This window comes from Ostrinia furnacalis, unplaced genomic scaffold (assembly GCF_004193835.3).
Source record: "Ostrinia furnacalis isolate ACB-3 unplaced genomic scaffold, ASM419383v2 OfSCF5991, whole genome shotgun sequence".
NCBI classification, from domain to species: domain Eukaryota; kingdom Metazoa; phylum Arthropoda; class Insecta; order Lepidoptera; family Crambidae; genus Ostrinia; species Ostrinia furnacalis.
This window is the reverse complement of record NW_021136230.1, coordinates 131,436-203,524: the sequence shown is the minus strand read 5'-3', so window position 1 is coordinate 203,524 and position 72,089 is coordinate 131,436. Positions and strand designations below refer to the sequence as shown.

Genomic DNA, 72,089 nt, shown 5'->3' with positions numbered 1-72,089 from the left:
TAAATATTTGTAGGAATTATTTTGTATAAATTCGAAAATACTGACCTCCCAAGTTAGTTTCTGCGAAATCCCACCACAAATCACTGTAGTTCTACTTCTGCACAACAGACTGCATCTAGATGTACCCGGACAGAACCGGATGCAAGCAGTTAATGCTGGAACTTGCTCTGAAGTTCTGGAATCGATTCTGCTCCAAGTTCCATCGCAATTGAGCGAAGAACTTTACACAATTAAAACTTCGCCCGTATATGTATTTTCAAAGTTCTGTAATACTATAATACCTATTGAAAGAGTTATATATTTATAATTTGTTACGTTTTATAAGTACAAATTAGTAGCATACAGTTTAGTATGATTTTACCCACATGAGTTTTTACTCATTATACTTATTTATCATTTTGTAATCTACTATATAAAAAAAAATCGGGTTTTCCTTCCAGACGCTATAACTCCAGAACGCACGAATCGATTTCCACGGTTTTGCATTCGTTGGAAAGGTCTCGGGCTCCGTGAGGTTTATAGCAAAGAAAATTCAGGAAAATTTAGCAAACGAAAATCCACGCGGGCGAAGCCGCGGGCTGAAAGCTAGTTATGTATGTTTCTATTTCTAAAATTCAAATATTTATTGGCACAATTTTGGGTAAATAATGGTCTTAAAACTAGTATAAGTAGAGCGCCAAAATTTTCTGTATTAATTAGTCAGCGTACAAATATTTAAATTATTTCTACATGATTTATTACAATTGTAATGTCATTTATACATGACATTAATGACATAATATTTGTATTATATATTTTACTTATTTCTTGCTTTTTAGTTAACTAATTATTACCTTGATGTTACCACGGCAGTACATTGAGACCATATTCTTCATGTCTAGTGTAAAATAATATTCCCTACAAAATACAGGTTACCATATAGGAAACCTAAAAAGACCTTAAACCGTCAACCCACCTTAAAAACATGAAAGAATACAACTGTTGGTCTATTTGTACTTATAATATTTAAAGAATTATCCTACAACTCCTAAGCATTAAGGAGTTGTACCTACCATGACCAGTTTTTCTTCAAATTCGCACGAAACCACCCTTTTGATAATACCTATTCAACAAAAAAAAAACGTTCAAATTGGTTTATAATCGGCGGAGATATTGCGTATAAAAAAGTTCATCCCCAATTTTCCACCCTTGGGGGTTGTTTTTTTATTATTAAATTTAAATGGGACCACCCTTGAGATATTACCTATACGCCGAAAAAAGATTTGTTCAAATCGGTTCATAATTGGCGGAGTTATCGCGTAACAAACATAGAAAAAAAAACATACGGGTCGAATTGAGAACCTCCTCCTTTTTTTGAAGTCGGTTGAAAATTACCTGAATTGTGTCATATTGAGTAGGTAGTTTTTAACTGTGATTTTCATAAGCCTAAATGAAGCCTTTTGAAAAGCAGATACCAACATGCTCTTGCGTCTCTACCGCAGGACTGGAAACTGAACAATGACTGATTATAATGATTTGTGTTTCTATAAAACTCAATTTTATAGTTTTATTGAATCACAAATCGTCTCGTAATGTTCTTTAGAATAGAGATTGCTACAATTGAAGGTTATTAAGGACAGCGTTTTATTACTAATTTGTATGTTTCAGGTAAGCACCTCGAAATACCAAGATATTCACTGGAGTAAGTACTAACGCACGCACTAACTTTAACCAAACAGTTAATTTGTAACACAAACGGTGACGAAACATTCATCGCTGATACTTTCCTCGAAAATATAAGATTTTGAAGAAAACAAACTAATTTTGTTTTCACTTCTTGAAGATTAGTCGACTTAAAACGGACCATGCATTCCATTAAAATTAGAAAAAGTTGGTTGAACATGGTGGTAAACTTCGTTGGATTATCTGGATGAATCTTCATTTCTGATGGTTCCTTCAAACCACATGTCGGAACTGGCTATCTTATTTCCAACAGCCAAAACACAGCAACGATTTAGCTAGCCAGTTAGCCATAGAAGAATCAACTAAATCGCGCAAAAAATTTTGCCCGCTTTGGGAATCGAACCCGGAACCTCTGGGTCTGAGTCTGATGGACCACTAAGCCACAAAGATGGTCGTTTTAAATGAACCTATACGAGTGCTAAGTCCACTCACCTGATCTTCCAGCCACTTATCTCGTCCTGAGCCATCAGTCCGCCGCGCAGAGCCCCTCGTGATAACTCATTGACGAAGGCGTTATTTTTCGTACGTTATCTCAGGATCGCGAATTTTTAACATGTGTGATTAATTTGCGTGCGCTCTTTAGTCGGCCCATCTGCCTTCGGGCGTTCAAACCATTTAAGTTTACCGTTTTTTCGGTGTTTATTCGTGCCGTTTAAATATTGAGATTTTGTGTGCGATGCGCGAAACGCAATTTATTTGCCGTATCGTTACAAAGAAGTACTTAACTTGTATTATGTCTACCTGATGTCGGTTGGGGAACGGTTAATGGGAACTTCTTAAAGTTTTTAATGGCGAAAGCGTAATTTTTATGCGCTTCATAATAGCGGGCATAATAACACACCGATTTATGTTCACGCATGCGCTTTGGAGGAATGCGCTTTACCAATCTGCGCCTGCACTGATAACGAACGCTTAACAGTTTGTGGTATGAAATTAATCTCTATTCAAAGTCAGGCAAAGATTAAAATAAATGCAGGTTAAGATTAAAATATTGGTTGGAAAAATATGTTCCTTATGCTGCCTTATTTTTTACTGGCTCATATAGTAGGTATGTATTATATTCCATACTCTTAAAAGTGTATCACACGTTTCTCTGTATTTTAAAGCTGTATAATTATATCGAGTTCAACGTTCATACAATCCTTGTACGGTAGTCGCACGCCTCGCGCGTGTCACGCAACATGGCCGCCTGAAAAAGTTTAATTATCGGCCAAAAACCGCGCGGATCGCCCAAGGAATCCAACCGCGTAAGGCCACCATCAAGGTTTTCCGAATACGCATGAATATTGATGCTGGCCGAATAGTTTGCGTTCGGGGTTTTAGGCGCAGTTATTTGATCTGTGGGTGTCCGGATTTTTGAGGGTTCGTTCCAATTTCGAATTCTTTACGCGGGATTTTTGTTTCGAAATGAAAAAAGTTTTTTTTATTGCGTACCTACATTTGTATCTGGCCAGCATTTGAATTATCTAAAAGTCATAAGAATTAAAACTGTTACAATGATATTTTTTGCTCTCAAATACAACAGCCATTTAGAGTAATAAAAATTGAGAAACTTTGTGTTCGTCTAAATCTTCACCCATATTTAAGTATCCCATGTGTGGCAGCCGCCACATACAAACCTTGAGCATACGTGCGAGCATCACTGCGGCGCGCTCCTGACTGAGAAACTTGACCTAATTTCATATTATGTTTTATAACCGTAGATGCGGGTGAGTTTGAAACTTGTAAATATTTGTGTACCTTCTTTTATGTATAATTTCCGTGTCGTGTGAAACAGAAACATTGTAACTTCTTGCTGTCCTTGTCTAACTTTCTTAATATTAATATTTATTCTACCGCCTTTTTACATGTATTTCTATGTTGTGTGAAACAAGTATATTGTAATGTTAGGCTATCTTCTTCTAAATTATTTATTGTGTACCCTACTTTTTACTATTTTTTGTGTAACGTGAAACAAGTATAGTGATCGTCTTTCTATCTCGTTCTAACTGTTTATATTGTGTTTTGTAGGTAATTGTTTTATTGTCGCACCTTTAATTGATTGTACTTTTTTATGTGAAATAGATGTATCGTTTGTCCCTGTCATATTTTGTAAATTTTTGTGTATATAAGACCGCCGTTTCGGAAAATAAATATTCATTACGATTTTGGAGTCCGACTATTACTGTCCGTCTGTCCGTCTGTCCGTCTGTCACAGCCGATTTACTCGGAAACTATAAGTACTACAGTGATGAAATTTGATGGGAATATGTGTTGTATGAACCGCTACAAAATTATGACACTAAATAGTAAAAAAAAGAATTGGGGGTGGGGCCCCCCATACATGTAACTGAGGGATGAAAATTTTTTTTCGATGTACATACCCGTGTGGGGTATCAATGGAAAGGTCTTTTAAAATGATATAAAGTTTTCTAAAAAACATTTTTCTTAAAGTGAACGGTTTTTGAGATATCAGCTCTCAAAGTCGTAAAAAGTATGTCCCCCCCCCCCTATTTTTATAACAACGGGGTATAAAATTCTAAAAAAAATAAAGGTGATGCATGCTAATTAAATCTTTCAACGATTTTTGGTTTGATCAAAGTATCTCTTATAGTTTTTGAGATAGGTTGATTTAACTGTAATTTTGGTTATATTTGCTGCTACGGAACCCTTTGTGCGCGAGCCCGACTCGCACTTGGCCGGTTTTTTTTTCAACAAAATGTATAGTTTGAAGTGCATTTTTACATACGTTTGTATTCAATTGGGTAAAAACCAGCGCACGCGCCTCTTGACTGATATCTACGCACGCATCAGGCGCACCCTTATTCTGATCTGGTTTCTTAAAATAATCAACTTTATACATTATTTACTAGCTATTATATTTGCTTGCACGTTGAAGGACAGATAGGACTACAATGGGTTGGTGATAAGTGTATAATGGATAACTGATGAAACTTCAGATATCTAGTTATTATATTTCAATAAAATTGTTGTGTTGAAAAAAACGCCGTTGTAACTATATCCAACGTCCACAAACGAGACGCGAAAACATAAACCACACTTTGCTGCTAAACTCTTAACAAATTAGCAATAGTGTGAAATTATTAAAGCAAAGTTACAAAATTTTGGCGATCGTTTTTTGAAGTCAATTTCTTACTGGGAAAAGATGTGAAAAGTATTCGACATTTTTACAGTGCTTATTTACATTCTAAAGTCAACCAATAGTTAAATATTCAGCTACGCTACGGTTTATACAAATCTCACATTTGATTGCTAGATACACCACACTAAGTAGAGATGTAATTTTAAGCCTTCCTTGTTCTTTTGAAATTAGGAAATTACGTTACAATAGCTAATAAATTCTTTTTAACAGTCTATTTAAAACCCTTCAAAAGACTCCGTCTAAACATTGACTATTTAAATATTGTTCCAGCCACAAAGTTATTTGTGGAATAAACAAAGATTGCAAGCTCCTTCGGCGACAAAGCTCTCACGCTCATTTGAGCTGGAGCTTTTAATTAAACTTTAATCAAGCTCCGAAGCAAAGGGATATTTATGTAACGCTAAGAGATAAAAAAGGCAATAATTATCTTTAAACAGATTGCAAATTGGGTCTAGCGGTTAAGGGGGGAGGTGTAACTAAAATAAAAGTTAACTAAATAAATGTCATTACGAAGTTTCACTTGTGTGTAACATGAAAAATTCTTTTAACTTGATTGATTTGGTTAAATTGTAGCTAATTTTCAACAAGGATACCTTTGTGTTTGTACAACTGCCGACTAATGTTAATGTAGAGTGTGAAAAATGACAAATATGGGTAAAAAAAATTAATACTTAAAGATTTTTCATTTTCATTTTATCAAGAAGGTGGACATCATTTGGTTGAAACGAAAGAACGAATGAAGAAGTAGTCATGCCTTAAATTCTTTTCAAGTACCTACATACGGCCGCACAGTACTTAAGGTACACAAAACATGAACCTTACTATGACGCACACCACCCACTTTAAGTTGGTCGATAGTTAGGCTGTTAATCAGTATAGAGATGTATGAAAGTGCGCACATTAGGTACTTACACCGATTTGGTATCGGTTGATTCTTCATACAAATTAAAATAGGGCCCAACTATCGGCCAACTAAAAGTCGGTGGTCTGCACCTAGGCTTATAGTAGTGGTGATTTTGCTTTTTAACTGACTGGTGACTGAGTTTGTTGCGGCGCTTCTTCTCAGCACTTGCCAAATGTTGGTCTCGAAGCGCTGGTAGGGTAAAAAGATTATGAGACATGTAGAGGCTCCTTACGAGCAAAATGACGATTTGTAAGAACTATTTATTAGTCTAAACAAACAAAGAAATTTTGACTTTGACTTTGAAAATGCGTCTTATATTCTGCTGACTGTACAACACGTCCTTGGTACGTCCCTGTCANCCCCGCACACCATGCTTTACCTGAGACATGAAATATTATGTGTCTACTCTAATATCAACTTTTAAATTTTAGATTGACCATTGTAGTTTAGTTAGTTTCTGTTGTAGCTACATCCAACCGTAGCTACACCTGACCTATATCGTACTTTTCGTTATAAATAAAAAAACGCTTTCATTTTGACTTGACTCGGAAAAGAATAACTTGCAATAATTTTGGCGCTCTTTTGTTTTTTAATAAAAGAGACGATGATTTTTGAAAATTTAAATTCTGTACCTCTAGTAGGAAAAACTTTCGAGTTCGTTTCGTTGCGTATTCAAAGTGTCATCGAAAAATTTTGTATGAAAAATTAAACAGCGCCCCCTAGGGCGGCTATAATATAGGGGGCGCTGTTTAATTTTTCATACAAAATTTTTCGGTGACACTTTGAATACGCAACGAAACGAACTCGAAAGTTTTTCCTACTAGAGGTACTGTTCTATATTTAAAAAGTAAGCAGCGCCGCCTGTAAGTAATGTCGTTAGGTCAGAAATGGGAATGGGATGAAATCCTGGGAATGACTCTGATGCTTACGACTGAAAATAGATTTATGTGATCTGTGATAGCTGAAAATAGAAATACAGAGTCTATTTTAGTACGTACCTGTATAGTTCCAGCTTATAAAATACCGCAGTCTAAAAATAGTTCACTTAGGTATTAGAATTGAAGGCATACCTTCGATTTCTTGTCAGTGCTGATTTATTCGCCATTGCTACTTCAAAAAACACGCATAAATATTACGCGGGTTAGCCTTTGTACGAACGCCATATCAAGCTGTACATTGGGGTATCTTATGGTGATGTAATAGGTTCTATTTTTCAACAAAAATGTAATGTCCGAAGTGCATTTTTACATACGTTTGTATTCAATTGGGTAAAAACCAGCGCACGCGCCTCTTGACTGATATCTACGCACGCATCAGGCGCACCCTTATTCTGATCTGGTTTCTTAAAATAATCAACTTTATACATTATTTACTAGCTATTATATTTGCTTGCACGTTGAAGGACAGATAGGACTACAATGGGTTGGTGATAAGTGTATAATGGATAACTGATGAAACTTCAGATATCTAGTTATTATATTTCAGTAAAATTGTTGTGTTGAAAAAAACGCCGTTGTAACTATATCCAACGTCCACAAACGAGACGCGAAAACATAAACCACACTTTGCTGCTAAACTCTTAACAAATTAGCAATAGTGTGAAATTATTAAAGCAAAGTTACAAAATTTTGGCGATCGTTTTTTGAAGTCAATTTCTTACTGGGAAAAGATGTGAAAAGTATTCGACATTTTTACAGTGCTTATTTACATTCTAAAGTCAACCAAATGTTAAATATTCTGCTACGCTACGGTTTATACAAATCTCACATTTGATTGCTAGATACACCACACTAGCCAGTAGGGATGCGCAGTAACTGATAGGGCTTCCTGCTGAAAATCAGTGTCGGGATACCCTATTAAGGTGTCCCAACTAAAACTGAGCAGGCGCCCTATTAACATGCATTCGTCTCTTTCTTTTAAATGTGTTGTATTGTATTGTATAATGTGTGTTAATAAAAGTTATTTTATTATTATTATTATTAATATTATTATTATTATTACTAAGTAGAGATGTAATTTTAAGCCTTCCTTGTTCTTTTGAAATTAGGAAATTACGTTACAATAGCTAATAAATTCTTTTTAACAGTCTATTTAAAACACTTCAAAAGACTCCGTCTAAACATTGACTATTTAATTATCGTTCCAGCCACAAAGTTATTTGTGGAATAAAAGATTGCAAGCTCCTTCGGCGACAAAGCTCGCACGCTCATTTGAGCTGGAACTTTTAATTAAACTTTAATCAAGCTCCGGAGCAAAGGAATATTTATGTAACGCTAAGAGATAAAAAAGGCAATAATTATCTTTAACACTAGAAAGGCCGCCGTCCCATTTTTGTCCCACTCGCGAGTTTGATCAGCTCTAACTTTTTTATTTTTCAACGAAAGTCCATGAAACTTTTTGACTTTTTCTGATTTATTGAATTTTATCATTTTTTAATGTTTTTGATATTATAACATTAATAGATTTTTTTTTTAAATCGGTTTTACCTAGAAGCGCCACTGGGTCAATTTTGTCCCACCCTGGTATTTGCCACAATAATTCGATGAAGAGTCCTTTTTTCGAGGAGATACGAAAGTGGAGAGGTGAGGAGAGTTTAGGTGACTCGTAACAATGCAGAAATGTAAATATATTGTACTAGTTTTTGCCTGTGACTTCACCCTTGAGAAATTAAGTTTATCATAGAAAGATCTAATTTCTTGACACTTATCGTTGCTTTTTGACCAAATAACTGAATATTATTCTAAATAATAGCCTAAATTATGTTATTCTGAAGTATTAACAATAAAATTGCAATGTTTTATTAAGATCCGCTTAGTATTTTTTGCGTAAAAGAGTGAAAAAACATCCATCGATCTAACCATGAATCCATACTCACTTAGTTCAAGTTCCAGGCATATATCCACCTATTCATCCATCCTATCCATTCATCAGTCCATCCATCCTTCAATTCATCAATATTTATTAACTTTTACATTTATAATATTAGTAGGAAGATGGCCTCTAGACATAAGCCAGTTCATACATTGTATGATTTGATGCATTTTTAAAATGTGTGACTTATAAAATTTTGAAGATTAAACGTACATACTTCTCATTGTAATTGGTCAAAAACTTCATTGTTTGTGTACAGATAACAGAAAAATAACCATACCTATAGAAATTCCTAAACACATAGTACACCAGATAGACAAAAAACCACACAAAAAAACTTTGTGCAAAATGTGCACCATTATTTTTAAGATTTTTTTTCTTTAAAAATAATAATGACTAGTTAAAGTAGTAATTTCATAATTTTAATACAGTATACCACCACGTAATATGTGACTATTTTTAAATGAAACCAAAAATATCTAAATTTTAATAATTCCAAATTAAAACTGAATACATTTATATTTTTAAAGAAATAAGTAATATTGTTTTAACCACATAGATAAACCTTTTTTTGAGGATACTACAAATAGTTTTAACCATAAAATTCATGCCTGAAACTAAAAAATGTTACAAAATACATGCTGGGACAAAATTGACCCAGCGGCGCTTTTAGGGGGGTCGTAATCTTCGGCACTTCTAGTGTTAAACAGATTGCAAATTGGGTCTAGCGGTTACGGAGGAAGGTGATAATAAAATTAAAGTTAACTAAATAAATGTAATTACGAAGTTTCACTTGTGTGAAGCATGTGTAATTCTATTAAATTAGTTGATTCTATTAAACGTAGCTACTAAGTTAAGACTTTGCTCCCGGAAAATTCTTGGCTATCCCATGGGCTTTCAGTGTCTTAAAAAGAAAATTTAATATGTAAAAATTATCAGCATGAAATTATTGATTCGTGGCAAAAAGTAAGAGGTCCACAGGGCCTTTGTGTTCTTAAAGTGCCAAATATTGGTCAAATTTGAATACTTCAAGATTTTTCATTTTTATTTTGTACAGAAGTGGACGTTATCTGGTTGAAACGAAAGAACGAACGAAGAGGTAGTTATGCCTTAAATTCTTTTCAAGTACAAACGGCCGCACAGTAAGGTACCTAAACAAAACATGAACCTTACTATGACGCACACCACCGACTTTAAGTTGGTCGATAGTTAGGCTGTTAATCAGTATAGAGATGTATGAAAGTGCGCACATTAGGTACTTACACCAATTTGGTATTGGTTGATTCTTCATACAAATAAAATCGGGCCCAACTATCGGCCAAATAAAAGTCGGTGGTCTGTGCCTAGGCCTATATTAGTGGTGATTTTGCTACGAAAATGCGTCTATAATATAGATATAGACTCTATATCCTGCTGACTGTACCACACGTCCTTGCTACGTCCCTGTCGGTAATAAGGACGCGGCTCGCCCCGCAGCGAATATTGTCACGTGGGACGCAGCGATTTGTCCTTGTTTTTGGTGGTAATTGTTTCGGGAACCACTCGATGGCATCTGATGCTGCAGTTGATGTTAATTCGATGCGATTAGATTTGGCGATAGAGCTTAATATGATTAGATGCGATTGTTTGATACAAATTATGAACATTATGACCTTTCATGCACTTTGATTAAAGTCTCCCTCTAAATGTCCCCTCTTGTATTTTTTGTCTAAATAATATGACTTGTACTAGTTGTTGTGTCTCGCGTGGTATGACCATAGACATAGTTAAAGGTTTTGAATTTTGTATCAAGCGTCAATCCTACGAAATTGAGGCAGTTTCTTAGGCACATTTTATTGTTCTTTCACTCGAAATTATTAAAAAATCCATACAACTTCCTGGAAAATGCAAATGGAGCAACTAAGCATTAGTTCAACTATCATGTTTCTCGTAACGTATTTATGTTTATAAACAACCAAGTTTCTTAGCAGACTCCCACTTTTCCAGAGTAAGAAGTCGGATACGAAGCTTTGACTGTGTCCTCCGATTGTCTTGATTAATTTGGTACTCTAGGATTATAGTCTGGTCCGTGAGCACGTAGAATTTTGTCCAATGACCCCTAGCTACCCATCCTTATCGATCGCGCGTAATTATATTGCTGTCGCGACTGTGCGACGTGCTCATGGACCAGACTTTAGACATGAGCTACAGTTAACTTTGATGGCCTCAAAGGACTAATTGTTGAAAGAAGAAAGAAAGAAAGAAAAAATATTTTTTTGGTACTAAAGATAGAATGATACATTGCTGAATCTCAATGATCAAGATCGCTCTCTCTCTCAAGTTCTTATTCTTTACTAGCGGCCGCCCGCGACTTCGTACGCGTGGATCCCGTTTTACCCCCTTTATCTATCTTACGCGGTTTAGATTTTTTCATACAAATGTTTTTTCCCGCTAACTCCCGTTCCCGTGGGAATTTTGCAATATCCTGTTGTAACTAAGCTTTAAGTTTACTAAGGTACCTGCACGCCAAATTTCAAGCGTCTAACTTAAGCGGTTTAGATTTTTCATACAAAGGTTTTTTCCCGGTAACTCCCGTTCCCGTGGGAATTTTGTAATATCCTGTTGTAACTAAGCTTTAAGTTTACTAAGGTACCTGCATGCCAAATTTCAAGCGTCTAACTTAAGCGGTTTAGATTTTTCATACAAAAGGATTTTCCCGCTAATTCCCGTTCCCGTGGGAATTCCTAAGTATCTTATAACCTGCCCAGGAGTATGAAGAATAATTGTACCAAGTTTCGTTAAAATCCGTCGAGTAGTTTTTGTTTCTATAAGGAACATACAGACAGACAGACAGACAGACAGATAGACAGACAGACAGACAGACAAAAATTTTACTGATTTCATTTTTGGCATCAGTATCGATCACTAATCACCCCCTGATAGTTATTTTGAAAATATATTTCATGTACAGAATTGACCTCTCTACAGATTTATTATAAGTATAGATCAGTTTCTGGCTCTGTCCAGGCAGACGCCGCGGGTTTTTAATACCCAAGGCGTAGTGTTGGCATGCAAATATGGCCTCTGCTGACGGCAACGGGGTAGTAAGCACATTATGCAAACTTTGGGCCTCTTTTGTGCTTACTGTTCTAACTTGTCTACGGAAAATAGCATTCTAGAGCTAAATATTATTCGTAGGACTAGTCATTTATTTCCCACATTTGTAATTTTATTTTCACTAATAGATTTTTTATTATTCACCGTCTGAGTTTAGTTATTTTTAACATCAATTTTGGATCTCTTATCGCAATCACATGAGTGCACGCATGGGATTGTGCTAAAAGGCTGTGAGCCTGTGATCTTCCTAATATTTGTCNCTTTGGGCCTCTTTTGTGCTTACTGTTCTAACTTGTCTACGGAAAATAGCATTCTAGAGCTAAATATTATTCGTAGGACTAGTCATTTATTTCCCACATTTGTAATTTTATTTTCACTAATTGATTTTTTATTATTCACCGTCTGAGTTTAGTTATTTTTAACATCAATTTTGGATCTCTTATCGCAATCACATGAGTGCACGCATGGGATTGTGCTAAAAGGCTGTGATCTTCCTAATATTTGTGAATTTTAACTTCAAGAAACGACGGTTTCACTTCGGTTCCTTGTAACTGTCATACATTGAACATACACCACTGACATTCCAGATGATAACCATGGAACCGAACATGGGTGAACCAACCTGGTGAGGGTCAGCCTCAAGCTGCACCTCAGGACTCCGAGCATCAGCTTCCTGCGGACCAGGGCTGCGATGACCAGCCTTTGGCGGGTTCGAGCTGCGCAGACCAGTTTTCAAACGTCGGCGAGGTTATGCTGCGCGCTGAAGAAGCCGTGGCTGATGGGGAGCAGGCAGCGGTCGAGGACGCCGCACGATCAGGAACGGCCGTCTTAGAAATAACACCCGCTACGTCAGCGTGACGTCATATCGTTCGATCCTGTTGTCTCTGTCTTAGAGAGGGAAGGCACGAGAAACCGGCCGCCCCGCGCGCCGCCACACTTTGCTGGAGCGCTTGGCTGTGACGGACGTTCTCTCGGTTCAGGGACTGTGATATTTGTGACCTAGATCATTATTTCTGTCATAGGCATATTTCTTTATTACGTTAATTTGATTTGTGGAATTATTGGTTTCGGTTATGTAATAAATCGATATTTGCTGGTGCCGTACATTACTTTTAAAAGGCACTCTCACCTCTGATCCTTAAGACTTGATTAATTTGGTACTCTAGGATTACCAAATCTGGTTAACTTGATTGGTGGACAAACTTAGATCCTGCCTAGACATGACCTACAGTTAACTTTGATGGCCTCAAAGGACTAATAAAATTGTTGAAAGAAGAAAGAAAGAAAGAAAAAATATTTATTTGGTACTAAAATAGAATGATACATTGCTGAATCTCAATGATCAAGGTCGCTCTCTCTCTCAAGTTCTTATTCTTTATTAGTATAAGCCATTTTTAGGCAACTGATTATTAGATTATGATTTTTAGGCACACTTATACCTTAGCGCAGGATTTTCTTTTTTACTCTTTGTAATGTACTATATCTTTCCTGCTACTCTTGTGTTTATAAATCTTACTTTTTGCTTCCTGTGTGTCAATGTGTTTTGCAAATAAACCATATATCTAAATTCAAATTCAAATTATTTTATTGCATGTCACATGGGTAAGGGTTGACAGGAACATAATATTGAACATGTGACGCCCAGTGAAGGCGTTGCAAAAACTATCGTATAACTATCTATCGTCCCAAATATAGCATGCCCTACCATCACTACGGGACATCCCATCGGCTGTTCCTGGGTTGTTGTGGCGGAAGAAGCTCAGTCAAATTCAGCGCCTTATTTATTACAAAAACTATACAGGGTGGAATTTTGTAATGCCACCTGGAGGGAAAGTACTCTTAATACTGTAGATATAAAATTTTACTCAAACAAAACATTCCTTTATTTTTGAAAACAAAGAAAATTGCATTCAAAGATTTTTGAAAATTTTTCGAAAATTCACTACCATACCATACAATTTTCTGTAAATAATTAAAATAATTTAAGATTTCATGGTTTTCCTTTCATTTAATTTGTCAAGTTTGTTGGAGAGATTTCATCCTCAAACTTGACCCTAACGATCTATGCAATAAAAATACAGGGTGTAATTTTTAAAATTTTTAGTTGGTTCGATTAGTGTGGCATGCAAATTTTTGGAAATCTTTGAATGTAGTTCTATTTCTTTCCAAAAATAAAGGAATGTTTTCTTTGAGTAAAATTTTCTATCTACAGTATTAATAGTACTTTCCCTCCAGGTGGCATTACAAAATTCCACCCTGTAGATTTTTTCCAAAAATCATTTCCATCGAGCAAATACAGGGTGCTGTTTTGAACTCCATCTCCCAGTAGGTATTATGTCTGCACTCTCTCATCATAACAAAAGTGGAGTAGAAAGCGCAGTCGCAACTTGCCCTCGCTGTAATTCCATTAGCGCTGCTTTGACAATAACTCCGGGGAACTCCGCATAATTCAGTTATCTCAAGCCAAGTTCGTAAGTAGTGGTCCTCTTTGAACTTTATATTTTTTTTTACTAAATTAGGAGCTGGTGGAGATTGGAATTTGAATGTTAAATTTTTGGTTTTTGAAAGTATTTAGTCTGTAATTAAACGCGATCTCAACAAAAACTTGCTACCTTTTATGGTTCTAGAAACCCCATGTTTGATACTGAAAATTCAACAGAAGCAAACAAATTTGCATTTTCATTCGCATTATAGTGGAAAATTCCTAAGATCTTCAGAGTAAAAAAAATTTGGGGAGCCCTGTTAGCAACCCTGTAGTGCAAGTTACCCTTTTGACTCCCAATTTCATCTCAAGCATTGAGAGTGATTGGTTGATTCCAATATTTGGACGAATCTTAGTCTTGAATCTATGCTTGAGTTATAGAATCAGTCTCATAAAAAATGCGGACCTTTCAGATAGTCGGTTGCCTTTGAAACTCCTCAATTTTTATCAGCACTTTTTCCGGCACTAGCTATCACCAAGTATAAATCAAGTGTAAATAGCTCGCTCGTTATCGGCATCGTGGCGTACGATGCGTACGGCGTCGTAACGTAATTTTTTGCCAACCAGGAGCTTCCCCAGCCATATACGGGCGGGCTGGATGCCTGAGCCGGCGCGGGCGCAAATAAAAGATTTATATTTATTTGTCGCAAGAAGAGAGGCGATCGACCTCCGAGAAAGTGTTTACTTTAACCGGCTTCCTTGCCTCGTGCGTACAATGCGGTATTTTTGATGGCCGCCTTGAGGGTGTTGTGGTTACGTAATGTAGTGGGTGATATTGGACAGTTTTTCACTTGACTGCTAAATGAACAATAGCATGCGGTATTTTGACTGTACGGGTATTGTTTTAGTGCATGTTTTAGTTTGGCAATTTGTTAAGATTTAGAGTCAAAAATCACAAGATTATAACGAGGTTTAACTGAACTCACAAATGAGAGGCACCTCTCTATGTTCTGTGGAGACCCTATTTATTATATTCCAATTGAATATGAATTAGATATGACCGTTTTTTTCTGTAGTCTGCTAAAAATACTCGTATTTTAGCTTGGACATAAAAACTCACCGCTCATAAATAATACGACAGGTCGATGATTTTATAGACTCAAACCTAGGGACGTGGTGAAACAGCTCACGTTCGCCGTCACTTCATGAGACCCAAATCAGCAACGCACATTAGTGCAATATATCATCCAAGTATAAGGTAATAAACCGTAGCTCATAATAATTCCGGTGTCACGGAACGGCGTTACCATAAATATTATAAAAGAGGCTAATGCAGTAGTATCGGTATTCTTTGATAAAGCCTGGTCCGTGAGCACGTAGAATCCCGTCCAATGACCCCAAGCTGCCCATCCTTGTCACTCGCACGTAATTATGTTGCTGTCGCGCTCGCACACTCACTGCGGGCGCTCGTCGCACAGTCGCGACAGCAATATAATTACACGCGAGCGATAAGGATGGGTAGCTTGGGGTCATTGGACGGGATTCTACGTGCTCACGGACCAGGCTTTAGTATCTTTAGTGCCAGTCTGTGAAGAGACGAGTCTTTTAATCCGTAACATTCAATAGGATAGTGTAGAGTCGTTACAAGTTTGTCACTGTCGTAGAGCACCGCCGTCAGACGCAAATCACTGACGATCATACTACTACTCTGTGTGTACAGCATAGATAGCTTTAGATTTCTTAACTCATATACCTATCAATCTCACTCTTAGGCTGGGTTGCACCATCTTACTTTAACTTTGACAAACGTCAGAAATCTGTCAAAATCCATACAAATAACACCGGTTATCGTTAAAGTTACAGACAAATTTAGGTGGTGCAACTCAGCCTTAGAAATGTCTATAATGTATCAGCTGATAAATGTATCAGCATCTGCACTACCACATAACCTCTGAAAAATAATGATAAGAAAAGCGGGCCCGAATAAAATAGGACAAATCCTGTTGGTACTTAGAGATGAACAGGATTTGTGAACCTGTTCATATTTTTTCGTCAGTTATCATCACAACTTATTTAGGTTAGGTTAGGTTAGGTTATACCTATTGATCATGCGGATTTAGCCTTACGCTCACAGTGCGTGTGGACGCACAGGATGACACGAACGAATCACAGAGCTCTATTCAACGCTGTGCGTTCGATATGCTGCTTCACTTATGCAAGCATCGTTTGAATATGGGTGTTAATTTTAGAGAACTTACTGTATGAATTTCTTTTGTGTCGTTACTTCCGTAGGATTATACGACGTAATAAAAATTTCACATAAAGTATATGAGCTTTGGGAGAGCAAAAGAGATATGGATAAGGCTATTTAAATTTTAACTAGAGTTTTTCGCTGTTTTGCAAATGATTTGTAATGTTTGTGCAGTCGAGAAGAGCCGTTTATATTCTTAAGAGTAGGCGCACACCGTTGATTTTTTGTCGGCCGATAGTTTTGTCGGGCAGTTGATCAGTATGGGCATGTATGGGAGTGCGCACACTACGCCGATTCGATTTGGCCGATTCTTCATACAATTTAAAATCGGGCACAACTATCGGCCAACTAAAAATCAACTATGTGCGCCTACTCTAAATTGGACTTTTGACCTTGAACAAGCAGATTTGGAGTCTAAATCTTTTTGTTCTTCTTCTGACTTTTAGAAGAAGAAGTAACTTCAACCGAGGACAACTTACCATAATTTTATATTATTTCAGTCTATAATCAGTAGTTGTGTTAGTCCATTCCAGTAAAATAAAGTCGATTGATTGACTCTCCATCTTCCTTACTCATCCAAACCGATATTGAGTGAGAGAGACAAACCAATTCGAATTAGTTGAAATGGCTACAGAGTAGGGCCTCCGTTGAGGGTTAATTACAATATCGTTAACCGACTCTCGGTCCGTTTACACCATCAGATATGATTGCCATCCGTCCTACGTGGTTTTATGTGCCCCGCCCATTGGCAGGTTAGTTTGGCGATTTATAGAATTGATAAACAATTTTACTGATCATCATTTCAGCCTCATCATATCTCCCCCAACGATTTCCATATTACCCTATAATTTTACTGATACTTGTTTTTTACTTATTTAGACCAAAGGAAGGTAACTAACTCTGTCATCTGACCACTACACCGATTTTGGTGAAATTTGGTTGAGACCCATAGAAAAACATACNAAACACAACATAGTTTTTGAACGGAAACGCACGCGTCTCTGTCTCAACTCAAGTCTTTCTGTGACCCAGATAAATCGAAACTCACTCGAGCAAAGCCACGGCCATAAGCTAGTAAATTATAATCTTGATTCAATTGGAATGAAAAAGGTATTCTAATCAAGTTAATTGTGTTAAAGAAAACATTCGTCTGTAATGGCTGGTTTACACGTATTAAGTAGTTAAGTAGGTAACTAAATTTTAACTTAATTTTAAGTGATCAAATTGCATCGTAACTAAAATTTTAACTTAATTCCAAGCTCTTGTTTACTATGTCAAAAAGTGTCAAGTGACAAGCCCCGCCCACCAACTTAACAGAAAAATCAAATAAAAATTTAGTTACCTACTTTAACTTAACACGTGTAAATCAGCGTTAACGTAAGGTGTAAACCGGCCTTCCTTGGAGGGTATCCTATTAGTGTGCCGGTGAAAAGTAAGCCGATTATTTTCAGGTTCCTGGTTTTCAGGAGCTAATGAAGTAATTATTTTTGTACCTACAGTGTCTTGGGAGTCTTTTCAGAAGCAGTTTAATTACATTTTAAATAAGTTTTCTTGCTAATTCATTTCTGTGTATAGTAATTTTATTTGCATAAGCATATTAAGAAGATTCTTAGGATTTTGAGCGCATTAGGCCTGTGTTAGATTGTTTTTATTGTCGTTAATAATAATTTTAATGCACAAATTGTACATTAACAGACTAAAGGAGAATAATGATATCTTCAATAAGGTGTAACTTTGTGCACCCGTAAGAACTCTTCAAAATTAACTGCAGCATGCAGTTTTTANCAGTTAAAGGTTAAATTGAGACCTAATATCTAGCATCTAGATCTAGATAATGAACGGCCTAGGAATAAAAATAACTGTCTGAATTACTTAGACAAATATACTAGTCTAAAGTGCCCATGAGAGTCTTAAAAATATTGAACTGATTTTAAAGTAGATTTCCGTTACTTATAGGTGCCATGTCAGTTTCATATCGTTCCAATCACATGTACACACGTACTCATAATTATTTTTTCTAAACTGACTCGTACCAAACCATAAGTTTAATTGGTCAAGCTATTATCTTTGCAAAAAGATGGCCGTTTCGCGATCATTTCAAAGGGGAGGAAAAAATGTATAGTTTGATTTATAAGCGAGGTTTCCCACGTGCTACGGGGAATAAAACCCGGAACACGATCCTGGGAACGATGCGTTACGGGTACGAGTGTGAGGTTTTTCTCGGACTCGTAGTGATGGGGCTGGTATGTTTTGGTGATTTGTCGACTGTCGATGAAATGGTTATCTTGTAATGGTTATCAATACGCTGATCGCTACGAATAACATTGAGTCTCTTTTTAGTAGTTGCTTAGTATAACTTTACTCCTATTAAAACGTAGATTTAAGTGTTGTTTTAAAATGTTAAATTATTTGCAAATAATATTTCGACTAAATGACGGAAAAGCTAACATCCGTAATTAAGTGATAATTAAACAAAGAATAAATTTCATGTTAATTAAAGTTCAAAATAAGGTCTAAATCGTAATTTTATGAATATCAAAAAGTTAGGTATCTCATGAATAACTAATTACTTACCTAGAAATGGCATCGTTCATATCATCCTAAAAATGACAAATAGATATTTCATTTTTACTCCATCAATGCAAAATCAAAGAGTGGGTAAATATCGATAAGTCGATACGCTTGTTCGAAGTGCCACCGTGCGCATCCCTACAAACAGTACTACGGGCTTGTACTATAAAATAAATCGGTATGTCCCCAGCTATAGATCCTCGATCAATAGATAGAGGCTTCCGGCGACTGGGACCGCAATTAACTGGGACCGCGGTCCCAGTCACCGGATGCGTAAAAATTAAATAATTTTCTTCCGGCGACTGGGACCACTCATAGATAACTTTAAAGAAAATATTATTCAATCCAAAATCGGTACAGTACTAAAATCCATGAGTGGTCCCAGTCGCAAAAAAAAAACATACGGGTCGAATTGAGAACCTCCTCCTTTTTTTGAAGTCGGTTGAAAAGTTAGGTATCTCATGAATAACTAATTACTTACCTAGAAATGGCATCGTTCATATCATCCTAAAAATGACAAATAGATATTTCATTTTTACTCCATCAATGCAAAATCAAAGAGTGGGTAAATATCAATAAGTCGATACGCTTGTTCGAAGTGCCACCGTGCGCATCCCTACAAACAGTACTACGGGCTTGTACTATAAAATAAATCGGTATGTCCCCAGCTATAGACCCTCGATCAATAGATATACTTATTGGCGGTGATACGAAGGAGTTATAGCACTCGCCGATGGAGCAACGGTATCTGTTTTCAATTGCCTTTGAAGTGGGCTGACATCGGCGTTTTTGTAGTAAAGTTACTTTGCTAGTTTGTGTATCTAGGTATTAAGAATTCGCAGATATTTATTTATGCACATAACTTACCATGAACTCACTCTTAACACGAAATAAAACACAATAAGTATAGTTACCTTGCATGGAAGGGTTAATGGAGTATTAGTAACTTGTTGCTGGTAAACTAAAAAAACCTATACAGCTGTCACTTTAATAAGGAAGCCTAATCACAGTAATTTATATAAGTATTAAAATATAGTAAATTAATTTTCTTTATTGCATTGATATTAATACAAACGACTACCCTGAGAGGGAAGGTCATTTTACAGTCTAGCTCAGTGGTTCCCAAAGTTGTCTGGGTTACGACTCATCTAATACAAGTTCCTAAACTCGGGACCCACATTATAGGAAATTTAACCGTTACCAATATACCTAAATAAAGGACTCGTATTGGTAGGGTGCAGGTGGTGTGTCGTTCTACAGACAGGACCCACTCAATGTTCCCTCGCGACCCACCACTGGGTCGCGACCCATAGTTTGGGAAACCGTGGTCTAGCTATTATTTGATGTAGCTTTATGGATATCAATTTTATTTTTAAAACGAACATCGACGTCTCTTGACCACACGATAGCCTTCCTACTGGGAATCCCCATCCATCATAATTCACAGGACCCTACCAAGGGTCACGCTACACAATTTTAATTACGTTGACAGGTCGCGTATCAGAGTGACAGCGTCCCACGTGATTTATGGTCATCTGTGTCAACTGTCACCGTTACGTCACACGCAGTGGACATTGCGATCGGGTGATCTATATCGAAATTGACAATACTTCATTACTATATCCATACTCATAGATTGATTCCAAATGGGGAGCCTTTAATAGGTCTCTTGATGCTTGATGAATACTTTTGATGATGATTTACCATCGCATCATCCTCGTCAAGTAAAAGGACAAGTATGAATTTCAACTAAAATGTCACATCCTACCAACTCGGACTAACGTTTTCTGATTTTATTATAATGTCAAGATTCGAGTATATCACTTACCTAAAAGATGTAACAATAGAAGGACAAAAAATACCTTTAACTTTAGGGAAGAGGTTTTTGTGTAGGTAACTGATGGTTTACTTTTTGTAAGTATGTATTTCAAACTTGCGTGAATTTTACTAGATACTTTAATTAGAATTATTTTCTCTTAGCATAGCATTATGTTTTGTTATAAGGCTCTTTAAAGTGCGTTTACACTTTCACCCAGCAAAAGCTAGCTTGGTCTAACCATAGGCAATATCATAGAGTAATTAAATCGACTGGTAGCTGGTAGTTCGCTTAAAAAATAGTATCGCGTAATTTGGGTGTACAGCGCAATAAAGTGCGCCGATGGGCGTTGTCTCATGCCAGCACCTCGCATTGAATTTTTTAAATATAATCTTGGTTTGTTTAATAAACTTGTGCTCGTTTTCACCACCAACCCCTAATTGTTAAGTGATCCCTATGGTAACACCTAACAGGAATTTTGTTTTCATAGGGGTCACTTAAAAATTAGGGATTGATGGTGAAAACGGGCATTAAACTTCTAAATCTGGCCCTATAAGCGCCTTTACACCTACGCCCTGAAAAATTTAGGTTGGCTAAGCCGTAGTCAATATCATAGAGTCATTAAATCGACTGGTAGCTGGTAGTTCGCTTAAAAAATAGTATCGCGTAATTTGGGTGTACAGCGCTGCAATAAAGTGCACCGATGGGCGTTCTCTCATGCCGCGCATTTGCATATAGACGAGCGCTCGCGAGCGGTCAGCGCTCGACGGGACCTAGCGGTGGAAATTAAATATTGAAAATAACTGTGTATAAAAACAAGCGTTTATATCAAATATATTCCTTTTCAACTGAAAGATCCATCCTAGACTGCATCTCACTTAGGGGCCATCCATAAAGTACGTCACACGAATTTCATGATTTTTTGACCCCTCCCCCGTCCTTGTCACAGGTGGTCACATTTCTGAGACCCCCCCCTCCCTAGTGTGACGTCACATGTTTTGCAATTTCACATCGAAAAATTATTAAATTAACAAAAAAATAGCAACAAATAGAAACAATCACGCGCGAGGTACGGTGCGTTAGCGTTTGGCGGCATTATAGACCAGTAGAATTAGATTTTAAATCTGAAATAATTCCTCCAAAAGAGTTTATTGATTTAATGGCTTCATTGGTTGCCCATTACGACTCTCCTAGGTTTTCGACTTCGACGGAATTGTGCTTAAGTGGTGGGGGTATTTTTTAGTTTAATTTATATTTCAAATTACGCGATAAGTACCTCTAAAAATTAGATTTTGAATTGTGACGTCACGAAACTTAGGACCCCTCCCACCCCTTGTCACACCATGTCACACTTTGTCGACCCCCTCCCCCCCTCTTTACGTGTGACGTACTTTATGGATGACCCCTTAACACCAGGTGCGATTGCGGTCAAATTCCTGCCTTGTCTTACGGGACTATTTCCACCTCTCTTACCCACCACTGCAACTCCTGTGTAGCCAGGATCTACGGCTTGACCGCCAATAAAAACCCAACCAGTGAAGGTCAAGTTTGTCCCGGGGGAAAGTTAAACTGTCATTGGACCCGCAACGAAATTAATCAGAAGAACATAGGAGGAGTTCGAAGTTAAGGTTCTGCCTGGTCTTAAATCAAGTAAAAAAAAATAGCTTTTAGCTTTTAGCTTTGTCCACGGGCCAAGTCGTTTGATTGAATATTTCAATAAGTTTTTTTCCTGTAAATGGGCCCACCTTCCCGCATTCAGAACCTTCATAGCTATTACTAAAAATTTTTGTATCTAGACAAAAATTATTAAAATATTTTAACACACACTTACAGTTAGTAACACATCAAAATAAAAGATTTTATTCCTAAAAAACATGTTATTATGATGACTACATAATGTACAATTTTATTGCGATGTATAAATTATGTGAATAAAAGACAATTTTTGGTCTACAAGGCACGGCGGTGATGTGTAATGTCACTACTAGTCATAAATTTTTATAAAAAAAAAACCGACTCCAAAAAACATACACTAAAAAGTAGAAAAATAATTACTAATTACTTATTTATTAGGACGAATTAATATTTATGTATACCATGATTGATACTTTTGGAGTCGGTGCCAAGATTATGAAACGTGTGAAGTTTGCCTGCACCGACTCCAAAAGTATCAATCATGGTATACATAAATATTAATTCGTCCTAATAAATAAGTAATTAGTAATTATTTTTCTACTTACTTATTTATTAGGACGAATGTTTTTTGGAGTCGGTTTTTTTTTATAAAAATTAACTTATTTCTTGCTTTTTAGTTAACTAATTATTACCTTGGTGTTACCACTGAAGGTAGGCAGTATATTCTTCATGTCAAGTGTAAAATAATATTCCCTACAAAATACAGGTTACCATATCGGCAACCTAAAAACACCTTAAACCGTCAGCCTACCTTAAAAACATGAAAGAATACAACTGTTGGGCTATTTGTACCTATAATATTTAAAGAATTATCCTCCAACTCCTAAGCGTTAAGGAGTTGTATCTACCATGACCAGTTCATCGTGATGAGATGATGGCTATCTGATGCAAACACTTGAATAACTTTAGAAACTATACTTATCTATAAAATTAAAAGAATTATCCTCCAACTCCTAAGCATTAAGGAGTTTTACTTTCTAGCATCAGCTCATGAATTTGAGATGATGATTCCCAGGAGCAAATACTTGAATAACTTAAGAAAATGTTTGAAAAACGATATAAGTGCCTATAAAATTTGAGGGTTGCAGTCGATTTCCCTAGGATCCCATCATCAGATCCTGACTTGGTGACAATAGGACCACCTCAAAAGTGTACCCTATCGAACAAAAAAAGAATTTTGAAAATCGGTCCACAATTGACGGAGTAATCGGTGAACATACATAGAAAAAAAAAACATACATACAGTCGAACATACAAACCTCCTCCTTTTTTGAAGTCGGTTAAAAAGTAGGCCTCCCACTTATACCACAATAACCACCCGGTTGATAAAACCCAGCCAAATATTTTATAGCTCTCTTCCTACCGGCTTCGTGCAATCCCAGTCTCTGGGACACTTGAATCCAGCGGCTTCCCGCAGCTCTAAATAGGTCAGCGGTCAATCGGGTGGAAACGCTGCGTCTTCCAATACGTGGCTCCTACTCGAGAATATAAAAAAAAGATTGAGACACATTATAATACATTGTGATATTTCTTCACTAGTATTTTGTTTTAACTTTTTATAAGTAGTTTGAGTCTTTTATCTATTTTGTGCATATTATGTGTGATGCAGACCAAAAGCAAAGCTAAGTTAGTTTAGCTTAGCTCACATAGCTCTCGAAAGTAGTTTCTAATGCACAAACATTACTATGAGATCTCACAGTGCGCGTGGACGCACAGATTGACATACGAACCAGTCACAGAGCTCTATTTAACGCTGTGAATTCGATTTGCTGCTTCACTTAAGCAAGCATAGTTTGCACACAACTATGGAAACATAAAAGCAAGCTTGTTTAAAGATTAGCTACTTCTCATTTATTCTTCTTAAATTAATAGTACATTTTTATTGTATGAGTAATATTTGTCATGGTTCTCTTTCGAATAACGTTATCATGTAACAGAATGTAGCTTTAATACTTGATAGTTTGATACAGCATCTGTCGCTGTATCAAAATATAGTAATAATAAAGAAATACACCCATAGTAAAGTTTCGCTTGAGCTCATAACTTGATAGTAAAATGTAACATTGCAGATTTACGCTGTCTCTACATGGACGGCATTATGCATGCAAGAGACAATCTGGGTCGCATTATTATTTTAAACTTGCTGAATTTTTAGGGGCTGATGAAATTTTTCCCAGTAGTTTTTAGCGGTATGCAGAAAGTTGTCTGAGTCCGTATAATTTCGTTAGCCGTTTATACTTTTAGTATGGACGCCTTTCAAAATATAAAAGCTACAACTAAGCAAGCATTTATTAACCCACCCTATAATAGATAAATGAATGTGCTTTCGTGAAAAATGATTTTCAACAGTTTACATTATCCTAAATATTTAGTGTTCTATAATGTATGTATTTTTATAAAATACATACATTATAGATGCTTATATTGCATAAGGACGATTGTTCAGACAAGGAGCCACTCTACAAACTCTACATACTACCTATCTCTTAATCTTCAATTTTGTCCCAGCACTTAAATTCTTAGCATCATGTTGTATACCGCCATCCATTAACGCGCGACACTAGCGCCACGCCCGCGCGAAAATTAAATAATCAGAGCGGCGCGCGCGCCGATCAATTTACGGGATAATGCGATCCATTAAACAAACACGCGCGGGCTGGTTCCCTTTTGATTTAGATCCTCGCGGTTTGGGTGCTCTTGGCACCTCTATCAGATTGTGCACACTGAATACTAGAGCAAGCTTTTCAATAGAAATTGGCCATTTAAAAACTTGTAAATTGTTATTTTGTTTAAAGGAGCTTAATATTCTTGTCAAAAATTAATAATATCACCACTTGGCGATGATATACCTAACAACTGGTGTTAACAAGATTGGAAGTTAGAAACTCAGCAACTTTTTCAGCTTTTTATTTGTAACAGGAAATGTAGAGTTTCTTGGTAGGTATGTGCCTTATTCATACAAATTGTTATTAATCTAATAAATAAAAAAATATGCTGATAAAGTGTACATACCATTATCAAATTAATTTTACTTCTTCATCAGTACGTAGTTACAAAGAGGCCTTGATAGTAACTAAAGTAGCTTTATTAATGTTGTTGTTTTAACGTCAGTTAAAAGCCTCGTTTACCTTAAGGCAAAAATTGCAGAACTAAGCCAACGCATTTTACACTCAACGTCCCTTTATATCACGGAAATGGTCACTCATCTACGACCAAAGGGCTAACGCCAGGCAGTTAAAAGCTCCCTAACAGTAGTTTACAAAAATATTAATTGTGATATTCTAATATGGTTTTAAAAAAGTAATAAAACTAAAACCCAACTAGGTACGACAAAAAACGACGCTTTTCAGAACAAGATTTTCAGAATACTGAACTGTACAAAGTGCTAATGTAGATGCATAGTAATTTTCATGTTTGGAAAACCGCTGTCACGCGTTGTCAAAGTGTTGCGGTAGGTAGGTATATGTAACGTGTGACTACGCCTTTCCAAACATACATACATACATAGCCTGTCAAAATCATAACCCTCCTTTTGCTTTGCCGTAGTCGGGTAAAAATTCAATGATTTACATTCGCAGTAAATCAAAAGAAGAATAAGCTCTGAGCAATCTACTCTTACGGATGCTGTAAAGTGCTGAAGAATACATAATTAAGTTTTTATTGGTATTATAGGATATTGATTTCAATAAACCTGATTTATGGAAAAAAAAATAGGATACCAAGAATTTTGTACTTATGCAGTCTGTCCGATTAAGCAATATTTGATGCCCATGGTAGCTCATAAAAGGGTTGATGCCTTAAATTACTCTCCACAATAACTATAGTGAGTAAAGTTTACAATGCGTTTATATAATGAATATCCGATCGCAGATTCAAGTGTAGCCAGGCCTTTACACAGCTCAACACCGAACAATCTAGATTTTAGTGTTAATTGCGGCCACGTCAAGAAGTTATGACTCCATCCAGCGGGTTCCGTGTTAGCGCCGTAATAACTGCTCGGGGGTGTTTTATTATTAATTTCGTTTCCACTGCAGTCTTTGCCTCGTGCATTTCATTAAATAGTGCGAGCTATTAACTTTAATTGTTGATAACAATTGCAGGTTGTAAGCTCTATTTATACCCTTGTTCCAGTTAGAAACTTTCAGGGTGGGTTGCACCATCTTACTTTAACTTCGACAAACGTCAAAAATCTTTCAAACTCCATACAAAAAACACCGGTTATCGTTATATTTACGGTCAAAGTTAGGTGGTGCAACTAAGCCATAATGTCTCAATTTAAAATTACATCTTAACTAAGATCAGACCTAATTAACAAACTCAGGGAATACGTACCTATTTTAAACAACAGTGGATGAGAAATCAACCAACAAATCAATTTTAGCTAAAATACGTTTACAATACTTTGGTATTTCTTGGACAGTTTGGTATGGGGTAGTTATAATTACTGCATGTAATTTTTGAGCTTTTTAAGTCTTCGGGTATTTCTCATAAGCCCACTACTTACTTGTATTTTATTTCAAACATTCTTTTGTACTCTAAATAAGGAAAAGAGGAAGTAGCTAAAATCCCTGGGCGGTCCCATCAAACAAAAAGCGCCCTCTAATTGGCAAGTACGTAAAAACAAACGTACTTCTCGTGAATGATCAATTTACAATGAATTGTGCAGACAGCACTTCAACCATACCTAAAACATTGTAAAGTCGCACTTATCACAGCTGTATAAGATGCTACAGTGCTTAGCTTGAATTGCTAGCTTTCTGAGTACATTTTCAACGAGCTCTATTGAGCCTCGGGGGGCACTAATAAACAATCGCCGCACGTGGTGACCACCACTGAGAGATTGCGGGTCACACGTCCCTTTTTGGGGCTCCGTTGAAGATTTCTGGGATGAGAAACCTTTTTGTTAAAGGAGGACTGCGCGTACGCACAGCGTGGGATAATCACCTGTCCAAATACCTGATGAAGGGTAGCATGACTGTGAGTGACGGTCGCTTTGGTGGTTTGCGTACATGATCATGACAATTGTTATTATGATTCTTAGATAGGGTACATGCTAGTATGATAAGCAGGAGCTTTTGTCAATTACTCAGACTCATGTCATGGCTATTATGTAGGCAGATTATGTATGGTATAAAGATGATTCTATACTAGCGGCCGCCCGCGACTTCGTACCCATTTTACCCCTATAAGGATTGAATTTTGCAATATCCCGTCTTAGTGAGCACCTACGTTCTAAAAGGAACCCACATTTGAAAACTCCTAGCACTTGTAGTTTCTGCGATTTCGTGACGGGTGAGTCAGTCAGTGACCTTTCACTTTTATATTTGGAGATTCATGTATCATATGTTGGTTATCTAGTCGCCAAGTTACAAACTTGGCTAATTATAGAGAGGTCCTTGGTATACTTTTATAAAGAAAAAAATACATGTCATTTCTCTTTTTCTTTGCTTTTGCAGTATGGAGTTGTGAACCAAACACCACGTTCATAACTTTTATTAATATCGCAGTCAATTTATAATGACCAAGGTCGATTGCTGAATTAATAAAATTATTTATCATGTTGAAATGCGTGAGTCCCTATCTTCGAGATCGGTAAGCTGCAGCCACGTGAAAATTTAAACTTACATTATTAACGACGTAGAGCGATAAGTTACTTAAAAGATAAATTGTTACTCATAAAATATTAAAATCGTTGTAAATCTATTCTACATGATACTTGGGAAGGCTTTTGTCCAGTAGTGGACGTCATTTTACTGAAACGAACTTGGTACAATATAATGACAACTCTCGTTACAACTACTCTCACTCGTTATTCCTATAACTATTTATTTCTTCTAAATTTTAAGCAAATTAAACTTTTGCGACTCTAGCTTTTTCCCACGTAGGTACGTAATCATCATCATCATCATCATTTCAGCAACAGGACGTCCACTCCTGAATATATGTAGACCTCCTCCAATGATTTCTATATTGACCGGTTTGTAGCGGTCTGCATCCAGCGCCTTCCTGCTACCTCTATGAGATCGATGGCTCTACAAAATTTATGTAAGGTACTTGATACAAATAAGGCCTACCTAACTTTAAATGCTTATATTTTAATAAATATTAACGCCAATCAACAAAAACAAAGTTAATTAACTTCTTCCATCCTTTAATTTTAGCAATATTACAAAAAATAACACAATTTTTAACTAAATCTCTTCAAAATAAGCAAATTACGAAACCACTGATTTTGGCTTTAATAAATCACCTACACGGAATAAGGCCTATATGATTCAAATGCCTCTAGACCTTAAAATTGAGGTTGTATTAAACAAAATGTGGTCTTTTAACATTAAACACGTCGATTTGTTTGCGTTATTAAAATTTTANCAAGTACCTTAGGTACTTGTTTCTAGTTTCGTTTGCAGAATACAGGAATTGTCCCGTTACAATTTTTATAACATTTCTTTCTATCAATCAATTAACATTCCTCAGAACCCAAATCAAAAGTTATTTCTATCTTGTCCACCTACCCTGGACCCATGCTCTATGTTTTTGCCGCAGGAGTCGAACGTGTGGTTTTTGCGGGCTTCGAATCGCATCGTTTTTGCGTCGTGTGTGGCATTGTACCTGATGTACCTGCTTCGCGGTACAGATGCGTGATTAGCACTTCGCGCTTCCAGTTGACATTGTTTAATGCCAGTTGTTTGTGGGGTTCCGTAAAAATCTACCTTATAAAAGTCATGCTAAAAATCAGGTAGGTTGATTTAAAAGCCTTTTTAATCTCTCAACTTTAAAAACATTATTAACTTTACTTCCGCTCTGGGCGCATTGTGTCCAATCGTAAATAGACTTTAGAGTACCTACAGCATCATCAAAAATACTTACTTACACTTTTTGTTTTAATTACTGAAAATGTTGTTTGATAATTAATTCAACTTAATAGTACAGCTGAAAACCGAATAAAACTCATACCTACAGAAAACATACTAAATGTTACATGAATTTTTAGGTAGGTTTACAGACAAAACCTGTGGGGTTTATCTATATTTTATTTTTATTAAACAAATGGTTTTTACTTACCTAGCATTATATTATTTCACACACTATACACCTTAAGAACATTTTCCAGTTCCTTCCCAACAAAAACAAAAATATCAACTAAAACTGAGCTATAAAAAAAAATAACAAAAACCCACAAACTCCCTGCAGCATAAACTCGGTCGCACTTCGCGTATTTTATTAAGAAATCGTAAGTTTCTTTTGGACTCGCAGCTTTCGTTTTGGGGCTCTCTGAAGCGCTGAAAATTAAGACCTTTTAAAGCCCTGCTTTAAATTAAATGCATTTTGAATTCGAGGTAGATGACATTAACACGCTTGCTCACAGATAATTAATTTGATGAGAAAACGTGAAAATTGTTTGCTTTATTTTGACTAACTTAAAAAAATATAATGAAACAGAGGTAATAAATAGGGACGTAGTAGGAAGATGAATTTTTAATGCAAAAAATGTTAAGAAAGTCGGCACAAAGAAATATTAGAGCTTTGATTCATATTCATGTGGAGTAAGGCCTATTGAAATACATTTCACAACCACGCGAGGGTTTCAGTAGTAAGCGAATCTTTTCGGAGACAGTCCGAACCCACGTGGGCGAAGCTACGGGTAAAGCTTGTATAAAATAAACGTAAATCATACAAACATTCAAATATGCATTTACATGGTGTTTAAACAAAGTACGACTTAATAAAAAACACAAATATTATTCGTGCCTTACAACTCCTGACGAGTTCACCACCATTTGTAACCGACAGATCATCACAACCGCAATTTAAACCTTATTGCCTTGCAACAAAAGTTAGTTCCATTGCTTGTCATTCGCTGACCTTTATCTGGCGTCAGATCGCAGTTCCGGCGTGTCGATCGCAACTGAAACGGCAAATGTATGCGGTTCGCGCCGCCGCGGGCGCTGGCTTACTCTCCCACGTGCCGGGACGCTGCAAGACTTGTAGCTGGCTGGAGAGAAAAAATAATTCGTAATGCCAAAAAAATACAAAAAAAAGAATAATAATTTAAGCAGCAAATAGGCTTAGAGACGTGTAATGGCTGGAGAGAAAATAAAGAGAAAGATTATTTGTCTTTCTCTTTCTTCAACTTCAGTTATATCAAAAAAAGATAGTTACTGGCTGGAGAGAAAAAAAACACGTTAAAAAGAAATATCGGTATTGTAAAAAAAGAAATATAATAATATTAATATAAGCAGCAAATAGGCTTAGATACATGTAGCTGGCTGGAAATAATAAAATCTCGGTATGGTAAAAAAAAGTAATATAAGCAGCAAGTAGACTGAGAGACGTGTATTAGCTGGCTGGAAAAAAAAAAGAGAAAGACAATATTTTAGTTATTCAATAAAAGAACCACGAGCGAGCGTGTTGCTGGTTGGAAAAAAGCAAAAAATAAAGAAAAATAACAGTCCTGTCAACTATTATATTTCTTTTTTCACATAAACCCACATCAGACTTACGTCATATTTGTGTCGATCGCAACTGAAACGGCAAATGTATGCGGTTCGCGCCGCCGCGGGCGCTGGTGTACGTGCCGGGACGCTGCGAGACTTGTAGCTGGCTGGAGAGAAAAAAAAACGTTAAAAGAAAAATCGGTATTGTAAAAAAAGAAAAATAATAATATTAATATAAGCAGCAAGTAGGCTTAGAGGCGTGTAGCTGGCTAGAAAGAAAAAAATCTCGGTATGGTGAAAAAAGAAAAATAATAATAGTAATTTAAGCAGCAAGTAGGCTGAGAGACGTGTAGCTGGCTGGAGAAAATGTAAAAATATTTCAGTTATTAAAAAAAGAACCACCAGAGTGTTGCTGGTTGGAAAAAAGAAACAGCCTGGTCAACTGTTATTTTTCTTTTTTTTTCACACATCTCACTTTATGTCATTATTTGAGTCGATCGCAACTGAAACGGCAAATTCATGCGGTTTGCGCACGCTCCCAGCTGCGAGACTTGTAGCTGGCTAGAAAGAAAATAGAAAAAAACATATTTAAGGCGGTTATCACACGCGCGGGGCGACAGATTTAATCATTGTATGCAAGTACCTCAGTTTGTATAGAAAACACGCGCGGCACTTCACACTGACAACGCGTCCGCGCGCGTGATTTTTTATATGAAAACCACGCGCTCCGCAGCGGAGCGCGGCGCAGTGTGATAACCGCCTTAGTATATCAAAGAAAGTAAAAAATATCTATACAGTTATAAAATAGAAAATCTACCTGTTAGGTACTTATAGGTTTAAAAGTAGCTACGAAAATAATAAATGATTATTTCAGTAAAATGAAACAAAAATGACATGTAAATGTGACGTAGCCGTTCTCATAGAGATAACTAAAATTTTCATGAAAACTGCTACTATGATAATATTTGAATTGAAACGTGTTAGAACTAGCAGTTACATACCTCAGGTCCGGCAAGTGTGAACTATTTACCGGAGCGAGCGTGCCCGCCGTATCGTTTCATTTGTCAGGAACGCGCTCCTGCGCCGCTTGCAGGTCCATTGCTGCCTGTCTACTAAAAAATAAATAACAAAGAATTTAAAAAAAATCGTTCGTTCGTTTCAGCCAAATGACGTCCACTGCTGGACAAAGGCCTCCCCCAAGGTTTTCCATAATGAACGGTCCTGCGCTGCCCGCATCCAGGCTCTTCCCGCGACCTTTACCAGATCGTCGATCCACCTAGTAGGAGGGCTGCCAACGCTACGTCTTCCAGCCCGTGGTTAAAAAAATTGCTGTCTACTAAAAAAATTAATAACAATGAATTATTTTTTTGTTTATTTGTACTGAAAATCAATATTAATAAGATATTTAATGTTAATCGACATTTCATGATTATGTAATACCAATCGACATTTAATAGTACGTAACATCAATCGACATTTAATAATAATAATATACATGTAATACCAATCTACATTTACCTAATCTATAATTTGCATGCTAACTGACATTGGCTAAATAGGACTGCACTTTTATAAAATACCATCCACCACTTATGTATTTACCCTATTTATAAGCAAATAAAGAATTTGAATTTGAATTTGAATTTAAGAAGCCGGTACTCCATAGGACTATTTCTATCATAGTAGGCTACATAAAACTGGCCCACCTGTAGGCCTAAGATGCGCGCCGTGATAACTTTTATCGACGTCAAAATTTATGGGCAAAATCGATAAAATGGCGTGATAACCGCTTATCGCGGCGCGTATCTTAGGCCTACTGGACCTACCTACACGTCTCTAAACAAGCTATGGAAAGCAATACATAAGGAAAGAAATCGAAACGAAAATTCAACAATTGACCAAGTTAAGGTGACAAATTGACGAAAGTGGAGTAAAACGAATTTTCGAATGGCGACCACGTCTCAGCAAACGTAAAAAAAATTTAAGACCTAAAAGAAATCCCTTTAAGAATATGAATTTTTAAGCAGGAGACCGTATTTTTATGGAATTTCCATCCCCTTAGTAAAGCCTTATGTCCGGCAGTGCAATAGACTTACTTGGACAGTCATTGGCTGAAATGAATTAATGTATTATTATAACATCCTTGGGTCGAAACCCAGAGAATAGCAGTGATATCACTGCTTGTCATATGACAATGTGCATTATTTAGTATTGATTTAAGTAAACCTTATATTTTTTATTTCTATTCCAATCCTCAATGTACAGCATCCACATCCTAAAAATCGCGTTGCGGCGTGCCGCCCGCGGGCCGCGTCGCCGCCGCCTGTGATTTGCGCACGAGTAGATGTTGGCGCGGATCGATTTGAATTCGTCACGTTCGCGGATATCGATCGCAAATCTCCGAGGCGGGGCAGCCAACGAGTGTGAAGGGTCTGTTGTGAGGAAAAATGGGCGACTTTGCAAATAGTTGGATATAGTTTTTTGTAGACCACATAAGAGAAATGCCAAATCGAAACGGCACAATTTAGGCGGTTTTATCGCCAGCAAGCGTCCTAGAGATACAGCTTATTTTCCAACAACCCAAGACAAAGATGAAAATTTTACTCAGTCAGTTGAACAAAAACCTTAAATATCAAACCGACAAAATTGCCTACAAAAATATTGAATGTTGACATGTTTTTGTTGATTGTGTAGAGCAAAACAAGCGCTGTGGACCCGGCTTTAGATACTCGCTTTCTCGCTACGTAAACATTTTAAAAGCGACTAAGGCACAAATATACGAACATGAGGTCTTTTTAACCCATCTGGCCAGCAGCGTGGGAAGTGTAGACCAAATCCTCCATTTGCCTCTGCTAAACCAGAGGGTCCTATATCCTCTAAGCCTCTAAAAAAGACAACTGAGTAAGATAATTTATTGTCAATAACACTTATAACACTTTGTAGAACAGTAATAACCCTTTTTTCAGCAACAAAGCTAATAACTGCCGAAGTGATTTGAAATCTAGGCCATTTTACTATTTCTACTGAACGTTTCAGTTCTCATTTAGAGATCGCAAAGGGAACGGAAATTAGAGAGCCGCGACGGAGCCGATGAAAATGGGTCAAAAGAAAACCCTTTAAAACATCTGCCAAAAGAAAAGTGTGTTTCACACGAAAAGTTTTATTTACTTAGGATCCAAAGATGATGATGAATCCTACATTTTAAAAATAAAATCATTAAATATTCAGTTAATCAAAAGTAATTTTAATATAGTCCGCAACAAAAGACTTGAGCAATCTTGCAGGTAGATAGAAAAAAATATACATATTGAAATAAAAATATTGCTTTGTATTGCAATCGAAGATTTCATTGAAATATAGTATTTAGCTAAGGGTAAACTGAAAAATTTTGGTATAACTTATACTTCACCTAGTACCTATATTTCTTTGTAATTATCAATTTTTTTAGTGTATCATATTTGTTCCAGAAATAATTTGTTTCTTTTTGGCATAGACTTTACCAAATTGTTTTTAGTCTAAAAACTTCTCCAGTATCTTTGGAAAAAAGCTCAAGTTTCAAAGTCTAAAAGTTTTTAGACACCAAAAACTATACATAATGTGTGTTAAAGTGTTTGTAAATAAATCTATCGAAAACGGCTACTTAGAATCACAGAAAACCCAGAAAGAAAAACTCAACAGAAAATCTTTCTATTTGTGCAAAAAAGGGCTTTGGGCATTATGTGGATATTTATTTATTTACTGAGGAGTTCAACGAACCCAGTAAAACCTTTACCTAAAGGCCCTCAAAGCCTCCAACGATTGCTCTCCACTGTTATATTGCTAAGAGCTTTTAAATTACTATACGGTTTGGGGTTCCGTAATTTGATGAAAAACCACATTGTTTGAAACAAGTTTAATATGTAGGTAATTGTTTCTGTTTCCTGAAAGGGTTCAAAAAGCTGTTTTATGGCTTTTACAATAGTTACTTACCTTCAGACTTAGTTAAAACGAGAGGAGTATATGTGAATTTATCTCAGCACTGGCCCATTTATTGTCCCGAAGCAGTGGTAGGGTTAATACTGGAACGTGAAAAAGTGCTTTATGGTTTTATGGTTTTAGATATTTATTTTTCTAAAAGAATACAATTATATTCACAAAGAAAAATACAGAATACACTTTATAATAAATAAGCAGCAAGTGCACGCAACAGACAAGCTCGTTTCATTTATGTATTAAATGAAACTAGGTACAGAAAAAGTGCTTTTTAAACCTATTTTCAAAAATAAATGAGTTGTATGAGTTTTATCTCGATTTCTTTGGAAGGATATGCCTAAAAGGTGATTTGTTTCATTATAAATCATCAAAATCATTGGTGCCAGGCGTGTCAAAGATTAAACATTATTACGTATGTACGGAACTCAGAACTACAGTTTGTGTCTCTCTTGACGTGCAAAGTGACACAAAGCTCTATTAGGTTTTACGCAGACGCTTTATTTTTGTTCGTTTTTCGATCAAGCTCGAAGTTTATTAAGTAATACGACGCCATTTTTATTTAATGTGGATAGATATTTTTTATGTGGATAGATATTTTATTTAAATACACTTCTTTGTTATGGACAATATTAAAAAGTAAACAGAAATAAATGATTAATTTAATTATTAATGATTTTAATTAGTAAATCTCGTGTTGGTCAATAACACATCAATATAAATAAAGTATACATGTAGAAATTAAGTTAAGTTATTTCGTTCGTTCTTTTCAGCCAAATGACGTCCACTGCTGGACAAAGGCCTCCTCCAAAGTTTTCCACAATACACGGTCCTGCGCTGCCCGCATCCAGGCTCTTCCCGCGACCTTTACCAGTTAGGAGTTAGTCAGTTTAAGTTATTTACAAACATTATTTAACGTGACTATAACCACGATGGTTGCGATTACGATTCGTTTTGGAGTAAAGAAATGGCGCTGTAACGCGTTTAAATGTTTTTCAAATTTTCCCCTAGTTTGAAACTCAGTAGGTTAATTTTTAAAATTTTTAAACTGCTGAACCTATTCTAACTGTGGCTGAGTTTTGTTATGTAAATAAAAGGCGGGAGAGTAATGTTTTATGTATCCGAACACCCTGTCCGACGGTGATTGGATTGCGTTCAGATAGTTTGCGTTTTCCTCTCTCGATGGTGACAGTTGATATTGCTCGTGTATTTTTTGGATGGAGACCAGAGGACCTTCTGTAAATGTTAGGCTGTGGCTGGTGTGGCTGCACGGTATTTGTTAATAGGATTGGGATATATCTAATTAAAAATAATATTTCTGGTCTGGTGAGGTAATTTGATCCGAAGATTTACGCCCGTATTCACAAACATTACTAGGAGATCTCGCAGTGCGCGTGGGCGCACGGGTGACCCACGAACCAATCACATAGCTCTATTCAACGCTGTGCGTTCGATTTTCTGCTTCACTTAAGCAAGCATCGTTAATACGGGTGTTGATATCGCTACTTATTCTTAGAGTCAAAATCATAAAAGTCTTTGTTCTACGCTAACTCACACGTAAGTGTACTAATTTAAGGTAGACCCGTAGATACCTACAATGTTAAGCCTTCTTACTCTTACTACTGAGTGGATAATACTGTGGATTAGTATGCTGAAAAGAAGCAGCGTCTAAAACTTTTGTTTTCAGGAAATCAAGTATTTTTTTAGATGTTGTTTCTTGGGATTGCTAGTAAATGGTGTCAAATGCTATTGTGATGACTCTACAATTCCATAACCTAAACATTTTTCAAATGAGCAATTTTTAAAATGAATAAATGCTGAAACGCATATTTCGCCAGCAAAGCCTATCAACTTTCTAATCAGCACGGCCCAACCAAACCCCCGAAGAATCAGTTCGTGCCTGCAAAAACTTACTAAGCCAAACAAAGTTACCAACAAGAACTTCAAAGTTTATCCGTATTCGTTTCGGCAAAATGATTGATATAATTATTGTTTCTCAATGCGCTAATCAGGGTCCCGAGGGACCGAAGTAAAGAAACCGGCGGATAAATCCCCCCACAATGGCGGCCATTACGGCGATTACGTCACGCATATTAAGCTCGCTTTCATCTGGCCGCCTATTGTGCGCGCGCGCCGACTTCCGTGTGCCTTCTACGACGAGAGCGAAAAGCATAACCGCGTAAGTTTTGGAAAATCGTTTTATTTATTTCGTATTTTCGCTATATTGCAAAAGTTGCGACACGATGTAAAATTCAACATCATTTCAGCCGTAGGACGTCCACTACTGGTCCTGCGCCGTCCGCATCCATACACATCCCGCGACCTTCACCACATCGTCGGTCCACCTAGTGTGCCCACACTATGTCTTTATAGTTTTTGACTCTGTTTTGTTGGAGACCTCACTCGACATTTGGGAGAGAACTTCTAAGAATGTATAACAGGAGTATTTTGAATAAAGTAAATGAAAATATTATCGAAAACATAAAATGCAATGTAAAATAACTACACAGAAATATGACTTTAAACCTCTACGAAAACTGTTTTATGTATTTTTTTCACCTCTGAAAGCACAATGGGGTTTCCACTGCTACCCCGGTTACGGTGGAAAATGACGCATCGTTGATTTTGTTATAAAAATATGGGCGAACTTTTTTAACCGGTCTAACGACAAAGCACGAAATTACTGTGCGGAAAAGTGTGCGGTGATGCGATGCTGGATTCTGTATGGAGCTACATATTGAAAAGTACTGAAAATATGAAATAATAGCAGCTAGGCTTGGAACTAAAAATATCTCCAAGCATGTTTTGTTGTAGTTCAATGATAGTCACATACTCGAAAATAATTTATTATTTAGTTAATTGTTATTATTACTAAATGAAACTATTCCATTCGTCAAACATTACCAGGCTTTTTGCGATTTGTGTTTCTGGTAGGTAAGTAAGTAAGTGTAAAGTAAGTGCTCAAAGAAAAATGTATTTCCATCAATTTTTAATCCAGAACAGGTGCTTCTGCCAGAAAACTTAAGAAATGCTTTAAAGAAAGCTTTTAATAAGAATTGTACCTACCTACTTACTTTTCTTTTTTACTTACTTTTCGCAAATCAGCAATTATCGACTTACACCACTAACCGTACCGGCCATCGCTCCCGTTTGTCCGAGTTCTAGACCAAAATGGTTTGTGACTAGTTATTATGTTATTAACATAGAAATTACGACATCTCATTGTGCGTTAGTATCGGTGCGCATGCGCCGCGAGTTATGGGCTTTGCTCGCTTTGTGCGGACCAATAAACGTCATTGGTAATAGTCAACGCACACGATACTTTGCGTCCCCACACCGTAAAGATCCCAAACCCGTCCCCCAAACACGGTCTGAGCCGAGGTCCGAGCCTACCGTGGCGCCCTCAGACCGCGTCCGTAGTCCCCTCGATAGGGCCCACTAAAGTAAGCCCGCCGTAGGCTGGACTTTGCGGTCCAACAACGCGGTGGGCAACACTCTAGTTGGGTTCGCCACTGATTGGGCGGCTTATGCGATCAAGCCGTATCGAGCCTCGAGCATCGCGAAGCGAAGCCCACACTCTTCAAGACACCAGTTCCTTAAAAAAAAACCACAAAGATGCCGTATCGCGCGACGCGGCGTGGCACCGCTGCCGCAACGCATCGTGTGCGTTGGCTCTTATGGGCTTTGCTTGCGCTTTGTGCGGTCCAATAAGCGTCATGGGTAGTTAGTAAGTGTGAATAATCAGTATTTCACAAACAAGTTGGTAATTTTCGTGAGGTACTTTCTAAGTAAGAATTTAGTGTAGCTGCAGTATGAAACAGTAGAGTATTACCTACCTAATAAAAAAATTCAAAAAGTGATAATATTAATGTCGGGTTGTTTCATATACCTACGTTAAAGAGAAGCTGAAGTTCCAAAACTATGTTTTTTTTTAAACAGTGTTTTGTAGTTATCCTACTAGTCCTCACGAATCTAGCAGAGATAATTGAAATCTGTCCAGACTTTCTTGCATAAAACTAACATCTGACCCGACTTGGTTTATGTACAATTTATTAAAGCATGGGACAGATTGTTGAAAAATATTTTATGTAAGACTGTAGCGTGAAACCGTCTAATTTCAATACACTGATCCGTATCGCATGTCTCGTGCTCGCTACACGCTGTAAACTGGCTGCGAAAGACGCCGAGTAGCTCGATGTTTATCGTGCATTATATTTTTTAAAACAAACGAATTCACAATTTTTACGATGTAGGAAGAATTAAAAAAAACATCATCGCGAAATTTTGGTGGACTTTCTGGCCAGAAAATAACTATCACCCATTTACATCTATAACACCAGAAGAGTTTTGTCGATGCGTGCTTTTTTTTAAAGAAAATTACAGACTTTTTACAGGCCAGTAATTTTTTTTTTATTATTTCTCTCGTGTGCAATTTGTGGCTGTTATGACGATTCACTTCTCTTTTGTTTGGAAAACTTCGTCAATATCTGATTTACAGCCAAGACATTATTGCATTCCATGTTGTAAATGACAGACCAATGATGATATGTTTTTTATTATAACTTACACATCAAAATCTACGCTGCCTAGCTTGCGGTCTTTCTTGCGGTGTTTCTTTAATAAAAGAGGAACATCCTTTATTAAAGATTATTTTTATATATCCAACATAGTTTTAATAATGAAACAGATCGCGAGGCGCGGCCTCTCAGGCCGCGCGCGAACATTAGCGCGATTGACAGCAACACGGGCCTTGTTACCGCGGCAGATGCGTATCATACTCCTTTGGGCTACTGTTTTCCGCTAGCGTCTGCGCACTTTTCTAAAATTAGCCGTCAAAACTGCGGGTCTACTCAAAAGCCCGAAATCACTCGACAAAAAAATTATGAAAGACTTGCAACAAATGGATTTACACCGTGTACCAGGCAGTAGAAAGTCATGAATACTATGACAGATAAAAATCTAATCATATTTTTTCAGTCATTTTGTTTTTGTTAACATTGGTCTCAGAGTGCAATTTTGGTCCAAAAAATTTACAACTTTTAAATCTGTTTATAATGTTTGATCCCAAATAGTTATATAAAGAAACTTTGATTATAAAATAACTATAATAAACACTTTTATCATTTACTTAATTATTCTATTCATAAATTGCTTACAAACTGATTTACAGTGATTTTAAATTGGCTTACTAGAGTAGGCCGCGCGTGTATTCGTGTAAAAAAAGAGGCGCGTGTACTGCAGTGTTAAAAATAAGGAACTTTGGTGTAAAGTGATAAGTTTTCTTTAATAAAAGAAGAACATCCAACTTTACGTGGTTATTTCTATCCAACATAGTTTTAATAATGAAACAGATCGCGAGGCGAGGCCTCTCAGGCCGCGCGCGAACATTAGCGCGATTGACAGCAACACGGGCCTTGTTACCGCGGCAGATGCGTATCATACGCCTTTGGGCTACTGTTTTCGTATCACTGATGCAGATTTATAGTTTTTTCTGGAAGAGACAACCTTAAAAATAAGGAACGGTGGTGTAAAATGATAAGTTTTCTTTAATAAAAGAAGAACATCCAACTTCATCAGTCTATTGCTTTTTTGATTGGAAGAAATATAATTTTCCAAAAAAAAGTAAGAACAAATTTTAATGGTAGCACATCAGAGGCATTTTATGTAGAATAAAGAGGCGGAGTTTTACTAGTGCTTGCCAGTGAAGGAACAAATTGCTATAGGATTGTGAAGGATGTTAGTTTTTCATACAATATTGTAAATTTTGAGGGTAAGATGGCAAAATTCGTGGATGCTTTTGTTGAAGAGTACATGCACATTCATTTAGGAATATTCAACACCCAGTTTCACTTTTAGCCTTATATGCTAGAGCACATTTCTTACAGTAGTCTTCTTAACTTTTGTATTGATCATAAAAATCTTGAGACCGCTAATCGGCTTGACTATTGTCCCTTTCACCAATCCACATTCTTCCCATTTCTTAGTTCCATCCCATCCAGTCTCTCGAGATCCGCGACGCGCGGGTGTAAATGGGTGCATAATAAGGTCCCATTCAAAATCACCCGGACACATTCCTCTGTATAATGGGGAGCACACACCGACGTTTGTATGGCCCTGAATAATCGTCTACAATACGATTTGAATAACGCGCGCGGTTTTTTGGTTGGATGTTTACATCTAGTTGCATTCGGTGGGGTTTTGCTTTTTTTGAAGGCTTTTGTATAAGCCGGTAAAGAAAGGGCTCGGTGGCGATGGGACGTGTCCAGCAATGGACAGTCGTGGATGAACATGATGATGAGGTTTTTTATTTGTTTTGTGACTTTTGTCCAACTTTGGGTTTAACATCAACAGTTATTTGTGCAAATAAAACGCATTTATTTTGCTACGCGATTGTTCTTTGTAATAGCTTTAGTTACTCATTTAATGGGATTATAGATCAGATAAACTTTACACACTTACGCTATATTTGCGATATATTTTTAAAATATGGATTAAAAGAAACGTGGATTCTTACTACACCTTTTTATGTTGGTCAAAAGATTCTTATCTCTCTAATGCCACTACTTACCACGCAGTCGTGTGCCTTCAAAATCGTCACAATACAATTAACTGGACAATAAGCAAGTATTACAATGTTATCCAGATCCCAGTTACTTATGAGTGGACAGTATCCTCGATAAATTGTTGGGGAACAAATGAAACCATATTTCAAGATGTTCTCTTTCTTTTCAAAGGTCTGTGTGATCTATGGTTAAGTTATGAGTAGTATACGTTAGCAGTAACAATGAAGAATGAAGAATGCATATTATTGTTACTTTATTTAAGTCTCAATTTTAAGAAAACAATATTTTTGTTCCTTTAGTCTCCAACCAGGATGTTATAGTGGACTGACGACACTATAAGACGATTAAAAATCATAGGTTCAAGACCAAAGTGTGACATACAAAGTGTTACAATAAAATCGGCCTTATTACGGCACGATACCTTAGTTAGACACCAATAAGATAAAATCAGAACCATTACTATCAGAAAAAAATTCTCAAGACTGATAAACTATTTTCAGCACCACGCTTCAACAGTCAAGATCTATGGGATAGTCCCGAAGCTCAAAATGATTCAGTTCAAAGGCGTAATCGTTAGTGTAGAGGTTGCCAGAACAAATTCGGCCTTATTACGGCGCGTCCGATCGCCGATACGATATCGGACACCATCGGCAGATAACATCGGCGCGATTCTCTTCGTTTAGGGCTGATCCGCCTTCGTGATTGGAGCGTTTGGTCAAAGTATTTATCAATGTGGTGGTTTTGTGCACCGTTTTTGCCTAACAAGTACATAACGATCTACTAGCAGCAACAAAAAAACTGCCCAAAAATGTCATAAATATGCAAGCGCACGTATGAGGTCAGTAAGGTTTTGCACATGCAGATAAAATATTATGCTTGCTTGTCTATTCAATTTAAAATATTTTTCAGATGAATAAAATGAAAAAAAAAAACTGAATGGCTAAACTAACAATACAAATACATAATGTATTACACCAATGTGCTTTGTGCATAGTTAATTAAGCATTAACGTGTAAAACACAGCAATTCAGCTGAAATTGCGGTTTAATTGGGAAATGTAAACCTGCACAAGAAAACATGTTTGCATTTGATGTTTGTAAAACAAGCGCGCGGCGCGGGTTGGCTTGCGGGTGTTATTTTTTGGTTTCCATTCCATAGTATGTAAATTTGGAATATTGCAATGGTATTTATTCGGGGAATGACGCTATTGTTATTTTGGGCGTGGTGACAATGCACGTGATAGCTTACTAAATAAATACCGTGTGGATTAATTAACCAGGCGTGAAAACTATTGTATGTGAATAAAAGCTATGTTCGCGGAAAATAGAGGTAGACTTGTTTATCATAATGATATTTGATAGTCTCGCTCAAATTCAAATATATTTTTTGTAGTGTTCGTAACTGTCATGACAGTGTTTGTACCTATCTATGGAAAGAATAACTGAAAATATAAAAAAAACTGAATGTCCTTTTATTGTTTCTCGCTACTCCGGGCGCAAATACCGTTTGATACTGTCTTTAGTTAGCAGTTAGTTTTATTGATGATTGACTGAATGATTTTTCATGTATTTTCCATGACAAGATTTGTAAACAAATAAGGTACTTGATACAAATAAGGCCTACCTAACTTTAAATGTTTATATTTCAATAAATATTAACGCCAATCAACAAAATCAAGGTTAATTAACTTCTTCCATCCTTTAATTTTAGCAATATTACAAAAAATAACACAATTTTTAACTAAATCTATTCAAAATAAGCAAATTACGAAACCACTGATTTTGGCTTTATTAAATCACCTACACGGAATAAGGCCTATGTGATTTAAATGCCTCTAGACCTTAAAATTGTGATTGTATTAAACAAAATGCGGTCTCATAACATTGAACACGTCGATTTGTTTGCGTTATCAAAATTTTACATATCAAGTAAACAGAAATATACTGTACATCTCTAGATAAACTTAAATTCCACTTATTAAGAATTATACATAAATTATAGATAAAATTAAATATTCATAGTAACAAAGTAATGATTCCTTACATATATTATCAAAAAAAATATCAAAAACAAACAATATTATTTTTTTGCATAGGGCTTATTAAAACACCGTGTTCGAATAAGGCCTACACATAAAACCTTTCAAATAAATCAGTTTAGGAACATCATTTAGTCTTGAATTTTTGTAAACAAAATGAGATCAATTTTTTTGTTAGAACCAGGGCATAAAAAGGCTTCTGAATCATCTTTACGAACTCCTACACAATCTTTGTGATACCACCTAAAGCAGTCCTTTATGGTCGCATATCTGCTACTTGGTCTTCGAGATAGGCATGATAATACCAAATTTTATTCTCCTTTCCTTTAGATTTATACATACGGTTTTTTTTTTCTTATTTTTTATTGGTTTTGTATTTTGTTTGTTTTTTTACAGGTTTTGTTATGTTTTTTGACACTGTTTTCTTTTTCTTTTCTGTGTTGTTAGTAACATTCTTATTAAATAAATATTTTGTTACTCTTTGACTCATTTAGTTTAATGAATTTGTCCGTAATCAGGTGTTGACATAAGTATCTAATATGACCTACCATGCTGAAATAAGGCCTAGGCCTTATTAGACATCTCGCTCTTGTTGTCTTTAAAAATTTACAAACAATGCATCTATAGCCAGTAGTACAAATTAAGGTTATTTTTAGCTAGTAAGAGATATTTAGAAACGATTACTAAGAAAAGCTTAATCTAAAACGGCATATTTTTACCAAAAACTTAAGTTGAAATCGCCGGATTTTTATAAGGGAGCACGAAATCACCCACCACCTTAGAAGAACGCGTGCCAATTGGTGCTGGGATCGTGGATCGGGGCGCTTTTGCTCTCTACTGGGTTATAGGGCATATGAGTACGTGTCCTTGAAGTATTATCCCGGTAGGATTTATTTATCTGTGTTTTCTGATGTATAGGCCCTATTAGAACGTAGGCCTTATTTGTATCAAGTACTTTACTTTAGGTAATCTGAACATCATTAATCTGTAAATAAACTAATTTCATTTGTAAAAATATACGAAATGAACGAGGCTCAATCGGGAACGGCCTTATTCCCGCGCACCTGTGAAGTATCGCTTTAATGGGCGTCCGCGCAGCTTCGGATGCCCGCTGATTTATCTTCGTCTCCAAAGCACGCCTTCGTGTTGTATGCTTAATAATGTACGAGTTTATTTTGCATAAACATTGTATGCTCATAATTATTATGCTTTAAAAACGACCTAAATATTATCATTTTATTGCTGGATTAACAAAATTATTATGAAACGATCAAATCTGAAACGCCTTCAGGGGTCGTCATAATTATGTTACTTAGATCTATTCTCTAAACAAGTTCTCAAGTGATAAATAACTTGTATTCGTGTATTCGTACAAGTATTTTATGTAAAGTGACAGCCCGCCAGACTGAATGTCATTTTTGTTGTAGAATAGCCCCCTTTTCATTCACACTTCTGATGAACACTTGATATAGTCTGTATTAAACAATAGTTGAGATTCTTATGCTCTGGAATTATTGGTAGTAAGTAGTTGCCTTTTACAAGATTTTTGACAGCTGTTACAATAACCGCCAATTCCTTAATCTAAATATAACTCAAAGGTGACTGATGGACATAGTGATCTATCAACGCACAGCCCAAACCACTGGACGGATCGGGCTGAAATTTGGCATGCAGGTAGATGTTATGACGTAGGCATCCGCTTCTTAGCGGATTAGGATTTTACGAAATTCCACCCCTAAGGGGGGCAAAACGGTATCCACGCGTACGAAGTCGCGGGCAGCCGCTAGTCTGTCCTAAAACTGAATCAACAGTAGCCCTTTATCTAGCAATTTAATTAATGTCAACAATAACTGAAATCGCATAGGTAGTATTGCGCCAACTCTAGTATTGTCCACTTCTGTTAATTTACAGCTTTGCCCATAATGAGGGTGACGTCACGGGCAAAACAAATGCCGACCGAAAACGGAGGCGATTGCGAACACTCGGCACGGTCAGCAAAATAGTTCTGACCTAATAGGGGAGAGTTCGGTATATTGTACCGCCGGGTAAATTGTACCACCCTCATATTTCGTAAAGTATTTATTGAATGTCTGTAATTGCAACACTCAGCGATACACAACTAAAATCAATTAATATCGGCCTTGTGGTTTTTGCCGTGACAACAAACACGTGTGTTTTATTTTGAAAAGTATTTTTTCATTGTTTTCAAGTAACTTTTGACAATACATGTTTAGTTTGTAATTTTGTTAAATTTAATCACAGGGTGTTTCTAATATATTATTTAGAAGCGTAAATTAGTGTGGATTACAATTATTTGAAACATTTTTCGGTATTTATAAGCTATATTTTTTACCGATTTTTTAAAAGCACTATCACCTAGTCGGCTAAATTGTACCACATCAAGTTGTATGGAACTTTACCAAAGGATTTTGAATTTTTTTTTAGTAAATCATATTTTGAAGTTATAATAGCGTAGTTATGTTTGACTAACAATAAATGAAAGCAAAAGACTGGCAAAGTAGATTAGGTACAAGTGTGCGTTACGATAATTGGAATTACAAAACTTGTACTCAAAATCGTGATAACGTGTAAAACAATATCGATTGTCTATGTTATTAACTACTGTTCCTTTTCGTTTCCTAATTTGTTAAGAATGTATCGTATAATATTTTGCCATAGTTTTTTTATAGGCTTGAAATTTATTGAAATCCAATTTAGTAACCCTGTGGTACAAATTATCGAACCGGTTGGCTAAATTGGACCGAAGCTCTGAACTCGTACTTTGTTGATTTGTGCTAAATATACAACAATCATGTTAATTAATACTTATGAAATAGTAAGTTGAATAATGTATCTTTTATCATATACCATGGACATTAGCAAAAACAAAAGAAAACTATGTGTAAAATGGGATTGAAAAAAACTGGTCCAAATTAGCGGACTCTCCCTTACAATTATTGCCGATTCATAAATCAATAATTTAGTATCCAATGAATAGGGAATATGCATGATTTTTTATCTTATTTTTCTAGCTTTACCATTATGAAAAATGCAATTATAAAAACCTTGATTAGCTTTGTCATTGAAATATCGTGCCGTTACTTGAGACATTCAAGCAACTCGCACGTCCAATATTGCGCCAAAATTATGCATTTTCAATTTTTTAATATATTTTTTTAACTGAAAATGTTACTAAGAATTGCCTACTTATCTTTCTGTAGATAATATCCGTACGGCATGCATTTATCGTACGATATAACAGCTTCACCCATATGCTAAAATCTCGATCATTTGAAACGTTGCCGGCTTTCCAAAGCCACGAAACTACAGCTTCCAATGTCCTTCCATAGTAAGCTGAAAAAATCAAGAGCAACTTTTCTCCACTCAGACCCTGGGGTCTGTAGTTTTTCTGTAGATATGGCCCGTTTTTATTAGACGGTCAATTCTCTCTCTATCTCTATCTTTTGTAGTTTTAGTAAGGATTTTGGACTATTTTTTTTCTCCTGTCTTTGTGTGAGGAAAACTATTGTAGTTTACGACGTATTTAAAAAATAGTAACAAAGGCATGTCTCTGCTGTCCCTCCCAGTTATCAGATGCACAGAAGAAAGCCGAATGCGCTAAACGGTAGTTAGTTAAGCGCAGTTATTATTATTTAGTGCGGCGGCGGGTAAAGGGACGCCCACGCTTCTTATAGCGATGAGGTTAATGTGGATATCCCTATTTTCTATAAATTTTTAGAGCTTGTTTTTTATTTTAAAGAATTGTGTACCTCAATGAACTTGAATCCACGGCCTCCATAATATGGAGGATAAAAAAGATAAAAAAGTAGTTTTTTCCCCGATAAAAAAGTCATCAGGCATATGAAGTCCATATGCCTGATGACAAAAATGCATGACATTGCTTAGGTACCTACCCTGTGGGGTCTGGATAGGTTATGTAGGCTCACGAAGTCAGAAGGACAATCTGCCTAATGACTGGTCTAACCAGTGAGCTACGGAAGTACCTATTTGTAAATCTCTTTCAGATTCTGAACACATTTTGAAGCAAAATAATGGCACAATTATTAAAAGGTCACTCATGCATGTGTCTGTGTATCAAATAAGCTCATTTATTCAAGTTTGTCTGGGCAGAGCGTGTGTTACTTGGATTTTCTCTTTCTCTCATAATTTTCTGACAAACTCTTGAATGGTTTATAACTTCATATTCACCAATCTTTGATCCGCTGGATCGGTAATAGTGGACTTTTTCACTTGCCATCAACGTATTTTATCCCTTAAAAGCTACTGCGACAGTTTTGTATGTATAAAACTCTTTACTTTTAAATAAAACAGCATTCAACCCGACCCCCAGGGCGCTCCGTGATTTCATTACAAGTTAGATGGCAACAAGCGGCTCATTTGTGCAACATGCGGGCTCGCGGGACTTGACAGCATTTAGCTCCAGCTGAAGTTTGCTTTCTAGAGAATATTATATAGGGTGTTTTAAAGTCAATTCTGAAGCTAAAATAGTTTAAAACACATATTTTATAGTTGTTGCAATTCACGAATATGAGTGAACTTTACATATTGTGTGGTGGCTCGCTATTGTTCGTTTTTCAAAAGTTATGACAGACATGTACATCGTCACGTGCATGTACTTACGTACACGTACACACACAAGTTAAACTCACTCGCCTTCGTGAGTTGCAATTTACGAGTATTATCCCTACATCTCTATAAAATACTCATTTCATCACTCAACAGACAGATCATTTACTATTTAAAATTGTCGCTCAGTGGTTGTAACCAGAAAGAAAGATAAAATATCTGATTTGAATTTGTGTAAGAACACATAATTATAGTTAGTTTTGAGGGTTCCATACCCTAAAGGTGCAAGTTTGTACCATCTTAAAAGGACAATTGATATCTTCGCAGAATGTGAAGACGAATTTTTTATCAACTAGGTATAATGAATTAAAACCTATGCGAGATATTCTTTTTTGGCGTTTTAATTGGATTATAATATTAATAATAATAATAAGAAGATCAAACTCTCCAGGTATAAGTCCCTCGATTTAAAGTCCAACTCTCAATGTTAAGTGGTATAAACAAGGAACGCGTACTGGTTGTCCTCCTACCACATCCCTAGCAGCCCAACGCTCTCTCGCACGATACTATCGGCGTACGCGCAACTCGAAATCATCCTTTGTTGGTATTTATTAACAATTGTACTGCTCCGATACGCTCGCGATACTACTACTAATTACCACTGTGATTTATTATACGCGTGACAATGGAATATCGGTTACAATTTTTTGTTTTGTTGTTTTTATTGAATTAAGCTCATTCAACAAGGAAGTTTATTTGTTACATACTCATACAGTCAGCGTCAAATAATTCGTGATCGTGACCCAAAGCAGCCAAAAAGTTCGCAACACGTCTTTGTCACAACGAGGGTTTTCACGAATGAAAAATCCGCCAGATGGCAATACGTAGACGCTAGGTCCAAATGCTGCATGATTGGTTATTTTTGACATGACATTGACAGATATGTCAAAATCCACCAATCACGCAGCAGTCAGACCCCACATCCACGCCCCGCCATCTAGCGGATCTTTCATTCGCGAAAACCCTAATTGAAATAAGGTTGTGTTGTCAACTTTTTGGCCAATTTGGGTGTCACGAAATATTTGACGCTGACTGCACCTACCGAAATGTAGGATAGAAATAAATCTTAAATATCAACGTCTTAAAAAGCTGTATAGTGAGGCATCTTACGAGTAAGCACCTAGTTGTAATAGATAACATTTTAAAAATGTTTAGTTGATGTACTGACTTTCATGGCTTAGCAAATAAAGTAGACTAAAGATTTGTTTTTTTAAAGATGTATCTCGATTATATCGTACGTAAACATGTAAAATGACGGGGTATTTGTTGTAAGATCTCTGTCGCGAATTCGCGTGATCTTTGACTTGAATTTCCCGGAAATTTTCCTGAAAATCAGCGACGTCTTGTGACGTATAGACTGACAATGCGGCTGATTTATTTATAACATTTCTATATTTAAACACGTCTCAAAACCTTTTTATAAGGGTAGCACTGCATTACAAGAAATCGGAAACATGAAACGAAGAAGAAAGGCAATAGTACTCAAATCAAATGATATTACAATGAGCCATTGCTCTAAATGAAATTTCTATTATCATTTACATTACGTGCCAAGTTGTACGAATAAAATTATAATTTAAAAGGCTTGAATAAAGTTGTTCAAAATAAGAAAAAGATCTGCTGAAAAAACCCTTTGCAAAAATGGTTAAAAGCTAGGTTTTCAATTTAATTGTTGTTTGGTTTGCGCGTCATGAGTGATGACGCGCACTCGTAATAAATACACAAAAATTGGCAGTTTTTTTTGCGAACATTGAACTGCAATATAAATCGTTTCATAGTGTGGCTGAAGCCTTAAAATAAAGTTTTCTCTTCGGCGATGTCTTTTTAATTGATTAAAAGACAAACTCCAGGGGAAGCTCGGAGTTAGGAGTTGGAAACGCTTCAGTTATTTACAAAAGCTCCGAACGGTAACTACTGCGGAGTAAACGGGATGAATATTTCAGCTCCTGAAATTGCGGTATCGACTACATCGGTTGTGGAAGAGAATTATCTATTACTAATATTTAAAGCTGAAGAGTTTGTTTGCTTGGACGAGCTAATCTCAGGAACTACTTACCTACTGATCCGATTTGAAAAAATTTTTTGGTGTTCCATAGCCCATGTATTGAGGAAGGCTTTAGGCCTTAAGGCTGTAATAACAAACATCACCCTACAGCCTGTAGGGGCAGTAAAGAAAAATGTTGCAAAAACGGGAAATATTGTTCAAACAATTTTCACGCGTACGAAGTCGCGGGCCCAGCTAGTAGACAGTTAAAGTTAAAACTTGAGTAATATTGAACAAATGGGCTACTTAAGATGATGTACAAAAACAAAAGACTAGGTATAATTTAATATCGTAATAATGATAAAACTTTTACGATAGCTACCTTGAGTAACCTAAATAGTTTCTTGCGCGGCTTCTTCTCAGTACTGGCCCATTTATTGTCCCGAAGCAGTGGTAGGGTTAATACTGGGTGGTTTAAAGTGCTTTTTAAAAGCCTACTTGCAAAAACAAAATGAGTTTTATAATAGTATGTAAATGAGACTTGTAGCTGAAATATTAATATCCCGTTTATCCACTCGAGCTGCAAAAATAGTGATAGAAATGCGACAAAAGTAAAGCTTACAGGAAATTAAATTACCATTTTAATAACTGTTGCGATGCCCCATCACAACTGAATTTTGGGAAAAGGAAAAGCGTGAATCTTGTTTATCCGAAATAAATAAATATCCTTGGACATTTTACACTACGCCTCTAGTCCTATAAATGAGATAATAAATTTTATAACTCTACAATCATGGAATAGTAGCAGAAGGTAATGGGGGCTTTGAAAGTCTAAAATTGGGACTACTTCTAACATTCTAGTAATGTTGGTTGTTACAACCCCTACAATAAATTAGGTTTCTTCTTATAAGAACTCAATTTATTCAAAAAGTTAGCGCTTCTCCCTTCACCGCCTACTCGAAGAACAACCGACATTGACAGAGTCCTTAATTTTTCAAGACAACCTCTGGCAGGTACTCAGAGAATTTGCTAAAAATAATTGTAACTTGTACCGGACTTGTAAAGTAGGGGAAAAGTTTGGGAACCGTCGCGGCTAAAGATAAGCAAACTTTGGGAACTCTTGCCAAGATCAATATCTGGTGTAAGAACGACGTTTAAAATGGTTACCTTTGTCATACTGAACTTTTTTAACCGTTATACATAAGGGAGAGTCCGCTAATTTGGACCAGTTTTTTTCAATCTCATTTTACACATAGTTTTCTTTTGTTTTTGCTAATGTCCATGGTATATAATAAAAGATACATTATTCAACTTACTATTTCATAAGTATTGATTAACATGATTGTTGTATATTTAGCACAAATCAACAAAGTACGAGTTCAGAGCTTCGGTCCAATTTAGCCAACCGGTTCGATAATTTGTACCACAGAGTTACTAAATTGGATTTCAATAAATTTCAAGCCTATAATAAAACTATGGCAAAATATTATACGATACATTCTTAACAAATTAGGAAACGAACAGGAACAGTAGTTAATAACATAGACAATCGATATTGTTTTACACGTTATCACGATTTTGAGTACAAGTTTTGTAATTCCAATTATCCTAAAGTACACTTGTACCTAATCTACTTTGCCAGTCTTTTGCTTTCATTTATTGTTAGTCAAACATAACTACGCTATTATAACTTCAAAATATGATTAACAAAAAAAATTTCAAAATCCTTTGGTAAAGTTCCATACAACTTGATGTGGTACAATTTAGCCGACTAGGTGATAGTGCTTTTAAAAAATCGGTAAAAAATATAGCTTATAAATACCGAAAAATGTTTCAAATAATTGTGATCCACACTAATTTACGCTTCTAAATAATATATTAGAAACACCCTGTGATTAAATTTAACAAAATTACAAACTAAACATGTATTATCAAAAGTTACTTGAAAACAATGAAAAAATACTTTTCAAAATAAAACACGCGTGTTTGTTGTCACGGCAATAACCACATGGCCGATATTAATTGATTTTAGTTGTGTATCGCTGAGTGTTGCAATTACAAACATTCAATAAATACTTTACGAAATATGAGGGTGGTACAATTTACCCGGCGGTACAATATACCGAACTCTCCCCTACATAGCTTAAGCAGTAAAATTCAAAATCTTAGGCTGAGTTGCACCACCTAAATTTTGCGGAAACTAACGTTAACTGGTGCTTTTTGTATGGAGTTTGACAGATTTTTGACGTTTGTCTTAGTTAAAGTAAGATGGTGCAACTCAGCCTTATATTAATAAGCAATTAACATTGCCGTCATATTCGTGGTGCCATATGTATCGTACCAAAAAGAAAGATAATTTAATAGTTATATTAAACGGGCATGGTTAACGCAACATTATTTCTTTCAATTATCTCATTATTTCTTCAAAGTACCTTCTTACTCATATTCCGAAATTTTGAATGTGATCAATACCATCTGGCCTACCAAAAAATACCTGGGGAGGTTTTTGAAATCTAGTCAACACAACGTTGTTTTTAAAAAACCAGTAGACCTAAAAAGAAAAGTCTTAAACAAGGTTAGGTTCGTATCCCGGTGTCGTCATAAAAACGGAATCCATCACTTTTTCCAGCGCTGCAGTGGAGTCGTGCAATTTGCCTTTACAACCGGTGATATTATTTACCGGTAAGCCTATTTTACCGGTACCGGTCGATTTCGATGCTCCATTTGCTAAGCCACAATCGAAGTTGGTTCAGAAAGCTTGTTGACCAAAAGGTATTCTAAAAACAGATCTGTCAGAACTCTAGTTAAAATCTGTCACTGAAGGAAATTGGTTGTTGGGGTTGTTGTTGCTTTAATTAATTTGCAGTTAAAAGTAATTTTGTACTACATTGTGCATTGTGGAAGTACAATTCATGTACAAAACAATGCCCCAGCTGTCTAAGGGTTAAAATGTGACTCTCACATTAATGTTATATGGAAAAAAATACCTAAGTTGTGTGTGAAGTTACTAATGGATCTCCTCTGCAATTCTCACAGCTGCAAAAAATATTTTACAGTTAGATTGTAAAATACGATTTTGTGTTTCTAAAGAAGTTATATCATGGACTTAATGCCTGGTAACTACCCAATTCTATGATAACAAACCCTCTTACTTCCGTTTCGGAAAGCCAGTTGAGCCTACCATATTTGCTTCAACTGTGTCATGGCGGAAATCGACTTCGCCTAGTAATATTCGCCTCGATTCGCCCGCGGCGTCCAAGCCGTAAAAGTTTAGTCAGAAAACGCGATAAATTGTTGCAAGTTCGAGCATGCGAGATATCGTGCTGAGGCCTTTGATTGATAAGCCCTGGACTAAGGCTGGGTTGCACCATCTTACTTTAACAAACGTCAAAAATCTGTCAAACTTCATACAAAAGCACCGGATATCGTCATAGTTACCGTTAACGTTAGGTGGTGCAACTCAGCCTAAGAGCGAGTGAACGCCAGACAGAACAGACCACCTTGACCGTTCCAACTCCTTGCCAGACAATCTTTTTAAAGTAGCTGTCAAAGCCACGATGACCCAAGCTTCATGATGCACCAACATTTTTACCTACCTATGACCGTTTCAACTCCAGACAATAATTTTAGGATAGCTGCCAAAGCCACGATGACCCAAGCGTCATGATGCACTGACGTTCTTATCTATGTTGGGAGCATGCGCTGACAAACTTTCAGCTTTTATAAAATGACGTAGGTCTGGCCTGGCGTTCATTAGCTCTCAATCTAGTATAAATTTGCAGTTTTGATAACATCCTACTAATATTATAAATGTTTTGTGAGGACGGATTTTTACTCTTTCACGAAAAAATTACTTTAGGGATTTTGTTGAACCTTCACATTGTTATTGTTTATATCTAATCAAATTACCTAGCTATAGGCTTTATATCTGACGATCTGTTACAAGCTGCATTTTACGCTGGCGACTTTACGGCCAAAGTTAATATTTGATAATAGTATAAAATCACCTTATGATCGTAAAAGCATAATTTCAAGACATCAAAAATAACTTGTCAAATGATCATCAATCAATTTTTAATTACTTTCCTATATATTTATGAGTTCCTATCTCGGAAAATATCTAAGTAAGATGAGAGACGCAATTTTCTGCAATAATATACCTTTGGTCATATGATTTATGATTGACAAGTTAATGCGTGAAGCTTTATAAACTTATTTTGTTTCTATTCTTAGTAAAAATAAATTAACGTGTTTAATAACCCTCTCATTATTTTATCCATTTAAAATATTAATCATCCGATAAACTCAATTGGATCGTTCTTTGAATGTCAATTTATAGAAAATAGAGGCTTCTAAACATACGTTTACGTACAAAAATAGCGTGGCACTTTCGCCAGTTTTCCAGTACAGCATTAAAAAACCACTCCAACTTAGCACCCTATCCTTGCTGGTAGGCTTAACAGCATCCAATGTTAATTCCACTTAAAGTTGTTAAGTGCCAGTAAACCGTGGATGTATTTTTCCTTTCTCGACTAAAACGTTTCGGGGTCCCGCCACACCTGAGCTCGGTTAAGCTGCGCTGTGTATTTTGTGTTTAAAACTGACACCCATATTACCAAACGATGCTTGCTTAAGTGAAGCAGCAAATCGAACGCACAGCGTTTTATAGAGCTCTGTGATTGGTTCGTGTGTCACCCTTTGCGTCCACGCGCACTATGAGACCTCATAGTAAATTTGTGAATACGGGCGTTAGTCTTTACTGCAAAACGACGGCTCTCTCTATTTCACCACAGACAAGAGAGAATTTGATCTCTGACATTGACACTCCTCATGGAGTAGGTACACTCTTCATAAAACAGATAAGTTAAAAACAAAATCTGTAAAATACACAGACGGTTTAAACCAGGGTTGCCAGCATTATTAATGTCAGCCCCAGCGTAAGGAGCCTGGACTATATGGCGGAGCCGTTACCCACTCAAGTTCATGGCTGCGCGCCTCAATTTAGTCAGTTATATTGCTCTCGCACCTGCTAGGTTTTAGTGTTAGGATGGACTATGCCTTTTTGAGGCTAGAACGAAACGAAAATAGGAATTTCCCTATGTTTCGCTAGATTTAACTGGAAAATTAAGAAGGATTACTTAGTTAAAATGTAAATGAAAAAGTATCTCTATGTTTGTCTATTACGTTTACACGTCTAAACCGTGAAACCATATTTTGATAACAATTGCAACTAGCCTTCTGGGCATTTTCTCTCAAAATAGCGACCGCAAACACAGCTGTGTCGTCGTTTTTATTCTTAGTTTTTTTTTATATCTCTATAACGTTATAGCCCCTTTTAATATATCCACAAAGTCCTAGCACGTTTAACGTAGAATAGTAAGAGAATCCTCATCATTTTGTTCTAGGATGAACCAGCATCCTCCGGCGACAGCGGCGACGAAAGCGGCAGCGAGCCTGAGTCGCCGAGTGAGAAGCGGGCGCAGGCACAGAGCCTCAGGGCCGAGTGGCTGGAGCAGACTGAGAGAGAACCTGCCGCCAGGTGAGATAGAACTTATTTGAGCAAGATACCTTAGGAGACGGTAGAGAAGAAACCGAAAGTGAAATTGTGTCACTCAGCAAACAATTGCTGCAGGAGTGGGAGGCTCGAGCGTCGGATTGAAAACTGGTAAGGCAGATTACGCTGTGATTGCTTATTGCAGGCACAGAGCCTCAGGGCCGAGCGGCTGGAGCAGACTGAGAGAGAACCTGCCGCCAGGTGAGACAGTGATAGCTTATTTGAGCAGGGCAGGGCAGACCAATTTTGACCAATGTGTGTTGCCAGTGATGGTATACGGATCTGAGACGTTGTCGCTTACTATGGGCCTCAGAGTAGTACTAAGAAGGCGAAGGCGACGATGGAGCGAGCTATGCTCGGAGTTTCCCTGCGTGATCGAATCAGAAAAGAGGAGATCCGCAGGAGAACCAAAGTAACCGACATANCAAAAACAGATCTTTCAAAACTCTACTTAAAATCTGTCACTGAAGGAAATTGGTTGTTGGGGTTGTTGTTGCTTTAATTAATTCGCAGTTGAAAGTAATTTTGTACTACATTATGTATTGTGGAAGTACAATTCATGTAATTAATAAAACCAATGCCCCCGCTGTCTAAGAGTTAAAATGCGACTCTCACATTAATGTTATATGAAAAAAAATACCTAAGTTGTGTGTGAAGTTACTAATAGATCTCTTCTGCAATTCTCACAGCTGCAAAAAGTATTTTAGAGTTATATTGAGAACTAATTGGTTTATCACGGCTACGATTTTGTGTTTCGAAAGAAGTTATATCTTGGACTTAATGACTGTCTCTTACTTCCGTTTCGGAAAGCCAGTTGGGCCCACTATACCTGCATCAATTGTGTCATGGCGGAAATCGACTTCGCCTAGTAATATTCGCCTCGATTCGCCCGCGGCGTCCAAGCCGTAAAAGTTTAGCCAGAAAACGCGATAAATTGTTGCAAGTTCGAGCATGCGAGATATCGTGCTGAGGCCTTTGATTGATAAGCCCTATAGACTAAGGCTGGGTTGCACCATCTTACTTTAACAAACGTCATAAATCTGTCAAACTTCATACAAAAGCACCGGATTTTGTCATAGTTACCGTTAAAGTTAGGTGGTGCAACTGAGCCTAAGAGCTAGTGAACGCCAGACAGAACAGACCACCGTTGACCGTTCCAACTACTTGCCAGACAATCTTTTTAGAGTAGCTGTCAAAGCCACGATGACCCAAGCTTCATGATGCACCAACATTTTTACCTACCTATGACCGTTTCAACTCCAGATAATAATTTTAGGATAGCTGCCAAAGCCACGATGACCCAAGCGTCATGATGCACTGACGTTCTTACCTGTGTTGGGAGCATGCGCTGACAAACTTTCAGCTTTTATAAAATGACGTATAAAAGGACGTACCTTAGGGATTTTGTTGAAACTTCACATTGTTATTGTTTATATCTAATCAAATTACCTAGCTTTTAGGCTTTATATCTGACAATCTGTTACAAGCTGAATTTTACGCTGGCGACTTTACGGCCAAAGTTAATATTTGATAATAGTATGAAATCACCTTATAATCGTAAAAGCATAATTTCAAGACATCAAAAATAACTTGTCAAATGATCATCAATCAGTTTTTAATTACTTTCCTATATATTTATGAGTTCCTATCTCGGAAAATATCTAAGTGAGATGAGAGACGCAATTTTCTGCAATAATATACCTTTGGTCATATGATTTATGATTGACAAGTTAATGCGTGAAGTTTTATAAACTTATTTTGTTTCTATTCTTAGTAAAAATAAATTAACGCGTTTAATAACCCTCTCATTCATCAATTTAAAATATTAATCAGTTGATAAACTCAATGAGGGTTTTCGCGTATGAAAGATCCGCTAGATGGCGAGACGTGGATGTGGGGTCTGACTGCTGCGTGATTGGTGGATTTTGACATATCTGTCAATGTCATGTCAAAAATAACCAATCATGCAGGACCTCGCGTCTACGTATTGCCATCTGGCGGATTTTTCATACGCGAAAACCCTCATTGGATTCTTTGAATATCAATTCACAGGAAATAGAGACTTCTAAACATACGTTTACGTACAAAAATAGCGTGGCACTTTCACCAGTTTTCCAGTACAGCATTAAAAAACCACTCCAACTTAGCACCCTATCCTTGCTGGTAGGCTTAACAGCATCCAGTGTTAATTCCACTTAAAGTTGTTAAGTGCCAGTAAACCGTGGATGTATTTTTCCTTTCTCGACTAAAACGTTTCGGGGCTCACGCCACACCTGAGCTCGGTAAAGCTGCGCTGTATATTTTGTGTTTAAAACTAACGTCCGTATACACAAACGATACTTGCTTACGTGAAGCAGCAACGCTATGCGAAGTGGAACGCACAGCGTTGTTTAGAGCTTTGATTGGTTTGCACTCACTCAAGTATTGTCTATGAATAGGTTTTTGGGACCCTGTGCGTCCACGCGTATGTCATGTACTGTGAGACCTCATAGTTATGTTTGTGAATACGGGTTATAATAAGGCTCGAACAAACTTCATCTACTTACAACTGTGATTGGACTTTCATTAAACTGACCAATCACTTTCTCAACATATTTTTGTCTTTGGTTCTATCATTATAATATGTGAATTCAGAACAAAAACTTTACTGGTATTTTACTTTTGTTATGAAAAGTTATGATGAGCTACTAAGCTCGCACTTCTTTGTAACCGGAAGACGTAGTGTGGGCAGACCCCCCTCTAGGTGGACCGACGATCTGGTGAAGGTCGCGGGAGTTGCCTGAATGGGGGCGGCTCAGGACCGTTCATTGTGGAAAACCTTGGGGGAGGCCTTTGTCCAGCAGTGGACGTCATTTGGCTGAAACGAACTAAAGATAGAGTTATGTTAGAAACAAAGTCTGTAAAATACACATACGGTTTAAACCAGGGTTGCCAGCATTATTAATGTCAGCCCCAGCGTAAGGAGCCTGGACTATATGGTTACCCGTTACCCACTCAAGTTCATGGCTGCGCGCCTCAATTTAGTCAGTTATATTGCTCTCGCACCTGCTAGGTTTTAGCTATGCGCTAGCTAGAGCAAACTGGGCCTTTTAAGCTAAGAAAAACGAAAATAGCAATTTCACATAGAGGGTTTCACTAGATTTCACGGAACATTAAGAAGGTTTATTTGGTTATTCTATTTGTATCTGTTTTCCCGGCCCGATTCGACCAAACTTTTATCCGCGAATAACTCCTGGTATAACTGACACATTGACAGTTTCAGTATAAGAAATATGTTAAAACTGACGATTTATTCTGAAATTAATATTTACTCTTGTTTGGTCGAATCCACCCTAAACCCCGAAACCATATTTTAATAACAATTGTAATGTGGCTAACATTCTGGGCATTTTACCTCAAAATATCGACCACAAACACAGCTGTCTTGTCGTTTTTACTCATAGTTTTTTTCATCTTTACAACGTCATAGCACGTTTTAATAGAACCCTCATCATTTTGTTCTAGGATGAGCCAGCATCCTCGGGCGACAGCGGCGACGAGAGCGGCAGCGAGCCTGAGTCGCCGAGTGAGAAGCGGGCGCAGGCACAGAGCCTCAGGGCCGAGTGGCTGGAGCAGACTGAGAGAGAACCTGCCGCCAGGTGAGACAGAACTTATTTGACCTGTAGGCCTAAGTTGCGCGCCGTGATAAGCGGTTATCACGCCATTTTATCGATTTTGCCCATACATTTTGACGTCGATAAAAGTTATCACGGCGCGCATCTTAGGCCTACAGGATACCTTAGGAGACGGTAGAGAAGAAACCGAAAGTGAAATTGTGTCACTCAGCAAACAATTGATGCAGGAGTGGGAGGCTCAAGCGTCGGATTGAAAACTGGTAAGGCAGTTTACGCTGTGATTGCAGTACCTTCCTTATGTAGATGCCTTCAAGCAGCGAGCCTGAGTCGCCGAGTGAGAAGCGGGCGCAGGCACAGCACAGAGCCTCAGGGCCGAGTGGCTGGAGCAGACTGAGAGAGAACCGGTGGCACCAGGTGAGACAGAACTTATTTGAGCAGGATACCTTAGGAGACGGTAGAGAGTTCTAAAGTGAAATTACTTAGTTAAATCAGCTGTGTGTGTTAAAAAAGACGGTGGCGAAAAGTCGGACAGTGAAGCTGTGTCACTTGGCAGAGAATTGCTGTAAGATTTAATCTCAAACGGATGCTGAAAGGGAACCGGCCCACGTATGAGGCAAGGGTAGGTAGTTAATTTGTGCAGCTGCTTACCTTATGAGACGGTGGCATACAATCCTTCCTTGGAACTGTGTCACTCAGCAAATAATTGCTGTAAATATTCAACCCCAACTAGTCAGAGGCTCACACAGTATAGAAAAACAGGCACCAGGCAAAGCATTTGACTCTATGAAGACTAATCCATAATATTGCTAATTTTGTTTCAGGGACGTATCTGAACCTCACGCGTCCACATCCTCCACCACCCAAGAAGCTGATAGCAGTAAATCAAGCCAGCCATCTTTACCAAAACTCATGCCCAAGATTGACCTCCCTGGCGGTGCTATGCTCTACCACACGGGGGTTCTAGCTGGACTGGACGGACTCGGCAATAACATGGGAAATATTGGCAACATCGGGAACATTGGCAACATTGGACTTGGGAATTTAGCAATGGGATATCCACATAGCTTTATACTGGGACTAGCAAATCAAGGACAGGAAGGTGGTAAGTCTTGTTTGCTATACTCTACTTCATAGATCAATTTTTCAATCTATGTATATTCATAAACATTACTATGAGGTCTCACAGTGTGCGTGGTTGCACACGAACCAATCACAGAGCTCTATTCAAATGAATGCGTTCGATTTGCTGCTTCACTTGTGAATACGGGCATGATTGTTTTTGCTGCATTTTTTAATTAAGAAAAGAAACATAAAAACTCCTAGAGTTTAGGTCTTTTTGTGGTGTCATAATCTAGGTCCTAGACTAAAATGATANTAATTTTTATCCTTTACAGCATCATCATCAACCCAGCCGCAGTTTATTACCATACCGCTGTCAATGGCGATGGCCAACCCGACCGCCTCCACGTCCAATGGGTGTCCAGTCGGCGCCTCTAGTGACGACAGCAGCGAGCTACAGGACCTCAGCACTGGGAGGAAGTGACATGGGCTCCAAAGGAGGTTTGTATTGAACAAACTCAGCTACTGTTCAACGTTTTCCCAACGCCTAAATGAATGTTCGGTCGGAGCATTCAAGGATGACAGTAACGTGTTACGTGTGCAGCACTGAGAGATACTGATATACCAATCAAGCCATTATTACCTTCTTACCACCCTAGCACCCTCCTAACTCCTAAAAGTCAGAAGTTTGATTCAGAAGACAGTACTCAATACTCAATCGTTTATTGCATAACCACATTAGCACATTCACATTAGGTCTTACAATTTAGGCAGTTATACAATGTGGACCCAGTTAGGGCACAGCAACTTTAAGAAGGAGACAGAACGACGATCTTAATAGTTTCAAAATAAATTAATGTACAAATTGAGTTTGGTGGAAATGTCATTATTAAACGACAGGGTAAATTGACGCGTTTTGGGAGGCGTATGTCCAGCAGTAGACAGTCGACAAGCCGATGATGATGAAGGAGTATTTTATATCAACTCCTCCCTATGGAAAACCCAACTGCTAATGTCTAGCTCATTACATATTTGGAGGAAGTTTTTCATACAATAAAGAACACATTACAAGAGAAAATGCAAACTTGTAACAACTTTTAGGGCTTAACGTAATTCGATAATTTTCACTAATTTGTTTTTCTTTGATTTCAGCTACCACGGACGGCGTATCGCTTAAATATATTATAGGAACCAAGTTACTGAAAATTTGCTTACCAAAGTTAATATTTGGACTTGATATTACTGTATAATGTTTATAAATAAATTGTTGTTAATCATCAACTAGTTAATTTGTGCAAATGATATACTCTGTAACATAATTATGTATTGCATAGTACAATAATTGCTTCGTTAAAATCACCATGCTTGACGAAATCAGAATATTACAATTATACGACATTTTATTTCAAATCTTTTTAATCTAGATGGTGCTATTCCTTGAAAAACTCAAAAGAATTATTTTAATTTACCTTTGTTTCAATTCTTCATTTTTCATTGGGTAACAAATAGGTACAAACTTTTTCTGTACATAACTACCAAGCATATTTTTTGTTTCTTCAGGTACTGAATCAAGTAAGAAAATATACCTTTAATAATACACATTGAGATAAATGTTATTTATTTATGTAGTATTATTAACCTGTTCTATGAACTAAACGTAAAAAATTCCACCTAGGAATCGAACCCACTAAAATAATCTATCCATCGCTACACAAATCACTGGCCATTGTAACAGAAAACTAAACTATTATTAACGGATAATGATAAATTAACTGGCTCTACAATGTGAAAATTTGATGTGAAAAAGTATTTCACACTTATTAATAACTAGCTTTCCGCCCGCGGCTTCGCCCGCGTGGAATTTTGTCTGTCACAGAAAAAAATTATCGCGCGCGTCCCTGTTTCAAAAACCGGGATAAAAACTATCCTATGTTCTTTCCCGGGACTCAAACTATCTCTATGCCAAATTTCATCAAAATCGGTTGCGAGGTTTAAGCGGGAAAGCGTAACAGACAGACAGACAGACAGACAGACAGACAGACAGACAGACAGACAGACAGAGTTACTTTCGCATTTATAATATTAGTTGGGATNCCATGCTTGACGAAATGTAATTTAAGACATGATATCTACAGAATATTTCAATTATACGGCATTTTATTACAAATCTTTTTAATTTTGACGGTGCTATTCCTTGAAAAACTCAAAAGAATTATTTCAATAAGGTACTTTTATTTCAATTTTTCGTTTTTCTTTTGATAGCAATACAAACTGATCTTTCTTTCAAATACTTGGTTAGATAGAATATTTTTTTATTCCGTACCTTGCTAGGTATATTAAAAAAAACACACATCCTTTAATAATACACATTGAGATAAATGTTATTTATTTATGTAGTATTATTAACCTGTTCTATGAACTATACGTAAAAATTTCCACCTAGGAATCGAACCCACTAAAATAATCTATCCATCGCTACACAAATCACTGGTCATTGTAACAGAAAACTAAACTATTATTAACGGATAATGATAATTAACTGGCTCTACAATGTGAAAATTAGATGTGAAAAATGATTTCACAATTAATTCAACTCAAGCATGGTGATCTTATTAAATATTGGAGTCATGTTTATATTATTGGATCATTTTATGCAGTACCCGGTCAAACTCATTACGTAAAACTTGATCATGCATTTTTTGCATATTCATAAATGCTCGTGAATTCTGGGGACTGCATAAGGTGGTCCAAAAAACCTTGCCTTGCCAAGTAATTATAATTGTTAATAATGATACGGAGCACCTCGTTTAAAAGTAATATTTCGCGCGGTCGGTGCAACAACGCCATAACTGTAAAATGAAAAAATTGGGGTATGACGTAACTTGCCACTTAGACAAGAGCCAGTTACCTCCACTGAAAAATTGTTTAGTTATTGCTTACACAGAAAAAGTGACTTGCGAACTGTGGTTATGAAGAATTAATTTTGTATAATATAAAGAAACTATTTTGTAGTGAGCTTAACCTGTTGGTTATAGGTAAACAGTTTGCAAGTCATTTCTTTTGTGTAAGCAAGCAGTAACTAAACATTTTTTGTTCAGATGTGAAAATCGTAGAGGCAAGTTATTTCATTTCACATACCCATGAAGAGATTTTCAGATACTGACGACCATGTTTTTATAATGGAGCGGACAATAAAAGCTTTCTGTAATAGGCATTTAAGCAAAGCCGCCGTTGAAGCTAATGTGCCTATGATGAGGTGAGCTTACCCAAAGAGTGAATTCAATCCACTCTTACTTTGAAGTTATATGACTTTATAGGTACTGGATTTTTGACTGTGCGTAACTCTCAAAAATAAATATTTCAGTTATGACATTGTTGCACCGTGTACGCGATAATTGTATGTATAATGCGAATCATCATATTTATTGTTAGGTAAATACTCATATCGTTTGTGAAATTAATAAGTATTTTTATATGGAAACACAGAGGGTGTAGATTTTGATGCAGTTTGCGACTGGAGTGGGTAAGTAATTTATTTTGAGTAGGTATTAACAGCTAAGGATAAGTTTTGAGTCTTTCACCTAATATAAATATGCATATGGCATGAAAATCTTACTCTTATAAGCAACAAAATGTTTTAAACTTTAGTGTGGACCACCATTACAAACTTCGGGGTGTGATATTTATGTAAGCTCAACAGTTACATCATCTTAATTTTAACCGTAACTGTATCTATAACCATTTTATTGTATGGAGTTTAACAGACTTCATGTTTGTTACAGATAAAGTAAAATGGTGTAACTTAGGGTTACAATAATTATTATTGCAATACCTATTGCACCAAAGAACGATATAAAGTGCCACAGAAGCTCGTTGTGCATCGTCTTGTCGTATTGAAATATTGTAATCGTACTGTGCAAAATAATAAATATCAACTCATTAACCTACTAAAAAATACCAACCGAATTAAGAACCTCCTCCTTTGTTGAAGTCGGTTAAAAATCTTATTCAGCAAGTTATTTTTACCCGACTACGCCAGAAGGAGGGTTATGTTTTTTTTTGTAATTTTTTAATCACACGACAAGGAATTACTCCCGTATTCACAAATGATACTTGCTTAAGTGAAGCAGCAAATTGAACGCACAGCGTTGAATAGAGCTCTTTGATTGGTTCGTGTGTCACCCTGTGCGTCCACGCGCACTGTGAGACCTCATAGTAATGTTTGTGAATAAACGGACGTTAGATTCATAGCAAGATTCAAGCAGATTGTAATGGTTGGTCAACTTTAAAAACAATTTAAATTATTAATACTTTTAACTTGAGCTTGCATTTGATTATGTTACAGTATTGTATTGATTGAGGAGTTATTTTTAGTTAACATTTTTGGAATAATATGATTTTTGTTCTTCTCTGCGGTCTGTATTAAAAGCTACTACGTACAAAAGCGACCTTATGTTCAATACTCAAAAACACAATTTTGATTGTTTTGAGATATTCTTGTATTTTTAATTGATTTTTAGTTAGTGACCTCACAGGCTGCAGGGTTTTAGTTTCAATGNTTTCAATTTAATAATAGCATTACGTTATGTTAAAGCATTTATAATGTAATTGTTATCGTCAGTATTTTATGAATAAATATTGTAAAACTTTAGGAGCCTGCTCTGAACATCGAACAACATCATAACGATGTTTTTTCTTTTACTATAATAATTAATGTTCCTTTTCGTTTCGGTTTTGATAATAAAATAAAATAAAATGTGTTTCTTGTTTTATTATCCTTAAAGTTACTTTTAATAGTCACTAACCATTAGAGATCTGAAGGTATGTACTTCTATTACTTAGAATCTGATCGTAATTACATAGATTAGGTTTATTTTATTTTAAAACTATTTACCCAAACTGCATGGTCTATCAGATTAATTTAACTTTTCTCATTTCTTATTTTTACTGTAAATAAAATACTCTTTTGTACTAAAATTGATTTTCTTTAGATTAATAACAATCCAGTAAGTACCTTTTAATCAAGTGCTTACTGAATTTAGTTGCAAGTTTATCTTCATGACCAACACAAATATTCCATAGCACTTCTCAGAATCCATGGCATCCACCAATATTGTATTGTAATGGGAGCTTACAATTTTTTTCCCTCGCCAAACAATTACTCGTCTATCCGCCATTGCTGTTTTCAAAAAAAGAACGCGCACGAATCGAGACCACCGACAAAAACTAAACCTAGACCTGTGTGCCTACCATGAGTTTACGTTAGGTGTGCTCGCTAGCGACTGCGTAAAAAAATGACATTTAAATGTATGACATATTGTGCAGCGCCCCTAGCGACTACTTTCAAGAAATAAAATCTTCATAGAATTTTTTGACGTATTCGCTAGCGAGCTCACCTAACGTAAACTCATGGTAGGCACACTGTTCGAAAAAGTTTTTATCACCGGCCAGTTCGAAGGACCTCCTCGCTGTTATGAATAGTTCATTAAAAAGGTTGGATTTAAATAGGTCTTGTTCGAATGGTGATATTTGGCTTGGATCGATGGTTTCCAATATTAATAATGTTACTAGACCTGTTATTGGCTGAGTATTGGCCAATGAGCTCGCTTGATTGATAATGAGTTGGGTATTGACAGCTAGAAAACCGTAGAGTGGCAATATAATGCGGACTGCATTTTTGTGGATAATTTGCTTGCCTAATGCAACAGGGAAGCAATGCAGGCATGCCGACCCGGCAATATTGCGATATTAGTTAATTATATTATGCTGAAAAGGGTAATGTGAGTTTTTCAAGATTTTTCTTACGTTGCTGATAGGTAAGTAAGTGGTAATAAACAACAATATTGCTTTGACACTTACAATAACGGAAATGAATAGATGCGAGTAAACATTTACAGTGTCATTCTTCTAAAACAAAAAAATAATGGTCTATTATCAATTAATGTCAATTTTTTATATTTTATAATTATAGTTTTCATAACCGATTAAAAATAAATTCATAGTCTAATAGGAAATAAAAAATAAGATAAATAGGTACCTACTATGTTGTATGGATGAATGTTTAATAAATACTGGCTGACTCGACAGACATCGATTCACTCTGTCAAAAAAATAATGAATGGGAAAAGAAAAATTACGATAGCAACCTCTTTCAAACTCCAAAAACAAGTAACAAAAAATAAAACTTTTATTTATTTATTGAAAAAGATACCAACGACATATAACTTTACATGCAACAATAATGTTAAGTAGGTACAATATTAAAATATATGCCTTTACAGGTGGATACATCATTTCCCAATATCGAACGTTTTACGTAGAATAAACAAAAAGCGGTCTACCTTTTTGATTTTACCTCATACTGAATAGACAATTATTTTTCACAAATGAGTTAGGTTGTATATGTCAACGTGAAATTGTGAACTCTGTCAGTTTATAATATAACGCGTTAGATTGTAAACTAACAGTGGGTTAGGTTAGGTTAGATTGTAATTTAACTACGTCAGATTGTAATCTGACGGAATTCACAATTTTACGGTGACATATACTTTTCATAAGTATCAAATCAACAAAATATTCCATTAGTTTATTAAAAAAAACACACTGACCCACTCCACGGCGGCCCTGTCCCTATTTGACAAGTTACCGATAAGGTATTCGCATTACATATTCCGCACAGATGGAGCATATTGTGTATGTACTCGCAGCATAATATATGTGTATCGTATGTACACATACGTATGTACTGGGTGACTAATAGATCGAGTGATCTAATTTATTGAGAGTTGGATTAGTGATTTTTTTATGCAGCAGAAAGCAGNGTTTACCCTATTTTATTTTAAAAACACTTATATTTCGAGTAATAGGGCATGTAGTTCTAATAAGATAATCTGAGGGGTTTATTACGTAATCGCAATGCACAAAACAAATACCTACATAACGATCTTCTTCTTCTATGGTGGGGATTGGAATTAATGGTCAGACTTTTTCATATCACACATAATGAATTTCTGTCTGACATGGTATTATGTAAGTTTTTTATAGGTATCGCATTGACTGTCTTAAAATATCTGATTCCATTAGATTTTTCTTGTAGAAATCAAATTATTTCGTTGCGATTTTGAATCCTGTTGTAGGCAAACTACTAAAGTGATGATGAGTCACCATTTTAACTGTCTGTAGTCACATGATAACTATCACTACATAGTATAAAACAAAGTCGCTTTCCGCTATCTGTTCCATGCTTAGATTTTTAAAACTACGCAATGGATTTTGATGCGGTTTTTTTAATAGATAGTTTAATTCAAGAGGAAGAGCGAAGCCGGGGCGTGTTGCTAGTGCATCTATATTTAAAAATGTTTATCCGATTAGCGTAGGGCTAGGCAACTAAGATAGTTTGAGCTATTTATTATGCCAATATTTTACGTCTTCCCATCTGCGTTGAATTTCATTTACAATACAAAGGTCACCGTTTTTCAAACAGCTACGGAACTCGGTTTTCCTTCCACAGTGCCATAGACATTAATTACTAAGCTAATTTAAAACAAATTCCTGAGGAAACATTTGTCTCTGAACGCCTCAAGACTTGAAATCACTCTAATTAGGGGCGGGTTTACACGGCGCGAAGTTAATAGTGATAAGTTAGGTATATTTTATTTTAAATCTTAGTAATAACTTCATCTTCATCATCATCATTCTCATCATATCAGGCATAGGACGTCCAATGCTGAACATAGACATCTCCCAATGAATTCCATAATGATAGGTTGGTAGCGTGGCCTGTATCCAGCGCCTTGATGCTACTTTCTTGCTGCGTACCAGAAAGCGCAGCTTAGGACGTCTGCCAACAAGATGGACCGACGACCTCATAAAAGTAGTAAGTACCTAACTTACGTTTTTTTTTTCATTGTTTGATTTATAACCTAAAAGGGATCAATATCGTGTAGGTGTCCGTTTCGAACCACTACAACAAAAAATTTATACTTTTTTTCCAATACTGTGTTAAAGTAGGGCCAACGAGAAGCGATACCAAATGTAAACAAACCCAATGTCATGGGTGAACCCGTCTCACTTTGACATATTTTGGCGGGATAACGAGACATTACGACAAATACACAAGATGGGAAGAGACAATTATATTGTCAACTCGACAGTCGTATCGACCTTTTGTATCGCTGCTAGTTGGCCGTACTTTAGTTAATATTTTAACAATGTATAATAATTTTAAATATGTGTCAGTCCTTTCAATGAAAAATTAATTATAACAATTGAATTAGAACCATGTAAACACGACTTAACTTAGACCGAGCCGATTTCTCATTGTTCGACAAGCGTCCTTTAATTTTCCTTATCTATACAGCCCGGAGTACGTCCTCCATAAAACATGCTGGAAAATCATCTGTCTCCTAAAGCAGCGGCCATATTGTTTTGCTGCCAAAGAGTTCAGTATTTAAAAAAAATAAAGACTGAACCTCTGACCACACTAGCAACACTAGTGTTTAAAATTCATTTATTTGTTCTTTAATGGTACATAAATTGATAAATAAGACGAAATGATTACCATAAGACTAAAACGAATATTGTGTTCAGCTACAATCGGAATCGGAGTGCAAATTAAGTTAATCTTTGTTCAATGTACTTTATTTTTAAGCCATGATTTGCAATTTGTTGCTGTACCTTAATAAATAAATAAATAAATAAGGTATTCACTACCAATTAACCTTTGTGTATGGAAAATATGGTAGTCAGTTACAGTGATGACTACCTTACAAAACTTGATATCTTGCGGAGTTATTCGTCTCACGATATTTCAAATATTTCACGATCTTGAGCTGCTGAGTGTTGTGTTGAGGGATGTCAAATAATGTCAGACACTTGGTTCGTTTGAAATGTGGCCTGTGAGGGTACTAAGGTGTGGCCTGTAAGGCTACGATAGGTGTGGCCGCTGCCTAACTCAAGCGTCACATGAAAATGGCATTATAATGGAGAACACGTGGGACCAAAAAAACGGGAAAATAAAAAGATAAGTAAATCTCATTTCAGACGTAGGTTGAACGTATTGGCTTGTTTTGATGGCTAATCAAAAAAAGCTCACAGATTTCTTTGAAAATAAGTAAATAAACGTCTGTTTTATGAATTATAAAGTACTAAAAACGCTGATTATAATATTGTTGATGAAAATGGTAATGAAATCTTTCTGTGGGCTGGGACAATTGGTATCAAACAAACACCTTGTTGACTAATTACTTATCTACTTAAAATGGTGCTGTCTTCAAAATAATAATATTATTTACGAGATTGCTACCATAATGTAGGTACCGTTTTATTTACAAGCCTCCGATATTTCGGCACTGTTGTAAGCGCCACTATCACGGAGTACCTACCTAATTGAAGATCTAGCAGGTAGACATATCGGTCTACCTTCTTTCACAATTTAGCAATCTGCAAGTTTAAAACAATATGCTGCTGTCTTTACCTTCCAAAAGAAGTTTTACTATTTTTCATTGACGGTAGGTGCTTAATACAATTGGAAAGTCCTACGAGACTGTTTAATGCTCTAATTACCCCTCAAATGCTAATCACTCTTAGTCATCTACATCGGATGGCATAGGTACGTCTTACAAAATAATATGTAAATCGTTCGCAAGTCTTTGAAGTGATAATTGACTAACACCGTCATTGTGCCAAAGCAAATTTGAACTAACCGCCTATTTGCGTTACAACGTCCACCGGTATAAACTATTACCACAGGGAAAAAATAATAGCCAGTCCATTTAGTATGACTTCATTCTATTCTAAAACTTGATGACTTCACCGGTTAAATATTTATGTAAACAAACCATGTAAAAACTTAACTTTGAAGATGAAAAAATTAAAATGTAATTTTCATTAGTTTGTTCAAATGTTTGTTGAAAGGTCTTTAAAATAAACCGCTAATTGCATTATCCTGGGGTTGTTAAGTAGGTATAGACTTTGGAGCTTACAGCTTTGGGAAAAGAGAACATTTACAAGGTCTTAGATTAACTGAATAGCGATTAAAGTCGTAGTAATTATAAAAGAAATTATCTTAAACATAAATTAAATAGATTTTGTGAAAAGATAACGAAAGTACAAACAACAGTAAATAAACAAGTTACCATCGTTATAACAAGACTTTAGTTTGTCATCTTACGTATTTTGATATACGTATGTTACCTCTATTCAAAAGCTTCTAAAAACGGTCATAAAATATGTAAAGCTAGACTTTGTGAGTAACTGTTCAATTGTGTTGGCTGTTTTATTTACATTGTGTCAATACCAACCAGTATACTATACTAGGCTATCTACCATCGCTCCGTCAGTCCGTCACTCGTGCGCTTTGCAATCCTAATTTTTGAATGCAATACATAGGTAATAGAGCCGATAGATTTATACGATCCATTTTACTGGCTTCTATGGCTGTTGGAATTGGTGCAAAAAGTATTTTAGATGTATCAGGTTGTGAAACCAAATGTTAATATAAAAATAATAATACACGAGTGTATGCTTTGAGCGCAATTTTTTGTTGCTTACGGAGTCGAAATGGAGGAATAGGTTTTTAAATACGATTACTAGTGTAATCATTATCTTGCCTTTCATATGTATTTTTGTGCAATAGTATAGAGCGCGTGGGTAACATAACTATGTAAAGATTGATCAAAAAAGATTTTGCGTGAAGTAGTAGAAGCAGTATCAAAGTCCACCTAAAACAAAGCATGTCGTCCATTTGAGATGACAGTGTGACATCTTGAATATAATAAATGTCACACTGTTATCGCAATAATAATAATTTAATAATAATCATAGGTCTAATCATTTAGACCTCTGTAAAGTTCGTTTGATGGGCAGAAATCGAACCCTAGAAAATGATACTACTGGTATTTACCCGCTCTTCTTAATTAGGTGCTAATATTGCAAAGATTCCATAGTCATTCATATCTGTAAATTGATTTTATTAATGTTAACTACGTTTATGAAATTGTTTGTTTTTGTTGACTGTTCTGAAAAATGAAGTTTTCTACATAACATGAACATGTTTGTCTTAAAAAATTGCAAGAAGAAATACATGTTTTATATTTAATTTGACTGGATTATTATATGAGTACAAGCTCTATATTTTTGTAACACCCTTGTTTAAGCAGGGTTACAACTGTACAAAAATAAATTAAAATATTTAGTAGTACGTCATTTTGATGGCAATAAAACTTTCACGGGTTTCCACCACACGTGTAAAGTCGCGGGAAAAGCTAGTACTAACTATAAACATATGTCGATAGCCCTGAGACAAGGATATCGACTGTGCAAGGCTCTAGAAAAATATGTCCTGACCAGATTCTAAGCATCGCTGCCTCATGTAAGTATGTCTGCCAATTATGAAGAGTAATGACTACAGAACATAGTTTTTATTGAAAAAACTATGTTTTATGTTCAATAGCTCACTAAACCTACCTAGGTAGCTACTTAGAATTCATTTTAGAATATTACAAATTAGGTCTTTCAAGAAAAGCAATTTAGTACTGATTTCTTGGGCTACGGAAAAGCGAATTCAAGGAAGCCTTCGTTCGACAACACAGACATTAGGTTTTTTCAGAAAATGGTTTTACTTCTGTAATATATATATATATATTTGTCGGCCGTTTGGTGTAGTGGTTCAGAACGGACTACTATGCCGAGAGGTCCGGGTCCGATTCCCGGCCGGGCAGAAATTGAAATAAT

General features: G+C 36.4%; 1 protein-coding gene across 1 annotated transcript; it reads left to right on the top strand.

The window, feature by feature from the left end:
* The first annotated feature begins 36,114 nt into the window (after positions 1-36,114).
* LOC114361771 (uncharacterized) lies at positions 36,115-61,729 on the top strand. The gene is made up of 8 exons (XM_028316936.1): positions 36,115-36,169; positions 36,910-37,076; positions 55,535-55,668; positions 55,829-55,949; positions 59,188-59,321; positions 60,119-60,399; positions 60,692-60,857; positions 61,509-61,729. Exons 1-7 carry the CDS (start codon positions 36,115-36,117, stop codon positions 60,838-60,840), a joined length of 1,041 nt encoding a protein of 346 aa, XP_028172737.1. The 3' UTR covers positions 60,841-60,857; positions 61,509-61,729.
* Positions 61,730-72,089: the final 10,360 nt, after the last annotated feature.

What these genes read in the sequence shown, in the direction of transcription:
- LOC114361771 (XM_028316936.1), top strand. Translation starts at nt 36,115, where the DNA reads ATGGAGACCAGAGGACCTTCTGTAAATGTTAGGCTGTGGCTGGTGTGG. An exon ending in GTGGCTGGTGTGGCTGCACG is followed by an intron (nt 36,170 to 36,909) that starts GTATTTGTTAAT and finishes TGCGCTAATCAG; the next exon opens with GGTCCCGAGGGACCGAAGTA. An exon ending in AAATCAAGGACAGGAAGGTG is followed by an intron (nt 60,400 to 60,691) that starts GTAAGTCTTGTT and finishes TATCCTTTACAG; the next exon opens with CATCATCATCAACCCAGCCG.